Source organism: Erpetoichthys calabaricus, chromosome 1 (genome assembly GCF_900747795.2).
Source record: "Erpetoichthys calabaricus chromosome 1, fErpCal1.3, whole genome shotgun sequence".
In the NCBI taxonomy this organism is placed as follows: Eukaryota; Metazoa; Chordata; class Cladistia; order Polypteriformes; family Polypteridae; genus Erpetoichthys; species Erpetoichthys calabaricus.
Genome location: NC_041394.2, coordinates 332,814,845 through 332,886,933, shown reverse-complemented (window position 1 = coordinate 332,886,933; position 72,089 = coordinate 332,814,845). Strand labels below are relative to the sequence as shown.

The 72,089-nt window shown below is 40.5% G+C and overlaps 1 protein-coding gene across 1 annotated transcript; it reads right to left on the bottom strand.

Annotated features, from left to right (window-relative positions):
• Positions 1-22,403: 22,403 nt before the first annotated feature.
• Positions 22,404-70,442, bottom strand: LOC114666175 (zinc finger protein 721-like). Its single transcript, XM_051932664.1, has 7 exons — positions 70,345-70,442; positions 62,363-63,636; positions 48,840-50,454; positions 46,313-46,358; positions 28,980-29,424; positions 23,066-25,724; positions 22,404-22,793 (listed from the first exon to the last, which is right to left on the bottom strand). The coding sequence occupies exons 2-6, from the start codon at positions 62,748-62,750 to the stop codon at positions 24,250-24,252; spliced, it is 3,969 nt and encodes a 1,322-aa protein (XP_051788624.1). The 5' UTR covers positions 62,751-63,636; positions 70,345-70,442; the 3' UTR covers positions 22,404-22,793; positions 23,066-24,249.
• Between the last annotated feature and the right edge of the window lie 1,647 nt (positions 70,443-72,089).

Genomic DNA, 72,089 nt, shown 5'->3' with positions numbered 1-72,089 from the left:
TCTACAAAGTACCGAATTACGGGTCTAAATACTTCTTTGAATGAGAGATTTCAGGTTTTGAGTTTTAATAAATTTGTAAACTTTTCCTAAAAATGTACCATTACTGGTTATTGAGTGTAAAGTGATGTGCACAAATGGCAAATGTATTCATTAAAAATTAGATCTACAATACAGTTATTAGCAGTTGGGTGATGGACGCCATTGAAATGGCTGCTGTAGAAACCAAATCGTTACAAACAACATAGCGCTAGCAACATTTTAAAACTGAAGCCGAGCATCAATTGCTCAAAATCAAAATTCCCCAGAGAATTATAAAACAAAGCGTTTAGCACAAGCGTTCTCACACAAATTATTTTGTAAATGTTTATTGTCTGTCGCACTGCATTGCACCGGTACGTTTTGTGTCTTCCCATTCTTCTTTGGTGCCGATTCTTTTGAATTCCCGCTCCTACTGCCACTATTTATGATTCTTTCTCTTTCACTTTACATATGAGGTTTGGTATGTTATGGTATGGCTGTGAAAGCTACACCACTTCCCCATGTTTGTCTCTCTCTCTAACATTAGTGGCCTTTTCCTCCATTTCTTCCTCCTCCATTGGTGCTGCCTTCTTCTTTTATGCCCACTTGTTATGTTGTGTTTTGCGGGTTTTTATTGATTGTCGCATCTCTATTGCTCTCACCATCTCTTTCCTAGTCGTGTTTGTAATATTCTCAGCCCTTTTCTCTTTAGGCCTTATGAAATAACCAAAGCCTCCATTTCAGTAAATTTAGGGTATGCTACAAATGACTACTTATACACTGAGGTCCCTCTTTTGTTATGGAGATGCAGCTTGTTATTCATAAATTTGTATAGCGAGTTAAACGTTTCTAGTGTTTCTTGACAGGAGAAATCCAATGAGCACCTGTTTTGGAATACGTTCACTCCAAAATCCCTAAATAATAAACAAAATGCAACTCTGTGGTGTATTTATGATAGAAAGCATTATTGAACTTAAACAAACATAATATCCATCCATTGTCCAACCCGCTGAATCCGAACACAGGGTCACGGGGGTCTGCTGGAGCCAATCCCAGCCAACACAGGGCACAAGGCAGGGAACCAATCCCGGGCAGGGTGCAAACATAATATGAGAAATATAAAAGTCATATCAAGTGTGTCAAATCAACACCGCCTTAAAATAATAAAATCCTCAACACACGTACGCTGCAGATTTAAAAAGAGTCCTGTGGCAAGTAAGCCTCCTAATGTATTGAAGAAGGCTTCAAGATGGTGAGAGAGGAGTGGAGCCGTAGAAGTCAAATTTATGGGGAACAAGTCAATAAAAGTAATAAAGAGTAACTGGTAGCTAAAGATGGCAGAGTTAAAGATGTTAAGATTTGCATTGTGTGAGACGAGGATGGACAGAATTAGAAATGAGGACATTAAAGGCTCGGCTCAACCCCATTGATGACATCCACATCTGTCTTTATTGGCGTGTTCTTTGATGGCTGAATAGTCCTATCCTGGACCCTCAAGTCCTATTAATAATAATAATAATACTTACACAGCGCCTTTCCCATGTTCCTGCTATTGCAGATTGGATGTAAATATGCAATAGCGGCCTTCATGGGTGTGTTCCTCTTGAGTCTCCTCTGCTGTCTCCAGGCTGCCCTTTCAGTCTCCAGCATACGATGAGCTCATCCTCCTCCAGGTCTTACAGTCAGTAAGGAGTAACATCCTCCAGAGTCCTTAGGGTCTGAAGTTTCACCTTCTGCACAGGATCTTCATCTGATCCTTAGAGCACTGACTCCAGCCCCACACAAGCCAAAAGAAGACAGTGGACACACAGTTGGAGTCACAAGTCTCCATACGCTTAGGATGAATTCTTTAAAACTCACTTTATAAGCCCTCCATAGACTGTATACTAATAAACTATACATTTGGCATATCGTTTAAGACATCAACTTTGTGCGGGGGAAAAAGGAATTTTTTTCCAACAATGTTCACAGACCTCTGAGTGTTTCACTTTTTATTGACCGTATCACAACTTAGAGGAATGGTGAGGATGCAGGGAGTAGAGTTGGTGAAGGTGGAGGAGTCTGAATACTTGGGATCAACAGTACAGAGTAATGGGGATTGTGGATGAAAGGTGAAAAAGAGAGTGCAGGCAGGGTGGAATGGGCGGAGAAGAGTGTCAGGAGTGATTTGTGACAGACGGATATCAGCAGGAGTGAAAGGGAAGGTCTACAGGACGGTAGTGAGACCAGCTATGTTAGATGGGTAGGAGACGGTGACACTGACCAGAAAGCAGGAGACAGAGCTGGAGGTGGCAGAGTTAACGATGCTAAGATTTGCATTGGGTGTGACGAGGATGGACAGGATTAGAAATGAGGACATTAGAGGGTCAGCTCAAGTTGGACGGTTGGGAGACAAAGTCAGAGAGGCGAGATTGTGTTGGTTTGGACATGTGCAGAGGAGAGATGCTGGGTATATTGGGAGAAGATAGATAGATAGATAGATAGATAGATAGATAGATAGATAGATAGATAGATAGATAGATAGATAGATAGATAGATAGATAGATAGATAGATAGATAGATAGATAGATAGATAGATAGATAGATAGATAGATAGATATTTTAGTATAGTAGGTGGGGTGAGATAGATAGATAGATAGATAGATAGATAGATAGATAGATAGATAGATAGATAGATAGATAGATAGATAGATAGATAGATAGATAGATAGATAGATAGATAGATAGATAGATAGATATTTTAGTATAGTAGGTGGGGTGAGATAGATAGATAGATAGATAGATAGATAGATAGATAGATAGATAGATAGATAGATAGATAGATAGATAGATAGATATTTTAGTATAGTAGGTGGGGTGAGATAGATAGATAGATAGATAGATAGATAGATAGATAGATAGATAGATAGATAGATAGATAGATAGATACTTTATTAATCCCAAGGGAAAATTCTAATTAAGGATAGATAGAGCTGCCAGGAAAGAGAACAAGAGGAAGGCAGAAGGTTTGTGGATCTGAACAGTGGCGTAGCTAGCTTGGTGAAGGCCCCTGTGCAGCGCCCTCAGGTGGTCTCCTCCTGTCTAGCATAACTCTTAGTAATTTTTTCTCAACTATATCCTACGGGCCGACTGGGCATTGGCGTCACGCTGGTGGCAAACAATCCGGTTCTCTTTAAATCACTTTATTACAACCGCTGTAATAAAAAAAATAAATTTTGAAAATGGCATGTGGGATGTGTGGGTAGTAGTACTAGTACATAAATATATGTAAAATGTGGACCCGCTTACTTTTCCAAGACTACTTTGTGAAAGAAGGTGATTAAAATGTCACATAAGCTAGAAAGTAGAAACTGAATGAAACAATTTCAATTTGTAACACATTAAAACGACAACACCGGCTGACAGGATACATAATCGACTTGTTTTACACAAGTTCTGAGAAAATGGATATCGTAAAGTGGTCCCGCTCACAAATCCTCACAGTAGTGACACTAAGGTACACAATAAAACGGATTATAGCTCTGCTAAACTGTTAAAGCTTACAGAAATGGAACTGATTGGCAAGTCAGAAATCATATAACGTCTGTCTCTAATACCTTAAAATACTCGCTTGCGTGCCTTCCGTTTCGCAAATGTCTCAACAATGTTTGACACGTCAAGTTGTCTGGCGCGCTCCTTTTCGATTGAGAGTACAGCCAAGCCATTAAGTCTGTCCTGCTACGTGGTGAGGATGATCGTTCACACGCAGCAGCAGTCACTGGTGTAGTCAGCAGTAACTTGTAAGCCGTGCAAACGTCACTGGAAGTAGACGACAGTGCACAGTGTACTTCGAATACAGCCGACTTGGCTGACAGGATCGATTTAAAACATCCAGAGATGACGACAATTGAGCGCAAAACACCGGTGAGATGTCTGTGCTATAGAGTTCAAGGAGAAGATCGTCAGCAGCATATAATTCATCGTCAGCGATTGAGGTCAGAGTTGATGGTAACAACACATTGAAGGCACTGCATCGAGACTGAAATCGCTGTTTTAGTTGAGTTATTTAAGACAAGCTCGTAGCCCCTTCTGCACTATCCATTGCTACGCCAGTGTGATGTGGTGAGAGAGGTCATGCAGGTGATGGGTGTGAGAGAACAAGATGGAGAGGACAGGAGGAGATGGAAGAAGATGATCCGCTGTGGTGACCCCTAACGGGAGCAGCTGAAAGACAAAGAAGATATTAAGGTTGCAATTAACAGCGCTTAGATGTCGGTTAGTTGGCTGGTTATTATTTTGATTATTCTGGGGTGTTTAATATTCAGAGTCTGTGCAGAAGTGCAAGCATTTAATTCCAAAACAAAAGAGCTTAATTCTTTGCCTAGTACACTTTTTCATTAGATTACAAGTATGCCTTCAAACAACATTTGCCAAATCTCTGATAACAAGTCTCGTTACTGACTTTAAGGTCAAGCTTAAAACTTTCAAGGCTGCAGTTGCAGAGTGTAACCCATCGCTAAGCGTCAACGAAAAGTTATTTAGGGTATTTTAACGTTGTCCACTAGATGGCAGCAACCGTCACAAATTAACAGAAATATTCTGTAAATTAAGTCTTGAACATCGTTGAAGATTTGGATGCTGCTCTGTCAGACAGTAGAAACACAAGTGGGTGCTGCTGGAATATCCCCAAGTGGGAGTGTGGGTGGGATCACCATTATTCCGCTAGGTTTTCTTTTCAGGTGCTCCAATGTGACAGTCGAACTCCTGTAATGACAAATCTTGCAAAGCATAGATTTCTTGCTGGATTCAAAGATGAAACAAGTACACTTTTGAGTTCTTTAGTGTTCGACCCTGCACCGTGTTTACAGCTTTATCTCCGCCATATCTCAAAATGTGATGAGCATTATTCTTGGTCAAAGAAGTGACGCAGGCCATCTGTAACAAGGCAACTGGTTGATAACAAGGGTCATTGTCAAATATTTTAATAATTGATTGATATGAATTCTTCGCTGCAGCCCTGATATATATAGTATATAGCATTTAAGATAAACACTAAAGCGAACATCGCTATTTATATGGGTTAAAATAAACGAAGGGGCGCTTACTGATTGTGTGTTAAAGGCACTGCCGCGAGAACGCGGAGCCGTCTCAGCGGGTGCGCGCTCTAAGCCACTGCTGTACTTGGGTACACGTGGAGCCGGTGTAATGGCCAGCACGGATGTTGTATCAGAAATAGCCGTTCACACACGTATAATGTTTAATTATTTTTTACTAACATCCACACCAACAATCTACAACCCCCCACATCCGCATCTGCACAGGCATCACAACGGGCTTCTCCGCTGGTGTCCAGTCTCATACGCTGGTGTCCTTGGCAGCCTGCCCATCGCAGGCGATTTAGGGTGCGACGCGCCTGGAAGAAAAAGCCGACATTTGTAACCAAGGCTGAATCACTGAGATGGGGATCCCGTATTCTAAATAAATGAGCTTTACTTACTGGTGAGCCTGAGCTCAGGATACTCGTTGGCCGTCGAGGGTTTCTTACGCGCGCGCAACCGACAACAGGGGTTCGACTTTAAATGAAAAGTTGCTCGGGACGTGTCACGGCACGTGGCGTTAATGTGCCTGCGTCGGTATACCTGGATGGGTGCGTGGGGTAGCCGGGGGGTGGCTGGATAATCGTGCCAGTGATATTTAAGGGGTTGCCGGCCAACAGGGGTCGTCAGTGGACCCAGTAGCGTAGCTTGGGTGTCAGCCGCCCGGGGCGGAGGAAAATTCCGCCGCCTCCTTATTTAGGTATGGTTCAAATTTTTACAAGATATTATTATTATTTATTGTGAAATTGTGCCGCCCCCACTACGCTACGCCACTGAGTGGACCTAATGGCGAGGTGGGGGTTAAGCATCCATCCATCTATTATCCAACCCGCTATATCCTAACTACAGGGTCACGAGGGTCTGCTGGAGCCAATCCCAGCCAACACAGGGCGCAAGGCAGGAAACAAACCCCGGGCAGAGCGTTAGCCCTAGTGATGGGAACTCCGGCTCTTTTCAAAGCTCCGGCTCTTTTGGATCGGCTCCCTTTAAAGAGCCGTCTCTTACGGCTCCTGAATGGCTCTTCGTTTAGTATCACTTGAATGCTTATATTTTAGCCTAATTAAGCAATTATGAATGGTTTGTGTATAAGTAATTTCTTATTCATTGTTTTCAGACATTACGTATTTTTATGCATTTTTTCATTACAAAAAATACACAGTTACTATTGTTTAACATTGTAATAAAAGCTTTAAATGAACAGCTTAACACAGAACCACAGCAAACAAATTAAATAAAGGCCAAACTCAACAACAACAACACAACACTATGACTCTTTGAATAAAAGTTTTTAGGCCAGGTTGGCATTCAGAAATGCCAGATGCCTCAGCTTAGATGCGATTTCTCCTCTCCGTGATTATTTGTCCTGTTTTTGAGAAGACTCTTTCTGAGGGGGCCGATGTAGCGACAATGCAAAGTCTTCCTACCATTATCTTAACCAGGCGTGGGTAGACTGCAGCCTTGGCCTCCCACCAGCTCAGTGGGTCTTCAGCTCTTTGGATGAGGGGCTCCTCAAGATAGGACCTCAACTCCAGCATAGCATCAGCTTTGGGATTTCTCCTTGCAGTGTCTCCTGTTGCTCTTTCGTCAAAGAGCCTCCACACAGCAGAAGCTTGTGGTTCCTGTGAACACGGCCCTGCTCCAATTTCTTCCTCTTGGCCCTCTGATGGAGGAGCAGACAGGCTGCTGGGGTTGAAGTTGCATCTTGCTGCTGCTGCACTTATTCTTTGAAATGCCTCATCCACAGCTCTGTTGTCATTAAATGCTACCTTTTTCCAGAGCAGTGGTTTCTGAAAGCATAGTGTTGTACTCCATCCTCAGATATATAGTTATGTAATAATTGTTTGGGACAAAGTTTTTCTGCTGGGGAGAACATACATGGGGTTTAAGGCCTGTACAAAAGTTGTAAATCCTCTGTCCTCCACAATGGAAAATGGTTAAAAGTCGCCAGCTATCATTTTGGCCAGCTCCTAATCGACACTTTTTTGTTTGTTTGGCGTCATTTGTTTTGGAATAAATGTGCTTATTTTGGTTTGAACTGAAGACCGTGTTATACCTGCAGTTTTCGGTAAGACAGTGGATGCTGCAGCAGAAGTACTTGGCTCTTTTCCAGGGTCAGTGGATGGCAGCAGAGACGGCACGCTCTCCTCCAGTTGCACGGACGGGTGGGTGGTTCTTATATGTCTGTGCAGGTTTGTTGTTGACCCTGCTCTAACGGATATTTTCATATTACAAATTCTGCACTTAGCTTTGCAGTCTCCAATATCACTGAAATGCAGCCAGATGCTGCTTCTTTTTCGGCTTTCACTCATTTCTTCACGATGCGCTTGCATTTAAATCTGGCTCCTCGTCTGTCGCAACGACAGTGTGTACCTGGCCTGTACCAACACTCGCTGTCTTCGGAGCGTCTGCCCCCCCTTCCTTCTTTCACATAATGGTACGATCCTAGTCCGATGTGTTGTTCGTGAACGAGCCGGCATTATGAGCTAATGTTCTGTGTGCCCATATAAGTAAAGTCCCGCCCCTGCCGAATGGATTTTCAGCAGGACTGAGCAGGAGCCGCTGAAGCTTCGGCTCTGCTCTACGGGCATCGGCTCCTCTCGTTCGCTTCAAAGCATCGGCTCTTAGAGCCGGCTCGTTCGCGAACGACACATCACTAGTTAGCCCACCGCAGGGGGTTAAGCACTGCTGAGCTATTGAAGGTGCAGTTGTGTTACTTGACGGCTTTGTAAATATTTTTTCTGTACACACACACACACACCGAGTGATAATTTTGGTGGAGGTACTGTATATATACTTATTTGGTGTTGGGATAGTTTTTCTTTCTGGATTGGTGCAATTCTTTTTTTCTTTTTGTATATACACTCACACTTGATTTTTTTTGTGTGTATTTTTTTTACTTTATTTTTCCCCTTTGGAAGAGCTTCCTGTGCCTGGGATGAAAAAAGGAAAACTACCATCATTTTTGGAGTTTTTGTGTGTGTACTTTTTGTTGGAGTGCACTGTTCTTGTTGTAAATACACCATTTTTCTTTTTGTTTTTCTTTACTTTTTGAAGGAGTGTCAGCACTGAAGGACTGTGACACAAAGCCCTCCTGACGCCACTGTGTTTTTGCTGTGCAGCACTCTTATAAATAACCCTGCACCTTTCACCTTTCATCTCTTCTCTCCGCTGATCCTGTTCGGCTAGTGAACATCCAGATGTCCAGGGAGCAGGTTGGGTCCACTTTCCCACTACACAGGATATCACAACTTTAGATACACCGAGCAGTCACAACCTTAAAACCACTCTTAGGTGAAGTGAATAATATGTTGTTACAATGGGGGTGGAATATATTTAGGCAGCAAGTGAAGAGTCGGTTCTTGAAGGTGATGTATTGGAAGCGGAAAAAATGGACAAGCGTAAGGATCTGAGCGACTTTGACAGATTGTGATGGCTAGATGTCTGGGTCAGAGCATCTCCAACATGGCAGGTCTTGTGGTGTGTGGTGTTCCCAGTATGCCGTGGTTAGTACCCACCAAAGTGGACTAAGGAAGGAAAACCAACAAACTGGAAGCAGTGTCATGGGCACCCAAGTCTCAGTGATATGCAGGAGGAGAGAAGGCCAGCCTGTCTGGTCAGATCCCACAGAAGAGCTGCTGTGGCACACATTGTTGGAAAATGTCATGCTGGCTGTGAGAGAAAGATGTCAGAATATTGCATATGGGGCCGCGTAGCTGCAGCCCGCTCAGAGTGCCCATGCTGACCCCTGTACACTGCTGAAAGAACCTACAAAGGGCATGTGGGCATCAGAACTGGACCAGGGAGCAATGACTGAAGGCTGCCTGGTCTGATGAATCACATTTTCTTTAAGATCATGTAGATGGGCTGGGTGTGTGCGAGTCATTCAGCTGGGGAAGAGAGAGCACCAGGATTTACTATGGGAAGAAAACAAGATGGTGGAGGCAGGGTGGTGCTCTGAGTTTGTTCTGCTGGGAAAACAAGGATCATGGTATTCATGTGGATGTTACTTTGACATGTACCACTTACCTAAAGATTGCTGGAAACCACAAACACCTCTTCAAGGCAGCGGGCACTTTCGGCAGGACAATATGCCCAGCCTTTGTTCAGGAATGGTTTGAGAATCAGGAGAGTCCAGAGTTCAAGGTGTGGACTTGGCCATCAAATCCCCCAGATCTTAATCTGATCGAGCATCTGTGGGATGTGCTGGAGAAACAAGTCCAATCCATGGAAGGCCCAACTCACGACTTACAGGACTCAAAAGATCTGCTGCTAATGTCTTAGTGTGAGATACCCCAGGACACCTTCAGAGGTCTTGTGGGGTCCTTGTCTCAAAGGGTTGGAGCAGTTTGGGCAACTTTAGGGGGACCTGTTAGGCAGGTGGCTGATCGGTGCTGACCATAATGGACAGCATTATTTATAAAGCTCATTTTATTTTTCATAGCACCAGAGTTAAACAATTGAGCCGTAACTAAACCAGGGGGTATTTCACACCATGAGCATTATCTAGGAGTCCAGGGGTAGTGAATTTGATTTTATTGAGAGCCAACTGTAATATTTTACATATACAGTGTGGACACTTCCACCACCTTTTCTTTAAAAACCAAGACACACAGGTACAGTATGTCTTCCCTCATCACAGTCCTCACGTCTCTCTTTAAACCATTTTACCTCTTTATCTGGTTTTGTTTTATTGGACATTTCAGCACGTTATGAAAATCACCAGTGGCCACGGGATCAAAATCGGCACCGAGTAAAAAAAAATAAATAAATAAATAAACAAAAAAAGATATTAGCACCATAACAGACGGGCCAGGATACCCACAGAATGGAAGGATAGGGGAAGGCAACCTCTTTGGGAAACTGCCTCCCCCAAGACATTAGATGGCAGCTTCCCTGCAGTATAACAATGCACTAGATTTCTCACAAGGCACCATGGGACATGTAGTTTAATACCACAGCCCTACTGGGTACCGTGGGTACCGCCAGGGGAACACTGTAAGAGAACCTGGGAGTCATGTCTCACCCATCGCCCAGAAGTTACTACCAAGTCACGGGGTAGAAAGCCCAAAAGTACTTCCGGGTTGAAGAAAACTCAAGTTCTCCATCTGACCCGGAAATGCTGGCAAGTCACGTGGACGAAAGACAGAAGCACCATATATAAAGGACTGCTGTGAACCCGGCAAGCAGGCCAGAGTTGGAAGGTAGTAGACAACGCTTACTGGGAGGTGTGGAGGAGAAAGAAAGAGAAGATTTGTGATTGTGCTATTGCCTGTTGATTTGTGACTGTGATGCTTAGGGGCACTGCACAAGTAGAACAAGAATGAAAGTACTTTGTGGTGCTTTTACCAGGTCTCCCGAGGGTCTGTCTGTTGGGTTTAAAGGGGCAACAATGCCAGCTAGCATTCACAGCACATAAAGTCGAGTAAGAGTGGACGCAGGCAAGAATTTGAAGGTGAGCTGCCGTTCATCGCTTAACACAGTGCTTCCCAGTCTCAGTCCTGGGGGCACACTGTGGCTGCAGGTTTTTGTTCCAACCTGCTTCTGTTTTTAATTGGATTCCTGATGTGTTATTTCCCAGGTTCTGTGTTTTGGGAACAATATATAAATTAGATAACTAAGTATGGTTAAAAATGTATTATATACAGTATATACAGTGCATCCGGAAAGTATTCACAGCACATCATTTTTTCCACATTTTGTTATGTTACAGCCTTATTCCAAAATGGATTAAATTCATTTTTTTCCTCAGAATTCTACACACAACACCCCATAATGACAACGTGAAAAAAGTTTACTTGAGGTTTTTGCAAATTTATTAAAAATAAAAAAATTGAGAAATCCCATGTACATAAGTATTCACAGCCTTTGCCATGAAGCTCAAAATTGAGCTCAGGTGCATCCTGTTTCCCCTGATCATCCTTGAGATGTTTCTGCAGCTTAATTGGAGTCCACCTGTGGTAAAGTCAGTTGACTGGACATGATTTGGAAAGGCACACACCTGTCTATATAAGGTCCCACAGTTGACAGTTCATGTCAGAGCACAAACCAAGCATGAAGTCAAAGGAATTGTATGTAGACCTCCGAGACAGGATTGTCTCGAGGCACAAATCTGGGGAAGGTTACAGAATAATTTCTGCTGCTTTGAAGGTCCCAATGAGCACAGTGGCCTCCATCATCTGTAAGTGGAAGAAGTTCGAAACCACCAGGACTCTTCCTAGAGCTGGCCGGCCATCTAAACTGAGCGATCGGGGGAGAAGGGCCTTAGTCAGGGAGATGACCAAGAACCCGATGGCCACTCTTTCAGAGCTCCAGAGGTCCTCTGTGGAGAGAGGAGAACCTTCCAGAAGGACAACCATCTCTGCAGCAATCCACCAATCAGGCCTGTATGGTAGAGTGGCCAGACGGAAGCCACTCCTTAGTAAAAGGCACATGGCAGCCCGCCTGGAGTTTGCCAAAAGGCACCTGAAGGATTCTCGGACCATGAGAAAGAAAATTCTCTGGTCTGATGAGACAAAGATTGAACTCTTTGGTGTGAATGCCAGGTGTCACGTTTGGAGGAAACCTGGCACCATCCCTAAAGTGAAGCATGGTGGTGGCAGCATCATGCTGTGGGGATGTTTTTCAGCGGCAGGAACTGGGAGACTAGTCAGGATAAAGGGAAAGATGACTGCAGCAATGTACAGAGACATCCTGGATGAAAACCTGCTCCAGAGCGCTCTTGACCTCAGACTGGGGCGACGGTTCATCTTTCAGCAGGACAACAACCCTAAGCACACAGCCAAGATATCAAAGGAGTGGCTTCAGGACAACTCTGTGAATGTCCTTGAGTGGCCCAGCCAGAGCCCAGACTTGAATCCAATTGAACATCTCTGGAGAGATCTTAAAATGGCTGTGCACCGACGCTTCCCATCCAACCTGATGGAGCTTGAGAGGTGCTGCAGAGAGGAATGGGCGAAACTGGCCAAGGATAGGTGTGCCGAGCTTGTGGCATCATATTCAAAAAGACTTGAGGCTGTAATTGCTGCCAAAGGTACATCGACAAAGTATTGAGCAAAGGCTGTGAATACTTATATACATGGGATTTCTCAGTTTTTTTATTTTTAATAAATTTGCAAAAACCTCAAGTAAACTTTTTTCATGTTGTCATTATGGGGTGTTGTGTGTAGAATTCTGAGGAAAAAAATGAATTTAATCAATTTTGGAATAAGGCTGTAACATAACAAAATGTGAAAAAAGTGATGCGCTGTGAATACTTTCTGGGCGCACTGTATATATATTAAAATGTACTAATCAGTTATATTGGAATAATGTATTTTTTTTCTTTTTAACAGTAGTTTCATCTTGATTTTCATTCTACTTTTCTAGGTCTTCTAATTGTTTAATTAATCCATTATTTACTAATTAGTGGGTCTGACTGTAAAGTAGTTGCAGCCTTTGATTATTCAGTGTGTTGTTTGCCTGGGTGTCTGCTCTGTTCATTTTTAATTGTCATTAATAAGATACAACGAAGGGGGAAAAACTGCACAGAGAAAGGGCAAAATATAAAGAAATCAACAAAAGAGAGCTAAGCATTTAAAACTATAGCAATGTCTAAATGTCTTAAAAATGTAAAAATCATCCTGCTGTGCTTTTCTGAATGTAGAATAAGAAAAAAAAAAAAAACCCCAGCTAATTAAATGCGCTCAGCGTTATCAGATTAGGAAGCAGGTTAGAATAAAAACCTGCAGCCACAGTGAGCCCCCAGGTCCGAGGTTGGGAAACACTGGCTCAACAATATTAGAGAATCGGAGTGTAAACTTGCTGCCCATGGACCACATTTGGAGATCATCTCAAAATGGATAGTGATCACGTTTAACATGACGGGGAATCCAAATGTGTTTTCTATCCACATACAACAATCAAGTCAGTGAAGAAGACAAAAGAATCTTTAGAGCAGTGGTTCTCAAACTGTGGGGCGGGCCCCCCTAGGGGGGCGCAAAGATGTGAAATAAAGAAAACAAGAATCGAAAATATGAAAAATAATTCTATTGAAACCAAAACAAATTAACTTATACTACATTCTGATACTAGAAAAATAAATATAGAGTTAGATAAATGTCGATCTGCAGTGGGCTGGCGCCCTGTCCGGGGTTTGTTTCCTGCCTTGCGCCCTGTGTTGGCTGGGATTGGCTTCAGCAGACCCCCGTGACCCTGTGTTAGGATATAGCGGGTTGGATAATAGATGGATGGATAGATAAATGTCGATAAAAGTTAAGTAGGTATAATAAAATATGCATCTATGATATATCATTAATTAAAAAAGAACAAATTGGTATTAGTGGGCTCCTTTCAAAAAAACATTAGGGGGGTGCGATTAAAGCTGTTATGAAAACTCGGGTCGCAAATACTTAAAGGTTGAGAAACGCTGATGTAGAGCATCGGCAGCAGTCAGGTGAGCCATGGAAGGGTGGACGGCTATGGTGAATGTAAAGTGAATGTGGCAGCGTGTGTGAGGTTGAGTTCATGAGACAGTCAGGTCTTTGGTAATACACTAAAGCACATCAGTCTCTCTTCACTTTTTCTTGTTGGGTTATTACAGTACAAGCAACCGGTTTCCATTGTAACTACACCTTTAGTAGCTGCGCTGCTGACGTAAACGTGAGCGGACATTGGAGTGGCATTTAAATGCCAGGTATCAATGTAATCTGGCTAAATTATAAACAGATAATTACAATTTATTTATGAGACATCCATTAAAGAGGGTCATTGAGAAAACACGGACTGCCATCACACACAATATGACGCAGGTTGTGTTAGAAAAGTCCAAGGGCTGAATGCAGCCTGCAGGACTCGAATCTGACAGCCCTGTGTTAGTTGTAAGTCAGAAACATGAGGACCTGCTGAACATGCATGAAGACGCCTCGCAACTCATTAGAGGAGCTTCTTCAACTAAACTCTTTTTAATCCTTCGCTATATTCCAATCACCACGACACCAAGAATCTGCAGAGGTGAGGGTTAAGTGGATTATGTAACTGTTACGAAGGCCTAAGGATTGCCATGTATGTGGCTGGTAAATGGCGTCAGCCTTTAAGAACTGTTGTTCCAGTCTCTCACACAGATATCTTTCTATGCACTTCTTATCTTCTCTGTCCTCACGAGAGTGTCCCTTGTCCTTTGAGTGCAGGTAGACTGTTGAGTCAGGACCTGAAGATTTACAGTAGCGTGCAAAAGTATTCAATCCCCTTGAAAATTCATCATACTTTTCTGCTGGACAAAAAGATCTGTGCACTGTGGACACTAGAGGGCACTGTTGCTCCTCCGACTCAATACAAAAGACACAGGGCAGGAAGATCTTTATTTATTTTCTGGAAACTCTTCACAAAGCGTTCCCACCACCACAGCCACAAGTAACTATTCAGCCCAACACTCCATTAGTCTTCTTTCTCAGTCTCGTTTTTCTGTCGCTCCTCCCAGCAAGCTTCGTCCACCTACCATCCAACTCTGGCTCTCTTCTGTGAGGTCGGTCCCATCCTTTTATATTGGCCAACCCGCAAGTGCCACCCACATAGTCTGCAAGCACTTCCGGGTCAGACGTAAATGTCAAACCACACATCTTTTCCACAGCACCCACCTGGCAGCACCCACGGTACCCAACAAAGCAGAGCTTTCAAACTCCAAGTCCCATGGTGCCCCATGGGAATGGGGAGCACCGCTGTAAACCAGGGAAGCTGTCATCTAATGTTTTGGGGGGAGGCAGTGCTCTAAGCAGCCACCACCCTCCATCCTTCCATCTTTTGGGCATCCCAGCCAGGTTGGGCTGTTGGCCATCTCTTACAACACATATTTATTCATTTGGTATTTTTAATGTGAACTCTTATGTTATAACAAAACATTTCCAAAGTCAAAGTAAACCATTTTCTGTAGATATTGAACTGTAGAAGAAAAACTGAAAAGTTAGTGTTTGAGAAAGTGTTCAAGGCTTACACATTCATACTTTGTCGAGACCCCTTTTGCTCCAATAACAGCCTTCTTTCATTGGAGCAGAACAGAGTAGGATTAGCAAAGGTTGGTAATTATTGTATGACTTATGTTTTTATACTAACGACTAACAGCAGAGATGCAGTCTGTACAGTTAATCAGCAGCTCTAGTCAGGGTGTACTAAACTGAAGTAGTGAGTCTTCAGCCGGGATTTAAAAGCTCAGACCGAAGGGGCATCTCTTATAGTAGCAGGCAGACCATTCCACAGATTAGGGGCCCTGTAACTAAAAGCTCGGCCTCCCACTATTATTATTATTAATACTTGGAATCATAACTAGGCTGGCATCTTAGGATTGTAATGCGCGCGGCAGTCTTTAAGTAATAAGTTCAGATAAGTAGAGTCTCAGCGATTTAAGATTTTATTTGTAAGAAGAAAGATTTTGAAATCAGCCTGAAACATAGGACTTTGTAGTTCAAGTAGTGAAACTTCTAGAAGCATTTTGAATTTCCCTGCAACCTGTTTAAGAAAGAATCCAATGCCTACACGTTCATACTTTGTCGAGAACCCTTCTGCTGCAATAACAGCTTTCATTCTTCTGGTTTTGTAAGTATGTCCCAGTTTGGCACTTTGATCAGGAGGGATTCTTCTCCATTCTTCTTGGTCGAAATTTCTAGAGATCCTCGAGGTTGGTGGGATGGCACCTCTGGACAGCAGCTTTCAAATAGTGCCACAGATTCTCAACAGGGTTAAGATCTAGGTTTGATTTGGCCATTTGAAAACATTCACCTTTCTGTTTCTGAGCCATCCCAGTGTCTCTTTGGCCTTATGCTTAGGATCATTGTCATGTTGAAAGAGGACTCTTCTCCCGAGCTGTAGGTTCATAGCAGACTGGAACAAGTTCTCCTACAGTGTTGTGTGGTATTTGTGTGCATCCATTGTCCCTTCAACTCTGACAAGATTCCCAGTATAAGCACATGAAAAGCATCCCCATTGCATGATGCTGCCACCACCATATTTCACCATAGCTATGGTGTTTCTTGTTGCATGGCCAGTGTTAGTGTTACAACAACATTTATTTCTATAGCACATTTTCATACAAACAATGTAGCTAAAAGTGCTTTACATGATGAAAAAAGAGAAAAAAGACCAAACAAATAAGTAAAATTAGGGAACACTAATTAACAAAATAAAAGTAAGGTTTGATGGCCAGGGAGGACAGAAAAAACAAACAAAAAAAAAACTCCAGACGGCTGGAGAATAAAAAAATCTGCTGGGGTTCCAGGCCATGAGACCACCCAGCCCCCTCTAGGCCTTCTACCTAACATAAATGATCAGTCCTCATGGTATTCAGGGTTCACATGGAAGAATTTATTGATGATGGTCATGTGGACTTCTGGCCTTTAATCCATCAATGTAAGGACATCACGGTGCTTTGATTAGGTGGTGGTGGCGCAGATCGCCATACCTCTTCAAAGTCAGGCCAAAATGTTCTATTTCAGCCTCATCTGACCATAAAACCTCCTCCCACATCTTAACTGGGTCTTTCTCATGCTTTGTGGCAAACACCATATGTTCTTTAATGTGGTCCTTCTTAAGGAATGGCTTCTTTCTTGCTACCCTCCCATAGAGGCCTGTTTTATGGAGAGCTCTTGAAATTACGGACCCCCATGCACCTTCACTCCAGTTTCAGCCAAAGAGGATTGCAGACTTCTGAGAGTAACAGTTGGATTTTTAGTCGCCTCTCTCACCAGTCGACGTCTTGCTCTGATGTTTAGTTTGGAGGGACGACCTGTTCTAGTAAGAGTGAGGGTGCTGTGATGAACATTTCACTTTCTGATGATGGATCCAGCAGTGCTTAATGAGACATTCCAACTCTTTTTTATTTTTTGTAGCCATTTCCTGCCTTGTGCATTTCAATGACTTTGCTTCTCATATCAATAGAATGCTCCTTTGTCTTCATTTGTGCAGTGGTTGTCCAACAAAGGCTATGGCCTTAGAAAGGGGGATTTTTATATTCAGAGAGATATAAAGGACTCACAATCAGTATCTAATGTTGTTTAATTATGACTGTCACCTTTGTGATTCATTTGTCGTTTGTGTAAACCTGGAGCTTCCAAAGCACAGAGGTTTAAATACTCATGCAGACCCTAACTGTAGAGTTTTTCTTCTTCAGTCACATATATACAGAAAATGGTTGATTTTGACTCTGGAAATGTATTGTTACAGCGTAAGAGTTCTCATTAAAAATACTGAATGGATAAATATGCGTAGAGATCTTTTGTCATGCAGAACATTATGGTGATTTTCAGGGGGATTGAATACTTTTGCACGCCACTGCAGCCCTCCTATGTTGGGCCATGAATTTGATAACCTTGACTGTCTTTTTAGAGAGTCAAGGCTGGGGGGCTGTCAAGAGGCAGGGCCTGTTAAAGCCAATTGCGGCACTTTTTTGTGATTTTTGGGCTATACAAAAATAAATTGTATTGTATTGTATAACACTTAAACACATTTTTCACAAACGCACTGAGCGACGTAATTAAAGAAAAAGCAGAATAGGCGTGCCTGTTTCTACCGATGTTGCACAAACATATCCAAGAAACATCACAAAGGCTTGTTCTAACAAACTGTAGTGTAGCTGTGCAAACTTCCCCGCTTCATGCTCAAGCTGGACAGGCCACGCACCGCAGGACTAGTGATGGGAAAATGAAGCCTCGTGAAGCTTTGAGGCTTTCTTTCTATCTGTGCCGAAAAAGGTTCGAAGCTTTGAAGCCTCAGCCCCCAGTATGAACAGCGACATCTGGTGGTTAACTGAGGTCAAGGTAAGCAGCTCCCAAGAGCGCAAGTGAAGCAGCTCTCAATGTTTCAATCTCACATCACCAGGATAAGGTCAGAAAAGTCTGTGCTCATTTTATTCTGCTAAGGTCCTTGTCCATTTATACTATTTAACTTTTGAACGCCGTTTTTTTCTGTCACCAAAGCTCTCTCTCCTCACAACCCAACATTACTGAATGAGAATGATTCATTCTCTATAGCAGGGGTAGGCAACGTCGGTCCTGGTGAGCTGCAGTGGCTACAGGTTTTCATTCCAACCCAATTGCTTAATTAGAAACCAATCATTGCCAATCTCAGACCTTATTTAATTTTATGGCTTGTTAGTCTGTGCAATGTAAGGCTTTTATATCGTAGATTTTTTTCCTTTCCAAGGATATCATCCAAATGATTTGAAGCCTAAAACAGATCATTTTCAGTCTGTCACATTTTTCTATTAAGTGTTTTATTAAATCAAACCGTGCATGATGAACACACACAGATGTAATTGGAAAAAAGCTAGCTGGAGAACTGCTGGCTGCTTTGTCTTTTACATCTTATTGCTAATAAGGAGCAATTCAAACACTGAATGCAGCAGTTTAAGATTGAAATAAGCAATTAAGGTTGGAGAACCTTAACAGGCGAGACCACTAAAATGAAGCATTAAAATGTCACTTAAGCAATATGTGCTTCATCAGCAATAATTGAGTTCTCGTTAAGGAACTGGGTTGGAACAAAAACCTGCACATACTGTGGCACTCCAGGACCGACGTTGCCTACCCCTGGTCTATAGGCTACCTGTTAATTTAGCGCCAATGCTGTTAAAGCGAGGAAACGCTGTCAGACCAATGAAGGTCGCTGTGAAGCACTGATGACGTTCGAAGCTTCAAACGTCACGAGTCACGTGACAGCGGTGTTTTGACTCACTACGCTTCAGATTGACTAACACAAGCTTCGACGCATCGGTATCATTTTCCCATCTCTACTACGACATGCATGGCGTTTAGTTCTTCTATTGTCACGCACTCTGCCTGCTGGTTTGCTGCTACCTTTTGAAACTGTGTGTTATGCGTTACTGACAAAGTAAGTTGTTCTCTCTTTTTTTTTTTGCAGTGTTCAGCGTAGTTTAATATCATAACAAATACTTCAGCTTATTAATGTTTACTTTTCAAATGTGCGAATGCGCTATTAGGGCCATGTTTGCTGTTAACGAATGAACATGTTGTTAAATTTGTGCACCGTTGACCTTAAGGAGAGATGCGCTGTACTTTGCTTTTCTCCAAGACGTTAATGTCAACATATTTTGAGTATACAAAAATGTATTAAACGTAAAGCATTTCGTTTTTAAATGAACGCCGTCTTGGGCATTACACTGTAGCTTTATCTTGAGTAATAGTGCCACCTACTGGTTTGTTTAAAGAATACGTAAAGTTTGAGGAAGCGATGTTTAAAATCGCTCTGCCTGAAAACTATATAATGTTCTAGATCAGGGGTGGGCAAATTCATTCCTGGAGGGCCGCAGTGGCTGCGGGTTTTTGTTCCAACCCAGTTGCTTAATTAGAAAACAATCCTTGCCAATAATTACATTTCATGGCTTGTTAGTGCTTTAACTCTGCTATGTCAAGTCATTCTCATATCCTAGATTTTTTTTTCCATTCTAAGGATATCATCCAAATACTTTGAAGTGTAAAACGGATGGGTAATTCTCAATCCTTCACTTTTTTCTCTTCTCTTTCCTTCCAAGTATTTAATTAAACCAAATAGTGCATTATAAATACACACAGGTGTAAAGGGTAACAAGCAAAATGAATAACTGCTGGGTTCTTTTGTCATTTGCATCTTATTGTTAATAAGGAGCAATTAAAAAACAAGAATGCAGCTGTTTAAGACTTAAATAAGCAATAAGGGTTCATAATCTTAACGAGGGAGATAACTAAAATGAAGCAGAAATGTTTCTAGAGCAATACGTGCTTCTTATTAAGCAATTGGGTTGGAACAAAAACCTGCAGCCACTAAGGCCCTCCAGGAATGAATTTGCCCACCCCTGCTCTAGATTGACATTTGATCATTTATCTTCGTGTATGTATTCCATTTGTATTTGTGTACTTATTGTATTTATTTCTGTTTAGATACCACACACACACAGACGTATACACGGACATCTATTAAAGTACTTGAAGTAACATTGAAAAAGGCTGCAAACCGCTCTCTGTAGTAGCTGCCGTTCTTTCTAGCCGAAGAATTAGGCCGGCAGGTGTACACTCAGCTGTCTCTCACAGTAGCGTAGTAGTTAAGAGTTTGGACTTCAAAGCCTGAAGCTACCGGCTCAAATTCCACTTCTGACACTTTGTGACCACAAGCAGGTCAATTCATGTGCCTGTGCCACATTTGGGGCGATAAAAAGAGACATTTAACTGCGTGCCTCAGATGTTCTAAGTCACTTTGGATAAATGTGTCAGCCTAATAATAATAATCGACACCTTTAACACACTTGATTCCCATGCATGTCTCCTTTTTTGAGCTGTACTTTTCTCTGTGTTTTCTGACCCGTCTCTCTCATACAAGCTTAAGCAGTGAGAGTCTGCATGTGTTTCAGTAATGAAACAATGGAACATACTGTTGTACATTTTAGTATTTTCATGACCATAGTTTCAGCCTTATTGTTATAATTTAGGAGCATTTATTCAAAGAAACATACAGAAAAATCAGTATACAAAAACACATTAATACAAAGTTAACCTATAAAGAACAAAATTGTAAAAGTAAAGCACAAGAAGCATACAACAGTCCCAGTCCACCTACGACTGGTCAGACATAACAGCCTATGCATGACCCGAGGATGCTAAATTCCTGGGTCACCTCAGAAGCTCTGGATCTAACTCACATTAAGTATCAGACAGAGAAAAACATTTTAAAATGTAGCTATATTATAACTCTAACAATTACATTTAAAAAATCACATATAAAAGACTGCAATTAGCACCTTTGTGATTCACCATACCTGAATTAAAACTCCATACAAGCAGATTTTTAGCCGGTAGTTCTGTCCAAGGCCATAAGGTCCTGTAAAAAGCCTCGCTTGCTGTCTCTTGTGACTTGGTGAAAAGGTTCCATATTGACAAAGCTGTAAAGGAATAAACTGGCTTCCTGTCCCAGATACGAGCAGTATCATTTAACTCTCTGATGTTTGAGAAAGCTGCTGATTCACCTGCAAAGCAAAGCACAACAGCCTAGTTTGGATAACACACAATTATTTAGAGTGGAAGTGGTAAGCAGTATTTAGACTGCCTTTCCATGTAAGATCAATCAAAGTCATGATAGACAGAAGGCAAACAACTGCAGCAGCTTCAGGAGTGTCCCTAGATGTACTACCAGACATGAAATTAGAACTGGGAACCCAATGCCATTCTCCAAATCTGCAAACCCGAATGAATGCTTCAGTATTACAAGGAACCGATAAAAGATCAAAAACCATTCAGCATACTTCCTCACATGTCCAGACTCACCTATGTGTAGCCAGTCTGTGAGGTAACACCTCGGAAGGAAAATGGAAAGGACAATTTAAAATGAGACAGATTACAGATTCAGCTGTCAAAGTACACGGTAAAAAACTTCTGGGATTTACCACTCATCTCCAAACTTCTGCTCATGGACCAGGATGAGAAGAAATAGACAGCCTTGTTGGGGCGCCCCTGCAGAACCCAATGAGAAGACGACGACCCCTTCAGATGGAGGCCTAAGCACCTCATAAAGCACCCCCGACTCTTACCAAAACTTTTGAATTTCTATAACACGACTTACATAGACTGCATCAACATTCTGCCGTATGGAATACTGGGCTGTTACGCACATGTTGGTCAGTTAGGAATCATTTTGCTTTGAAAAACACAATTACAGCAATATGTTATGTCCTCACTGCTTCAGATTAGAGCTGGACTACATGATGCTAACTCACCCCACTACACTGTAGATAGCCACTGGTTTATTCAAAGTGTCCTTCCCAATGTGCTAAATATTGCTGTTTGGAAAAGGATTATGGGAGCTTGAGTACATAAACACTTAGTCCAAGTAGGTATCCTTAACTTCTATTCTTAAAGAATATGAAAAATCCCTAATTTAAAGTGACTCAACAATTCCCCGACTGTACCATTAAACCAACATCATAACAGAGAGATTTATCCCCCAAGGCAATTTCATACTTTTAATAAAAGAATTCAAAAGCTGGGTTGCCTTCAAAATGTAAACGATGCCCCTTGTATTTATTTATTTATTTTCATGCACACTTGGTAGATTTTGCAGTTGTTTTTCTGAATGAGAAAGGGTCTTTTAATACAGTAGAAATGAGAATGTTTGTATGCTTTTTCATGGGTGTTAATGACATCGGAAGAGGAGGAGGTGAAGGTGAATAACGGCCTTAAAACAGTGATGATGGTTCAAAAACAGACTTCTCATTCATTTAGCCAGCTGGCAAGCAGCTCAAGCAGACACTGTTATCCAGTTGTGGTGAGGTGTTTGGTTTGAGCCTTTTACATTTTACTACAATTTGCAAAGTAGCCAGTATATTCTTAACTACTGAGAGTTTATCAACTTCTTCTCTGTTGTCCTTTAAGCTTTATTAAGAAACTAGGGCTCAGCTAGTCACATTGTTAACATCATGACAGGTATGAACCTCACTCATCTGCCATGATACTCTTATTTCTTATTATATAGGTGTATTGGGTCATTATTGTCACATGTACAGAATATTATATTTACTGCAAGGGTCCTGTGCAGTATCTACACACGTTTCCATACACTTAGGGTGAATTCTTTAAAATTCACTTTATAACCCCTCCACAGATTTTATACTAACAAATGAGAAAGCTGGCATATCGTTTAAGACATCTACTTTGTGTGGGGCAAAAGTAACTTTTTCCAACAAGGTTCACAGACCTCAGAGTATTTCACATTTTAATGTCTATAACACAATTCCAGTGGGTCACAAGTTTACATATTCTTTCTTAACTGTGCCTTTAAACTGCTTGGAAAATTCCAGAAAATGATGACAGGTCTTTAAGCAATTAGCTTCTGCTAGCCAGTTAGCCTAAGTGGAGTCAGCATGTGGATGTATGTTAAGGCCTAACATCAAACTCACCGCCTCTCTGCTTGACATAATGGGAAAATCAACAGAAATCAGTCAAGACCACTGAAAAAAAATTGTGGACCTCCACGAATCTTGTTAATCTTTGGGATCAATTTCGAAACTACCTGATGGCTCCACGTTAATCTATACAAACAATAATACACAAGTATAAACACCTTGGGAGTACACAATCGTCATATCACTCAAGAAGGAGGTGCATTCTGTCTCCTAGAGAAGAACGGCAGTTTGGTGGGAAAAGTGCAAGTCAATCCCAGAACAACAGAAAAGAACCTTGTGGAGATGCCGGAGGAAACAGGTAGACAAGTATCTCTATCCAAAGTAAAACCAATCCTATCTTGACATAACCTGAAAGGCTGCTCATCAAGGAAGTAAAGTCACTGCATCAAAGCCGCTATAAAAGACAGACATGGAGACAAAGATCTTACCTTCTGGAGAAATGTCCTCTGGTCTGATGAATCCAAGAATGAACTGTTTGACCATAATGACCGTCATTATGTTTGGAAGAAAAAGGGTGAGGCTTGCAAGCCAAAGAACACCATCCCAACCATCAAGCATGGCAGTGGGAGCATCATGTTGTAGGGGTGCTATGCTGCAGGAGGGACCTCAGATGGTACAATGAGGAAGGAAAATGACAGAGATGTACTGCAGCAACATCTGAAAGAGCTCAGCGAGGAAGATGAAGCTCAGTCACAAATGTGCCTTCCAAATGGACAATGACCCCAAGCAGACCTACAAAGTTCTGGTAAAATGGCTTAACGACAACAAGGTCAAGGTATTAGACAACAGCTCTGTTTGAAGAAATGGGCCAACATTCCAGCAACTTATTGTAAGAAGCTTGTGGAAGGCAACCCAACATGTTTGGCTCGAGTTAAACAATTTAAAGGCAATCCTACCAAATATCAACAAAGTTGTGACCTACTGGAACGGTGATATGGTTAATCAAACGAGATATACTCGGAGGTCTGTGAACATGGTTGGAAAACAATTACTTTTGCTCTGCATGTGTTAAATGATATTGCAAATTTATAGTTTGATTGTATAAAATCTGTGAAGGTTTGATAAAGTGAGTTTTAAAGAATTCAGCCTAAGTGTATATACATTTCTGACTTCAACTGTACATTTTCTATAGTAATGAGTCTTTTTGCAGCTCATACATTATGGTAATTAACAGAACATCAAGGTAGGCCTGGAAGTTGCTTTTGATAACTTGTGCTGATAAAAAAAATAAACAGCGGGCACAATTGGTTATTTTGTTCCACTGTCAGTAGATTTCCCACTACATATTTTGGTATGTTTGTGAAGATTGCTAGTGGTAGAAAACTGTTTGCCACATTCAGAACAGTGATACGGCTTTTCTCCAGTATGACTTCTTCTATGGACACGGAGACCACCAGTGGTAGTGAACCGTTTGCCACACTCGGAACAGCTGTATGGCTTCTCTCCAGTGTGAATTCTTGTGTGAATCTGAAGATGGCTACTGCGTGAAAACTGTTTCCCACATTCAGAACAGCAGTATGGCTTCTCTCCAGTGTGAATTCTGGAATGAATCTGAAGTTGACTACTGATGGCAAATCGCTTGCCACATTCAGTACAGCTGTATGGCTTCTCGCCAGTGTGAATCCTTATATGTTTCTGAAGGTCACCACGGTCAACAAATCCTTTGCCACATTCAGTACAGCAATATGGCTTCTCTCCAGTGTGAATTCTTGTGTGGGTCTGAAGATGGGTCAGTTGTAAGAATCGTTTGCCACATTCAGAACAGGAATATGGCTTTTCTCCGGTGTGAATTCTTGTATGAGTTCGAAGATGGCTACTGCGAAAGAATCGCTTGCCACACTCAGAACAGCAGTATGGCTTCTCTCCAGTGTGAGCACGTGTGTGTATTTGAAGGCGACTATTGGTGGAGTATCGCTTCCCACATTCACAACAACAATATGGTTTCTCCCCGGTGTGAATTTTTGTATGAGTCTGAAGATGACCCATTTGCAAAAATCGCCGGCCACATTCAGAGCAGCAATATGGCTTCTCTCCCGTGTGAATTCTTACGTGAGTTTGAAGTTTGCTGTGCTGCAAGAATCGTTTCCCACATTCTGAACAACAATATGGAGTGTCTCCCGTGTGGATTCCTGTGTGTTTCTGAAGATCACTACTCGTGAAGAACCGCTTGGGGCATTCAGAACAGCAATATGGCTTCTCACCAGTGTGAATTCTTTTGTGTCTCTGAAGATGGCCAATTTGCAGGAATCGTTTACCACATTCAGAACAGGAATATGGCTTCTCTCCAGTGTGAATTTGTTTGTGTTTATGAAAATTACTACTAGTAGAGAACCTTTTCCCACATTCGGGACAGCAATACGGCTTCTCTCCAGTGTGAATTCTTGTATGAATATAAAGATAGCTACTCTTAGAAAATTGTTTCCCACATTCAGAACAGCAATAAGTCTTCTTTTTTGTATTGTATTTCCGTTTAAACTTCTGCCCTTGGCAGACAGATGAAACAGCTGTATTTGTATTGTGCATCTGTTGTCCTGTGTTTATTTCATGTATTCTTGTTAGTTTCACAACAGGCAGTGAATGACCATGCACAGCGGTTGGTGTCAAAATCTCTGATCTAGATGGCGATATCTTCCTATTTTCTTTTTCTTGTGTCTGCTGTTTTCCACACTGAAGAGAGGTCTGAGGAAATGAAGATAAGGAGAAGGTACCACTTTCTTGCAAGTCTGGGGAAACATACAAAACATACAGTTTTTAGTCATCAAAATAGAGAGCTCAAAAGAGGAGGAATAATTTAATTTTGAATAGACTCCCTAATGAAATAAAACTTACTTATAACAGAATGGCCAACTCTCATAGTTCATTTTACTTTTTATATTAACTTCTAGAATTGTCACCAAGTACAAATTCATTTGTCGTTATTCTTAAAATGCATACTTCCATTTTCATTGTTGCAGGACATGCTGGATGAAGCTTCTTAAAATCTTTTATTAGTTCAAGAAGTTAAACGGATAAGTAACTTGAGCACAGCTGCCATAACTAGGAGTATAATTGGATAGCACTTTAGGAGAGCCTCTCCTTTCTTCGAAAATTAGTTATGTCACTTAGTGTCTCCTGGAAGACATTGACTGATTAACCATAGCTTTCCTGACAACAGTGAGAAATGTGCATTGGGATGACTCCATTTCATAGGAAAGTTAGGCGGAGCAAAAACACATTTTCTCAGTTTTTTATTTATCAGAGACATTAAGGAGGGCATGGCAGATAACAGAATCCTGTCATTCAAAAGGAATCACAAGGTAATAGATTCAAACATTAGAACTTTGAAGTTAATTCTCATAATATACTGTATATAGTAAATTAATACACTATTGGTCTAAAGTTTTAGAACACCTCAGTTTTTCAAGTTTTCTTCAAATTTAATCAGTTGAAATGTGATGAATGGCCTAAAATGGTGAAAAGGTAAGCAGTAAATGGCCATGGAGGTTTAAATGTAAAGTTTAGGTTAGCAAAACTGAAAAAAGAAAATATCTGAATATTACAAAAGGGCCTCTGTCAGGGAACAACTAACAAGTTACAACCTAGAGATGTTCTGCAGCAGTTCAAGTAAATTAAGCCTTGCAAGTTGAAGCAAACAAGTGTCCCAGCTTCTGATGATTACTTAAAATCCTCTGTCTGTCTTAAAGCAGAGTTGGAGGAGACTGTGTTTCTACACCCTCTGATGTACTACTTGAACAATATTCCAGTGATAATGGCATGTAAAAAGCTATTAATAAATGAAATGAGAGAGCATTATTAACCTTAGAAGTATAAGCCTTTCATTTAGAGAAACTGCAAAAAAATATCAGAGTGCCAGTGAGCATCGTGGTGTCCTACACAATCCAAAGGCAATTGGAAACTGGAAGAAACTCTGATTAGAAGAGATCTAGCAGATCCAAAGTCACAGCCCAATCAGAAGACAAGATTCTTAGGGTCACCAACTCGTGTGATAGGAAGCCTCACAGCACAAGAGCTTCAAGCACGGCTTAATAGTGTTTAAAAAAAGCAAATCTGTTTCTACTGTGAAGAGGAGACTCTGTGCTGCAGGTTTGACAGGGTGAGTGGCAGGAAGAAAGCCATTCCTTAAAGGACAAAATTGGGGCCTTGAAATACCAGCTGTGGACTGGAAGAAAGTCTTATGTACTGATGAATCTAAATTCGAGATCTTTCTTTTCATCACACAGGGTGTTTGTATGCCGTCGAGATGGTGACAGGATGGTTCCTCAGTGTGTGACACCAACTGTCACCAGCTGTCTGGGGTTCTTTTGCTGGAAGGCAGAGTTGGTGACTTGCACAGAGTGACTGGCATTCTGAATCAAAAAGGGCTAACACAGTTTGGCTGTTAGATCAGCAAAAAGGAGCTACTTTGATGAGTCAAAGTTTTGAATGACATTTTGTACACTTAATGATTCCTTAACTTATTATTTTTTTATTTGCCATTGTTTATTTGTTCTGTGCTTTGATTTCATGAAACATTAAGATATCAAACTGTGTGCATTTCAATACAAACTGAAAAAAACTGAGTTGTTCTAAAATGTTGGACTGGTAGTGTAAATGCTTTATGTAGCATCTACTTATGAATTAGGTTGAACTATACATCACTCTGAGGTAAGGCTCACTTTTGCTACAAAGTTAATATACTCATCCTAACACGAACACATTACCTTTAAGTCACTTATACAAAATAATTTTCAACGTCTAAAAAATGTTCTTGTTGCATTAGATTCCTCAAGGTACAAAAATGCTTAAAATGTGGCGTTTTACCATAATATGATGTGAAATAATCAAATTTTTAATATTTTTGGGGAAAACGTTTCAGGTAAAGTACCACTCCCAGTTAGCAGAAATTGCTCAAGAGTTGATAGAAATCTATGTTTTGTACCTAATACGTGTATGTAATATTTGGTTGACCTAAGTGAAAGCATACTCAAGTTATCGTGTTTACATACACACACACACAAACACACAAGACATAATTCCAAAAATGGTATTTTCGGACTCGGGGAGGTGTAAAACATCGAGATTCATCAAAATCGAATTTTTGGACGATTCCAATACTTTCCCTATACTTTGTATACAAGAAAGTAAAAACACAGAATGGACAAGTATTTTGTCCCAATTCTTTACTATAAGCCAACAAAAAATATAGAAAAACACCCATAACAACACTTTTGCATGCAGAGATTTGCACATTTGGTGATTGAATCTGTTTATATGTATGAACAGGCTTTCCACTAATTTTTAGCATACTGGTAAAACTTTTTTTTCAAAATTTATACTGCAAGAGAAATTTTATCCTGTACACAGGATCAAGTGCTTTCTGAACATCAAATAAGAGGTACACATTTGGGATGTGGCTCAGCACTCATTTTCTTTTTTCACTGTGCACTTAGTGTGCCTGATGTCAACTTAATGCATATCCTTAACATGATCTTGTATGCCAACTAAAGGCCCATTATCATGTCATTTGTCAAAAGCAACATCAAATCTCACATTATATTAAAAACAGCATCTTGTATTTGCAGCCTGAAGACTCACTTGTAAATAATAGTTGTGGTGACAGTGTGTGCAGACTTTCTTCTTCTAAAATTTGGAGAGCATTTTTACCAAAACTCTGTCCTATCTTAATCGTAATTGTTGCTGTTAAGATATTTCCGTGCAGCAGCGACCTCCTTTGTGTGCTTTTACTAAATTAATATTCCCAATGAGGCCACACTAAATCCACTTCATTCACTTAGTTTTCAGGGGAAATCAAAGTAATAAATATTGTTGGATATATTACTTCTTTAATTAAAATTGTGTAACTATGTTATGGGTTATAATAATCCTTAAATTTGCAGTTGTAAATTGACAGATGATAGTACAAGTACAAAAAAAGACCAAGAGCCTCCCCTCTGGTGTATAATCTCAGCCCCCAGTCTGACACTTCATTAACCACGTACCTTCTCCCAAAAGTCTTGAACAAGATGCTTTCTCATTCTTCTTCACATCAGACTCCACTGATTCAGACTTGATATGGACAGAGTGATGCTGTGGAGAGCAGTGACTGCTTGACCGGAGGCTTTTTCCAGTTACCTTTTCATCATATGGAAACACATGCTGGAACTCCGATTTAAGGTTTTCTTCATCCACGCAGTTCACTATGTTATTTTTCTCCAGCTCAGTTTTATCAGATGTTGGCTCATAGTCTTCTTGATAGCTTATTGGCATCCATTCACAATCCTCTTCCTCCTCCTTTTTAATACTGGTGCCCTCCTGCTGATGCTGCACAAATACCCACCCACACTCCTCTTCCTTAATGTTCCCATGTCTTTTCTCCATGTTACTCGTGAACATCTTGTACTGTAAATGGTAACTTCTTTTTATCCTCTGTGGACAGAACAGGAAATGTATTTATAACTGCGCCAAAAAGCAATGAACTCACTTCAATCAACACCTTCAACCTATTCTCTCAGCTCATTGCCCACTGCTAACTATTCATGAATGAAGATAACTGCTATGTTTCCAGGGTTTTTATATAACTATTACAATAAGGGGCAAAATGTGTGCCATATGACCTAAAATCCTTTTAGGTTTCTTAATTACTACTTTACACTTATGGAAGAAGATGATCTGCTGTGGCAGCCTCTAATGGGAGCAGCCGAAAGAAGAAGAAGAATTACTACTTTTCACTTGCTAGTGGAGGACCGCAAAGAGTTCCCTAGGGTCCTCGAGTGTCACTCAAAAGATTAATTTTATAGATTTTGACCCCTCATTTTTTAACAAGCTACTATATATTTAAAATTACTGCCTGCACAAGACTTTACATTTAACTTCCTTTACCTAATCTTTTTCTTTCGGCTGCTCCCGTTAGGGGTTGCCACAGCAGATCATCTTCTTCCATATCTTTCTGTCCTCTGCATCTTGTTCTGTTACGCCCATCACCTGCATGTCCTCTCTCACCACATCCATAAATCTTCTCTTAGGCCTTCCTCTTTTTCTCTTGCCTAATAGTTCTATCCTTAGCGTCCTTTTCTCAATATACTCCGCATCTCTCCTCTGCACGTCCAAACCAACACAATCTCGCCTCTCTGACTTTGTCTCCCAACCGTCCAACCTGAGCGGACCCTCTAATGTTCTCATTTCTAATCCTGTCCATCCTCGTCAAACCCAATGCAAATCTTAGCATCTTTAACTCTGACATCTCCAGCTCTGTCTCCTGCTTTCTGGTCAGTACCATCGTCTCTAACCCATATAACATAGCTGGTCTCATTAACATCATGCAGACCTTCCCCTTCACTCTTGCGGATACCCGTCTTGTCACAAAACACTCCTGCTACCCTTCTCCACCCATTTCACCTTGCCTGTACTCTTTTTCACCATTCTTCCACAATCCCTGCTACTATGTACTCTTGATCCCAAGTATTTAAACTTATTCAACTTCGCCAACTCTACTCCTTGCATCCTCACCATTCCACTGACGACCTCCTCATTTACACATGTATTCTGTAACTTCCTTAACCTAATATCAGAACAAATTTGAATTTTGCCCAAATCCATTTTGCTGACTTCAAAATGATATGTTACATACCCAAAGATGTGCAGACTGGGCACACTTGACTTTGTGAGAGTGGGCGTCCTATGAGGCCAGTGTCTTGTCCAAAGCGGAGTCCAATGTTGCCAGGATCAGATCTGGTCACCTAAACACAAAGATGGATTGCAGTAAATGGCTTTACGAATGTCAAGTAACGCCAATTGATTTGTTAATCAAATTTTCTGCCAAATCATTAAAAAAAGAGGATCTCACATTGATTACTGTGGTTCCCCACCTTTTATGTAAACCACACCTTAAAAAACGGTTTCCTCTGCTCAAGCCAATTTTGCCCATGTCTGCCTCTAGCACTTTGCAAACAAGCCACTCATGGAATGCTGAATCAAAAGCCAAGTAAATGACAGACCATCTGCTCTTCTACAATAAAGTATGCATTTGACTGTTTGCAATCACACTTGTAAAGCATCAATTTTTTAAAAAAAGATGATTTCATTCATGTTCCTTTAATGCATGTTAAGTTAATCAATTATAGCTACTAGACACAGCCCTGATAATCTTATTTATAGGTTCATGGGCTCATTATTGTCCCTCATAAAGCACACAGGGGCTGCAGTGCTTAAATCAAGCAGAAGACGACCCCTGACAAGAAATGCCATCAATAGAAAGGTCACCAGGCAGGAAGAAACCTCTTATGTCAACTACGAACAAATATGCCCATCTGAAGTCAGCCAGAGACCACCAAGAAAAGTTTGAAGAAATATGCAGGTCTGGACAGGTGAATCCAAAACTGACCTATCTAGCAGAGACCACCAAGAAAAGTTTGAAGAGATATGCAAGTCTGAACAGGTGAATCCAAAATTGACCTATCTAGGCACAACAACAGTGCAAATATTTAACAAAGAGCTAACTAACACAGTCCACTGCCAACAATACCTTCAATTAATAAGCATGGGGTTGGCAGTGTCCTTGTAGGGGCTGTTTTTCTTACTATGGCCCTGGGCACCTTCATATCATTGATGGAAACATGAAAATATTCAAAATATCAAGGACTTCTTGAGAAGAATGTCAGACCATCAGTGTGAGAACTCGAGCTGGACACACAGTGGACATGTCAACAAGACAAGGACACTACAAACTCAAGTAAATCCACTACAGTATGTAATAGGAAGACCAGGTTCAGTGCTCTGGAATGGCCAAACCAAAGCCCTGATCCAAAACCTACTGAAATGATATGGCAGGACCTAGGGGCGCTGTTTAAGCAGGACCCCCTTCAAATCTCAGAGAGCTAGAGTTGACTTTTGTGATGAAGAGTGAACAAAGAATTCACACATCAGAGATTGGCAATTTGTGATAGAATCCATCTGTGTGAAGTTACTGCTGCTAAAGGAAGCAACACAAGTCACTGACTAAAAAGGCTTCATTTAATTCTGCACACAAGAATATCTACTGATTTGCTAAACACAACTCTCTCTCTCTTTACATGTGGGAAGTCTTTATTTAGGACACTTATTTTACATATTCATTAATATTAATATTCATACAGACGGTTATCAGCAAGAGTGAAAGGGAACGTCTACAGGACGGTAGTGAGACCAGCTATGTTATATGGGTTGGAGGCGGTGGCACTGACCAGAAATCAGGAGACAGAGCTGGAGGTAGCAGAGTTAAAGATGTTAAGATTTGTACTGGGTGTGACGAGGATGGACAGGATTAGAAAGGAGCACATTAGAGGGTCAGCTCAGGTGGGACGGTTGGGAGACAAAGTCAGAGAGGCGAGATTGTGTTTGTTTGGACATGTACAGAGGAGAGATGCTGGGTATATTGGGAGAAGGATGCTAAGGATAGAGCTGCCAGGGAAGAGGAAAAGAAGAAGGCCTAAGAGAAGATTTATGGATGTGGTGAGAGAGGACATGCAGGTGATGGGTGTAACAAAGCAAGATGAAGAGGATAAAAAGATATGGAAGAAGATGATCCACTGTGGCAACCCCTAATGGGAGCGGCTAAAAGACAAAGAAGATATTAAGGCTGTAACTAACAGCGCTTAGATGTCGGTTAGTTGGCTGGTTATTATTTTAATTAATCTGGGGGTTTTAAAATTCAAAGTCTGTGCAGAAGTGCAAGCATTTTATTCCAAAATAGAAGAGCTTTACTCTTTGCACAGTGCACTTTTTCCATTAGATTACAAATATGCCTTCAAACTACATTTTGAAGATTTTACATAGAAGCAACAGAAGATTTTACATATTCATTAAGACGTCAAGTTCTAAAATAATGACCGCCTTGAAAGCCAACATTACCTGCAATGTGTGTGCATAGATCTCCTCATCTGTTCCCTGCTAGTCATACTCCTGCTCACACAGATTAAAAAATCTCCATTTCAAACCTGCAAACAGAAATAAATGCACGTGAACAAAATGTAGAGTCAACATTTGGCATTACAAGTTGTAATTCTGAAAGCCCAACAGCATTTGAACATTGGATCAGTTACCCGGTGGGATATTTTATTAATACTCGTCTCTATTAAGATTACATGAAATACAGTCAGATGATAACAACAAAAAAAAAAATATGACTCATCCCAAAGGATACCCAAGACTGTAGAGACTTGAGGAAAACAATCTGAGGGGCCAGAGGAAACCTGGAAAACAGGCTGCTAAAGCAATGACAACAATGATGACCTGTCACTATTAGATAATATCTTTCAATATTAGGAATTGCTAAACTAGCAGAAGGTCAATTATGTACTTTACTTCATAAGCCCACTGTAGACTTCAAGACCTGACCATCTCCTACATCTTCGTCACCAGTATAAAACAGAGAGTCAACTCTATTATTACAGAACTGAAGCTTTGTGCTTTGGTAAGCTGGGGATTCCTTTTGTAAAAGAGCACAAATGAAATGTTTTCCTTAAAATTATGCTAAATCACATCAGTATGGTTTCCTAACCACCTCTTTACACTTCTCATACATAGAACAAACCTATACTGCAGCGTTTCCCAACCTCGGTCCTGGGGGCCCTCTGTGCCTGCAGGTTTTTGTTCCAACCAGATTCCTAATCAGTAATAACATCTGATAGCACTGAGCTCATTTAATTAACTGGGATTATTTTTCTTTTATTTGACATTCAGAAAAGCACAGCAGCATGATTTTTACATTTATAAGACATTTAGAAATATTTCTTATTTTGCTATGGATTTAAATGCTTAACTCTCTTTTGTTGATTTCTTTATATTTTGCCCTCTCTCTGTGCAGTTTTTCCCCCTTTGTTGTATCTTATTAATGACAATTAAAAATGAGCAAAGCAGACACCCAGGCAAACAACACTGAATAAGCAAAGGCTGCAACTACTTCAGCATTAGACCCACTAATTAGTAAATAATGGATTAATTAAACAATTAGAACACCTAGAAAAGCAGAACGAAAATCAAGATGAAAATATTGTTAAAAAGAAAAAATACATTATTCTCATATAACTGCCTGGTACATTTTAATAATTATATATATTTTTTTTTAACCAAACTTAGTTTTCAAATTTCTATATTGTTCCCAAAACACAGAACTTTGGAAATAACACATCACTTAATTAGCCCAGGAGTCCAATTAAAAACAGAAGCTGGTTGGAACAAAAACCCGCAGCCACAGGGGGTCCCCAAGACCGAGGTTAGGAAACACTGCTATACTGCATACTCATTAGCTTTTATTAATCTTTCACCCATATCATCATCAGATATATTCAATCACTATATACAGCATATTGGGTTACAGAAAGAGTAGCATTGAGCCCCCAAGTGCAGATCCCAGCCATTATTTTTTTTTCCTTCAGCCCTCTTTTTTTTTTTTTACCTTACTCTTTGTTAATTAGCATTGTCAAATGTTTTTAATTTTTTTTCTTTCTTTATCTTGTAAAGCACTTTGAGCTCAATCATTTGTATGAAAACGTGCTATATAAATAAATATTATTATCTATACAGCTTGGGCCAAACAGAATCCTATTATGCCATCCATCTACAACCTGCAAATGAAACCTTGTACAGTGATCCCTCCTCCATCACGGGGGTTGCACTCCAGAACCCCCCACGAAAGGTGAAAATCCGCAAAGTATATATGGTTATTTTTATATTGTCACGCTTGGGTCACAGATTTGCACAGAAATACAGGAGGTTGTAGAGAGACGGGAACTTTATTCAAACACTGCAAACAAACATTTGTCTCTTTTTCAAAAGTTTAAACGGGCTCCATGACAAGACAGAGATGACAGTTCCGTCTCACAATTAAAAGAATGCAAACATATCTTCCTCTTCAAAGGAGTGCACATCAGGATCAGAGAATGTCACAGACAGAGAGAGAGAGAAAAGCAAACAATCAAAAACCGATAGGTGCTGTTTGAGCTTTTAAGTATGTGAAGCACCGTGCGGGAAGCATATCACTTGACAAAGCAGCTGCAAGGAAGGGAGCAATGTGAAGGTTGTCTTTCAGCATTTTTTAGACGAGCGTCCGTATCCTCTAGGGGTGCGAACAGCCCCCCTGCTCACACCCCCTCCGTCAGGAGTGGAGAATGTCAGAGCAAGAGAGAGACGAAAGAAAAGTAAACAATCAAAAATCAATAGGTGCTGTTTGAGCTTTTAAGTATGCGCAGCACTGTGCGGGAAGCATATCGCGCAACAAAGCAACCACAAGTAATCCCAGCAAGGAAGGGAGCAATGTGAAGGTAGTCCTTCAGCGTTTTTTGTGGAGTGGCCGTATCCTCTAGGGGTGCGAACAGCCCCCGTGCTCACAATATATTTGAGGAGTTTTTTTAATACACAACACGTGCTCTGATTGGGTAGCTTCTCAGCCATCTGCCAATAGCGTCACTTGTATGAAATCAACTGGGCAAACCAACTGAGGAAGCATGTACCAGAAATTAAAAGACCCATTGTCCTCATAAATCCGCAAACCAGCAAAAAATCCATGATATATATTTAAATATGCTTACATATAAAATCCGCGATAGAGTGAAACCATGAAAGTCGAAGTGTGATATAGCGAGGGATTACTGTATTTAATTGAGACATCCAGAACTCAATGCACAGCTACTATGAAGCATAGTCAAGAGAGGTGCTTTGACGTGTGTGCGATCCCAGATGGACACCTGCCAGGTTAAGGCAATGGATGTTGATGAACAGTGGCAACTGTGAGTCTGTGCGCATTAAAACAGAACTAGGAGTCAAAAAAGTTATCAAGTGAGTTCTGAACAAAGTCACCGGGGAAAGAAGCAGACACCTGGTCCTGTACAACAAAGTGGAAAAGGCTTGAGCCCTGAGCCTTCATTAGTCACATAAAGAAAAACACCTCAAAACAGCAAGCCCTGGGCCTTCTTGCTGTTCTGTGCAACTTAATGAACAAATGTATAGATAAATCCATGAATGGGACAGTCGGGTCCAGGGGTTCAAAGATTGGGGAGAACTCATGAAAACCAGTTGAGTTTTGGAAGATGAACCTAGTTGGGATTTTTGGACCCCGCTGAAAAGGTCTTTTTTTCTTCATGACAGAAGCCTCTGTAAGGTAGGACAACTGCTTCATGAATTAATATTGCATATTTCTAATCTCTACTGAATTTAGACCTGGTGATAGAGGTCAGTCCATTTTCTTGGTGGGGATAAGATATTAAACAAAGATCATGCTGATCAATATAATTTTATTGCTTTCTTAAAGTAAATATTCTCAGGCTCAGAATTCTATATAAAAATCGTTAAGCCCAAGTGTTTCTCAAATTAACCTGTTGTAATCCAATATGCAGTGTTAAGCCAGAATATGCGCAGGACAGTATTCTATTACCACCTAGTGGATAAAATAACATTAAGCTGCAATAAAATCATGAATATGTGTTTTGCCACTCCATGGTAATTCAACAATATTCATGAGTGGGGTGGAGGCCTTCCACCAAACCACACAATGGCGTATAAGCAATAAGCTGTACAGCTAGCTTTAGAATAAGCTGAAACTGAAGTAGTAGTTGAAATACACGATAGTGGTGACAATGTGAACTGATCATCAAACGTTGACATGGACAGTGAAACTGATGCATACAGCACTGTACGACTGAACCACTGTGATATGCACTGATGAATTTGTTCAAGTGAAGCTTCACCATGGTGCAGATAAGAGAGTGACAAGATCAAGGGATCAAGCGGAAGGACAAGAAAGATGTTAGCCCATTAAGCACTGTTCAGAATGCAGCAACTTCTAACATTTGTATCAGGGGAAAATGTTGAAGTCACTAAGCCTTACACTGTGCTAGACTAGAATGACACAATGAGCTGTGACAGTTATGCAGATCAGGCACTGACATTTTGCCCGGTCATGCACAACCAGCAAAAAAAAGATATAATAAAAGTGCTGGGGTATTCTTGGACCATTATGAAGAATGGATATATTAACTTTACCTAGAATAATTGATACATGTATAATAAATAAATATACTTTTTCCATGTTTCCTCTTACATAATGTAATACAATATTAAATTTCTTAAACATAGTTCACCTTTAAAGTCCTTAAAAACAAAATTTTGAAATATAGTAGTACCAATAGAGCACAAATTACCATCATTGTGTTTACAGTGACAAAGTACAGATAAAACGGGATAGCGATAAGAAGTAAGGAGACGGTGTGGTGTCCCAGGTGCGGAGTTTGCATGTTCTCCCCGTGCGTGAGTTAGCTGCTGCTAAATTGACCATTGTGTGTGTGTCCGTGCATGTATGGCTGGCTCAAACATTTATACTGCCCTAGACTAAGTTATAAGTGAAGCTGAAACATCCCTAGACGTATGAGCACCTACGGTTAGCCCGTCCTGATTAAAGCACCGCGGACTTGAGAGAGAACGGAAACCCGAAATCAACAGGCATCTGTTCAGAATGGCCGCTCCCACAATTAGGAGCTGAAAGTATACAGCAATTAGACAGAAACGATATGAATCGGAGCGCGACCACCGAAAGGTGGACTGAACTAAGCTACGTTAAGCGACTTGTAGAAATGTCAGGTTTGGACCCGTCCACCGATATTCGAGCACCGCTTGTACGACACAAAAGGAATGCGGAGAGCCGTCAGTTGCCGCTCAGGGTCTCTGACAACGGTGAAGTCACTGAGCTGCACCGGTGTGATTTTATTTTTCCTTCCTGTACTTTGGAACACGAATTACATACCTTTTCTCCTCGGAGAAGCTGCTTCCTCGGCCAGGCCGCATGAACAGACTAGTGAACGACACCTCCTACCATTCGCTTTGCTGCGGTTCAACGTTCGAGCTGCAGAGACCTGCACAGTTAGCCCGCCTCCCTTTGCGTCGCTCTGGTGACGTCAGCATCTGCTGCTGCCGTTGCTGTTTTCTGGCCGGCTGGGATCGCGCTTTAAGTTTTGTTGGTTCCATCTGATGGATGGAGGTATACACTTCGAGTATATTTAAATTTCCATTAATGATGAGGACTATACATATCCGGACACTTCAAATATACTGCTTTGTTTTCTACTATTTTCATAATTACTTCTTTAAAATGATCAAACTGATTTTTTTTTTGATGAAATCTAATAAGCACCCTCTGCTTTCATATTTCAATCAATATGAGATAAAACGTTTTGATGTGTCAAGTACAAAGTACAAATATAATGAAAACAATGTTAATCTACTGTTACCTAGTCTATTTATAATAACTTTTAGAATTTATTTAATTTTATTTTTGTATAGCGCCCTTAGCCAAGTGCAGGTTTGAAGAACTGTAACAATAAAGTTAATATTTATCTGTAACCCTAACCACTGGTTACAACTGAAGCAAAACTTTACCTTTCCAAAAAGTTACCCCATTCTGCCTTGCCATTCGTTTATTTTAATGATACTTCTGACTTCACTTTATTCTCTCTTAAATACACCCTAAGATTCCTCAAATTCAGTCACTCTTTCATAGACTGCAAGCGTTGGTCGTCAGACACTTCCCTGCCTTGCCCGGGTGTTTCAATCCCTAATCGTGAAATTACGGCCTGTCAACTTCTTATCTCCAGCACACAACTCATGTTTTCTGCCATAACTACCAGGAGGGTCTTTCTACTGTTTCTCTAATCCTGAGAGCTTTTCTTTCTTTTTTTCTTTCTTTCTTTCATTTGATATTCTCTGGGCAGCGAGTACTGATTGTGCAGGGAACCCTCTACAGCCCACCACAATAGGAACCAACACACTTGTCACCCTTTATCCCTGCATGTTTGGACCAAGTCCTGATACTTGGTGGCTTTCCTCTTGTGGGCTTCATCACAGCTCTCCTTCCATTGGGCAATCACTTTGATCAGGATGACCTTTGTCTCATTCTCTGACCAAATGACAATGTCAGATCTTTGGGTACAATCTGGGGGAACTACAGCATCCTTACCTGGTCCGTCAATATCTGCCACCTTTGTGCCTTCTGGTGGATGTTGATTTCTGTCTTTCTTGTAGAACATGGCCTCTTCCTGACTATGACAAACTGGATAGATGGTGCTGGTGTCCCATGGGTTCACTAAGGCTTCATTCTCACCTGCTTTGTGATATCTGCTGGAAGCATTTCATTTTTCTGCCACCAGGGCAGTGTTTCATCCTGCCAGCATAAGAGCCAAGGTGCCCATCTTCCCACACAGCTTGTACAGTGAGTCTTCCTTAAGCTCCTACCTTTTCAAGTTTACTGGTGATGGAAAGTTATTCTATACTGACCTTAACTAAAGGTCTAAAGATACCTTAATACCCATCCAACCTGCTATATCCTAACTACAGGGTCACGGGGGTCTGCTGGAGCCAATCCCAACCAACACAAGGCGCAAGGCAGGAAACAAACCCCAGGGCTGCAGGGCATGCACACACACACACCAAGCAGACACAAGGGACAATTTAGAATTACCAATGCACCTAACCTGCATGTGTTTGGACTGTGGGAGGAAACCCACACAGACACGGGGAGAACATGCAAACTCCATGCAGGGAGGACCCAGGAAGCGAACCGAGGACTCCTTACTGTGAGTCACCACCATGCCACCCACTTTAATTCCCATGCAGGTTCAATACAAGGCCTGTTTTTTCCTCTATTCAGTACCATATCTTCCTTTAGTGCTGGGATCCATAAAAAATTCACAATTGCATTATCTGATTAAATCCACTCCAGTACTTCCAAAGTCAAATCCTGTCAATCTGAAAATGTTTATGAGCATAATGCTAATGAAGATGCAAGCATCTGCTAAAAATGCCACCTTTACAAGTTGTTTCCTTCACATACCCTTAGGCTAGATGGTCTCAGTACTGAAACCTGATATTAGATATTTGGAAAGCACAACATTTATCCATATGTTTAATTAAAAACAATTGAAGCTACACTGTTGACCCTTCTAAAAGTTTATCTGACTAGTGACTCAGGCAGAGCACTTGGGGCAGAGGACAGGACATCCACGGTAAATCCGTAGGATATAGAGATTTATATAATGACTGACTGACTGATTATTTTTTAAATATAACCAATAATTAAATTCTAACATGCCCCCTCTAAGACTCTAAAGACTGGAGGGCTTCAGTGGCTGCAGGTTTTTGTTCCAACCCAGTATTTTAATGAGAAGTCCATTGTTACTGATGAAGAAACTTATTGCTCAAGTGACATTCTGGTGCTTCATTTTAGTGGTCTCACTTGTTAAGGTTCCCCACCCTTGATTGTTCATTTCAATCTTAAACAGCTGCTTTCACTATGTTTGATGGCTCCTTATTAGCAATAAGATGCAAATGACAAAGGAGCCAGCAGTTCTCCATCTAACTTGTGTGGATTCACCGTGCACTGTTTGCCTTAATAAAACACCTTAGAGAAAAATGTGACTGACTGAAATTGATCCATTTTAGGCTTCCAATCATTGGATGATATCCTTGAAAAGGAAAAAAAAAATGTACGATATAAAAACTTAACACTGCCGACTAACAAGCCATAAAATTAAATATGGTCTGGGATTGGCAAGGAAGTGAAAATTTTACCCCCACGGATTCCTAGCCCTTTCTGATCATAAGCATCGCACAGAAACACCAAATCAAAATCTACACACGTTGAAACACATGAAATGAACACATTTTATATACCAGGCATTAACTTTACATGCGTTCAGGGGTGTCAGGACCTGAAGGACTCTCTTCCCAAAAAATAAAACTTTTAACGTGAAACAGCAGACACACACGTCATAAGCATTTTGATGGCTGTGTTTTCTCATCTGTACTCAATCATAAAAAATAAAAAAAAAATGTGCATTGACTTACTAGACACCCACAACTTGAGGTGGCACCAATTTAAAAAAAAAAATGAATTTAACAAGCATCAGCTTAGTGCACAGACCATCCCTCAACCTGCAGCCCACCTCACCTGAATAAGCCCCTGGATGATACGGACGCGTAATCCCACATCATTTGCACCAGTTGTTCCTTCACAAGTTCTTCTTTAGCAGATGTTTCCGATATAACCTCAGGCTACACCCGATGATCTACAGCAGAAGTGTGACAGCCTTAACACTGACCCTGCTTTCTAATGGTTCTAATGTTTTTTTATAGCTGATTTGAGCTTACCAATTTCAAGAAAGGGTAGCATGTGGGGAAGTAGTCTTGTGGTGATGTGATGTGTTTATCCAATTCTTCTTCTTCTTTCGGCTGCTCCCATTAGGGGTCACCACAGCGGATCATCTTCTTCCATATCTTTCTGTCCTCTGCATCTTGTTCTGTTACACCCATCACCTGCATGTCCTCTCTCACCACATCCATAAGCCTTCTCTTAGGCCTTCCTCTTGTTCTCTTCCCTGGCAGCTCTATCCTTAACATCCTTCTCCCAATATACCCAGCATCTCTCCTCTGCACATGTCCAAACCAATGCAATCTCGCCTGACTTGGTGTGACGATGCGAGTTCGACTCCATGCTCCCATCTGCTGTTCGGGAGCCCTTGAACCCGTCACTGTCGGTAATGTTACCGATGAGCTAAGCAGTGAGGCAACAACACAGCAAGGGGATGGTACAAAAGTGTCAAGTGCCTTTATTTAAAATCCAACAACAAAAACAAAGTGTCCACAAATAAATAAGTGCAGTGCTTCCCAAAAACAGCCATTAAATAATTAATCCATAAAACAAATGTGGAGGTTTAAAAATCAAACAGAACAAAAATAATAATCCTTTAAAAGCCGAGGTTAAAACACCGCTGGAAGCAATCTCTTTACAACACAACTCCCGGTGTGTTCGTCTAACTAGTGACTCCCCTGCTTCTCCCTATTCAGGCTTTACAGCAGGGAGAGCCACTCTACCTGCAGCGGACCTTCTTTCCACTTCAAATCAGGTCTGGAGGCCTCCCAATCCCTGGCTTCGGTCACACACTCATCCCAGACTGGGAGTTAGCTTCTCTCCAATGGCCAGGACTCCCATGCTGGAGATTATCTGCCCAAGTCTCCCGACTCCCGCTGTCTTCCACGGCGAGTCACCCCCCTCGCTAGTCACTCCCGCTCTTCTCAAAATGCTCAGCGGGAGCGACCACAATCAACTGCCCTAGGTGTTAGATAAACACCTCGCTAGGGCCCACAGTCTAGCTGCACTCGAGCCTGCTCTCGCTCATTCGCTCGCTCTCTCTCACACCGGCTTTCTCCTCACTTCCTTCCAGCAACCTCCATCTCTTTCTCTTTCCATTCATCTCCCTTCTAGCCGACTCGTGCTTCTATTTATGTCGAGAGGGCATAGCAGCTGCGGCAAATTAGCAGCCCCAGGAACAATCACAGATGTGGGCACCTGTGCACTTAGGTGAGAAATGCCCACACTGCAAATCTCCCTGAGAACTGCTGCAGCCACTAAGTCGCTAAGCCGCGAGCGCAGAGATTATTTATTTAAACCTGGCATTTGCTGAGAGCTGTGGACCCGCTATACCACACTTGGTCTCCCTGATGTCCCACCTGAGCTGACCCTCTAATGTCCTCATTTCTAATCCTGTCCATCCTCGTCACACCCAATGCAAATCTTACCATCTTTAACTCTGCTACCTCCAGCTCTGTCTCCTGTTTTTAACACGTGCCAATTTTAAACCTCAAGACTACTTTCTGTAAAAAAAAATACAACAGACACTATATAACAGACAGAATTTATATGAGGCTTTCTGTTTTGATGTAGCAAAAAGTTATGTTTTTTTGTCACATTTGTGAGCCCCAATTAGGGTGATGCCTGGCCTTCATATTACAAAGCTGTCATGGTAACTTTTTCCTATTTTTCCACTTCATGTTCTGCACTCTGTTCAGATGTGCAGTGCTCTCCAGAATGTTTGGGACATACAAGGTGTGACTAAAATGTACGCAAACCCCCTTAAATGGAAGTCTGCAATGTGCACTTGAATCACAATGTCTGAATTGTTTGATTTGCAATTTTAAACTGTGGAGCAGAGAGGTGAATTAAGGAGAAATGTGTCTTTGTACCAAACATTATGGAGGGCACTGCAGATTATATAGATAGATACGATACTTATCTTCTTCAATAATACTCTATCATGGCTGTCAGTTTGTCTGTCCAGGATTTTAAATCACCTGTAGCTCGCAAACCGTTTGACCTGTTGACCTGAAATTTGGTACACACATACTACATGACCTCTACTGTCCGCTTTTGGGGTGATTATTTTATTCCTCTTTTTATTTTTATTTTCTTTTATCTCAATTCTTCTTTATGATATCTCAGGCTCCTGGATGATATTTTTGGAGTATGGTGTTTTTCCCAAGATGAGTTCGACCGGTTTGTTGAAACAATGAATGGCTTGCATGCCGACATCAAACTGCAGGTGAAGATGACTACGGATTCTTTTTTAGACACAGAGGTATATTTTACAGAGATGAAGGTGGGGAAAGAACTACACTCACGGGTTTATTTTAAGCCCACAGACACCCATGCACTCCTACATGCCTCCAGTTTCCAATCACAACACACGTTTAGTGGTACAGTAAAATCGCAGCTCATCCGGTTTATCAGGATTAATACGGAAAAGTCAGAGTTGGATAAGGCTGTGCATGTGTTATTCCAGGAGTTGCGTAAGAGACGATACTCCAGGAGAAATACAGTAAAATATGAGGTCAATTCTAATCGTGAGGCCTACCAGATCAGGATGCAGAGAACAAAAGGTGATAGGATAGGGATCCCACTGATGGAGGAGTGGGATTGGGCTAAATCTGGATGTGCAGGAGATTTCCTTTTTGACGTTACACAGATCCTCATTGGAGAGGGATAGTGGGGGTGAAAGTATGGTAACCAGTGAGGAGGAGTGGAGGAACAGATGGGCCTTGGATGAGCGTGCTTTCTGGTTTTGGAAGAGACTGTGGATGAGTGGTGAAGGGAGTGGACAGATTGAGGATCGGGAAGTGGAGAGTGTTAGAATCCCTGGGTTTGATAGGATAGTGGGCCTGGGTGTCTCATTGCTGCTGTGGAGTTATACTGAGCATTGGAGTCTAACCTTGAGAGAAATATTGAATCTGCCGGATCTCTACGACTGGAGAACACTGCTGGATATTTCCATGGATAGCCGGAGGAGCCTTGTTCACATCTTGGCCTGGAGGTGGCGTGATGATCGGAGGAATCGAGGGGTGTGTCAGAAGGAGGAGGACAGAAATATGGTTTGGGGGTTTCCAGCTCAGGGGCCATCCATAGGGTTGGACATTTTGATAGGACAGAGAGAACAGTGGGTGTATTGGAAGGGAGGGAGTAAGGAGACAGGATGGAGGGACAGTAATCTGGATATTTTTTTACTACAATCCAGGTTTGACAGTGAAGGGGTTTGGAAGACAAAGGGACAGCAATTCGGGGTGGAGGGAGGATATTTAGAGGGTCTAACCTCCCCTCGCCCTAATCAGAAAAAAATAAATTCTAGCCCTGAGGTTAATCGGATAGTAGGGGTCCATAGACAGGAGGGAGAGCAGGCACTATTAGATAGGATAACTCTTCCTCTTTCTAAACTTAAAAACATGTGGGGGAGGGGGGGTCCCTGATGTTAATGTTGGAGTTTTGGATGTTAGTGTAGAAGATGGAGAGATATGGGGTGAGGAACAGGTATGACTGGATGGCATAACCCTACCCTTTACTAACCCTGAAGTTTTTGGGGGGAGCCCTGATGTTAAGGTGGGGATTCCAGGGGACAAACTAATCCTCCCCTATCCTAACCCTAAAAATAGTAGGGTGGGCCCTGATGTGAAGGCCCAAACCCTGGGGATAGGGGGGGTGTTGTTGAGGGGTTGGGGGGGGGGGGGGGGGGGGGGGGGGGGAGGTACCTATACAATTAGATGGACTAACCCTCCCTGATTCTAACCCTAAAAAGAGTGGGGTGGGGTCTTAATGTTAAGGCTGGGACCCTGAGGATCAGTGTAGAGCTGGAGGGGGAAAGAAATGGTGGTCTAGTGACAGGCAGTATGGGGGATAACTCACAACTGGATCAAAGTTTGGAATGTAGGGTAGAGGATGGCAGTGGGGTAGATGACCAGGATGATGAACGGCAGGAATTGTTACCTTTTGTAGTGACATATCCGAGCCAGGTCTACCAGGTAAGAGGAGGGGTTCATGAAAACTTTAGGAGCTTGCAGAAGCAACTGGAGCTTTTTAAGGGATGTTGTCTAATTATAGTTTTCAGGAGAAATAAAAACCTGCAGGACCTCTTAGTTCATGCTTCCTGCACTAGGATTAAGAGTAATAAGTTTGCATGGAAGGTCCCATTTAGAAATAAAAAAATCATTTGGAATGTCATAGGGCAGAGAAAGCGCCCAATATTTAAGGATTTCACCCTCCAATCCATAAATTGTATGTATGCAGTACAGGGTTTGGAATGTGGGATGATTGATGTTGGAGAAACAAAGAACTCATTGAGAGCAAGATTCGTGCAACATCTAAGACTAATAGAGTCTCAAGAAAAGCAAACCCCTTTGTATTTACACTTCCAACAGGAGGCACATCATCCCATTGTCTTTGGTCTTGACACAGAAACTTATTGGAACAAGAATAATAGATTGAAAAAACAAAAGGAGTGGACAGAACTTTTAGATACTTGCGTTCCAAATGGTTTGAATGAGCGTTAGGGATTTTTGAGTATCCAGGACAAGAAACATAACTTTTAACATATTTTAGGAATTGTTTTAAAATCTTTGGTCGTCGGACCCATGCTTTGCATTTGGCAAACTTCCCCTACCCAATCCTGACTCTGCAAGTGTCCGGCCTTTTAAATTGGGTTTCTTGTCTTTTAACAGAATGTACTCCTAATGGTGAAGTAATTTAATTTTAAATTAAGAAATAAAGTAAGAAAAGGGATGGAGCAGTTTGAGGAAAACAGCTTGGATAATTTCATCATTGGGAGGTAGGAGATTAGATAATTAGAAGATAGTTTAATGATATAGTTAGGTTTTTTAAAGGTATAGGGATCTTTTTTGAAAAACATTTTTTTGGGGTGGGGATTAATTTTAGAGGTTTGGTAACTATTTATTGAGATAGAGGGGGGCAAGAGGAGTAAAATGATACCCATATTGTGACTAAATAAAAAATAAAATTAAAAAATTGGGGTATGCCACATTTAGTGACTGTTTTTTTTGTTGTATTTTTTGTTGATTTAGGGGATATTTGTGAGGAATATTAAGTTTTTTTTTTAAACAAAATTATTTTTGTTTTAATAATACATTTTTAAAGATTCTTTTAATTGGATAATAAAGGTAGTTTATTGAAAATTGGTTACAAATATCAACTTACAGTATAGCTATCAGACAGTTTCTCCATGTTCAGGTCTTTTTCTATACTGGAAAAAATAAAATGTTAAATTTACAGGAAAAAACTGGCAGCTGTGGTTGCCAGAATTCTTCCAGTAAAAAGAGGGTGACAGCATTTTTAGGTTTACGGTACAAGTTTACAATAAAAAAAACTGTTTTTGTCTTTACAACACATTACAATAGAAGTGAACGTTTATAACCATAACCTAAAACTCATGCTCTGTAATAAATATGCCAATCATTAAACCATTAGAAAATGTCAGGACCGAATACCAGTACACAGCCTGCAGCAGTAAAGTACCAGCAGCCAGTAACAAACGTGTTGTATCAGTCAAATAAATACGTTGAATACAATTCAATGTTTAATGACGGTAAGGCACATTGTCTGGTGGAGAAGTAAAGTTTCCTTTTGTGGTGTATGGTGTCCTACAGATGTGCCATCGTATCGAATAAAACCCACCGTAAATCAGCTTCCATAACCTCAACAAACCTTCAGGACTTGGAGGGGAAAAATAAATCTGCTAACTTTAAAGTTTTTTTCCCTACTGTGCAAAGGTATGCGGTTCACCAGGAACAAAATGGGGCGTTTATGCAATTATCGTAACTTCGGTGTTACTGAAACAGCGCTTTACCGTTTTACATTTTACAGTTCTTTACCTTTGCTATTTAATAGTTTTACACTGTAAAATTAACAGAAGTATTTTTCAGTGTAATTGTAATGTATCAGTAAACAGTATGTAGTATATTTTGAAAGTAGAAGAATATCGATTTTGCAGAACTCGACTGTAAAAAATAATGAAATGTATTGTTCAGGTACTTTTCAGTAGAACATAAGGTAACTTTCCATTTTTCAGGAAAAGGTATTTTACTTTCATTATTCACAGTATTTTTACCATTAACATTAGTGACAGGAGTTTGTCATTGGAATTGTACAGTTGGACAGCCTGTTTCAAGATGGATGGTTTTGAATGCTGAAGTTAAAGCCTAAATCTGCCAGGCAGAATAACAATGGAGACCATGACTCTCTCTGTATTTTTCAGCACCTTACATTCATATTCGGGATTGTGATCTGACCTTTTGTTACAGTGAAACTGCAATGTTCCTTGTGCATCATGATGTTTGCTCCATTGCTGACATTTGAGAATCCTTGAATGTGGTGTGCTACTGATGGTAGTTCAGACAACGCCACATTCTGCTGCCTGCCTTTCATTCAGTTCTCCATGACCAGTTTGTTCATCAGCAGCTCATTGAGCCTCATGAAATGTTTATTCCCATTTTCTTCTTCTACCATTCATTTCTTATCAGTCAGGTGCTCAGAAATTGCTATGAAAAAGTTGTATATACTGGAAATGTATGTTATGAGTGGGCAGCTGTTCAATATTTTTGTTTGCTCTGATTTCTAAAGTAGGAGTTTGTTGCTCTGGTCAGCCATGGTGCATTGTTACATTTGGTCATATCCTGCTGCAATGATGTATGTTGTTTAAACTGAAGGTTGGGTACAGTAACATAAAGATAGCAGATCTGGACAACACCGAGTATGATTTCTAATTTCGTTGTTCCTTTGTAAAAGTGACAATGACAATAAAGCTCTATCTTTTGATGGGTGTAACAGAGCAAGATGGAGAGGACAGGAAGATATGGAAAAAAGATGATCTGCTGTGGCAGCCCCTAATGGGAGTAGCCGAAAGAAGAACAAGAGGGCATCTAGTCCTTTACATTGTGTGTTTTCGATGAATATCTGCATTCACTTTGTCTGACAAAGCAGTCATTTCTAACCATGTTTTTTAAACATGAGGCCGTTCACATTTTAGAATTTATTTATTTACTACTTTGTTTCCCAATAATGTTTCTGTTTGTAACTCCTGATTTTTAAACATCTGTTAAGATTGTGAGTATATAGACAATTGTCAATTTCAGATGCACAGGCATTAATATACAGTCATGTGTGTTAAGTGTTGCATATTGTTTTGCATTTTAAGCAACTCCAGTCCCTCTAGTGTTAAACAAACGCCAACTCTCTGTGTCAGTGCTTTATATTTTCTTCCATTCACTTCATCCACGGCTTTGCTAACATTGAACACATTCTGCGCTATGTATTGACAGCTTCTGAAGAGTTTTCTCTGCTTGTCTCTCTCAGTAAGGTCCACTAGGTTTTCTTATCTTTTTTTTTTTATTATTTCCTTGTTCACTATGTCCTTTTCTTCCCTCGTCTCTGGTTCTTATACTGTGTCAGGGTTGATCTCCTCTGGTGATCTGAGGAAATGTTTTTTTTTTTTTTTTACAGTTTCACTGTCACTTTCACTGAGCTGGGCTTTTATCTCTTGCTTTCTTAACTTCTCACAATGCTGCTCTTTAGCATTTTTAGATATTAAACAATCCATTTTTGAGTATGTTCAAACATGTTTGTCTGCTTACTTCTTAATTTAATCTCCCAACTATGAACTCTGTAAGTATGAAAACCTAAACTTTTGCAAAATCATTTTCCACAATCAGAACAGCCATATGGCTTCTATCCATTGTGAATTCTTGTGTGAACCTGAAGTTGGCCTCTTTGTGAAAATCGTTTTCCACATTCAGAACAACAATATGGCTTCTCTCCAGTGTGAATTCTTGTGTGGGTATTAAGATTGCTGATAGTGGAAAATCGTTTCCCACAGTCAGAACAGCAATATGGCTTCTCTCCACTGTGAATTCGTATGTGGACCAAAAGATGGCATCTTCGTGTGAATTGTTTGCTACAGTGAGAGCAGCAATACGGCTTTTGTTCACTGTGATTTCTTGAGTGCATCTGAAGATAGCTGTTGGTAAAGAATCGTTTCCCACAGTCAGAACAGCAATATGGCTTCTCTCCAGTGTGTACTCTTGAATGAATCTGAAGCTTGCCATTGGTGGGAAATCCTTTGCCACATTCAGAACAGCAATATGGCATTTCTCCTCTGTGAATTCTTATATGAGTTTGAAAACTGCCTTTGTCAGAGAATTGTTTACCGCATTCTGAACAGCAATATGGCCGCTCTCCGGTGTGAATTCTTGTGTGACTCTGAAGATTGCTTTTGTCAGAAAATTGTTTACCACATTCAGAACAGCAATATGGCCTCACTCCACTGTGAATTCTTTTATGTCTCTGAAAACTGCTATTAGCAGAGAATCGTTTACCACACTCTGAACAGCAATATGGTTTCTCTCCAGTGTGCATTCTTGAATGGATCTGAAGAGTACTACTCCTTGAGAATCGCTTGCCACAGTCTAAACAACAATATGGCTTCTCTCCAGTATGCTTTCTTGAATGGATCTGAAGAGTATAACTAGTAGTGAATCGCTTGCCACATTCAAAACAGCAATATGGCTTTTCTCCCGTGTGAATTCTTGAGTGGTTCTCAAGACTTCTTCTGATGGTGAACTGTTTGTTACATTCAGAACAGGAATATGGCTTTTCCACAGAGTGAATTCTTGTGTGAATTTGAAGATGGCTACTTTCAAAGAATCGCTTGTCACATTCAGAACAGCAATATGGTTTCTCTCCAGTGTGTTTTCTTGAATGGATCTGAAGAGTATAACTGGTGGTGAATCGCTTGTCACATTCAGAACAGGAATATGGCTTCTCTCCAGTGTGAATTCTTGAGTGAGTCTGAAGACTTCTTTTGGTGGTGAATTGTTTCCCACATTCTGAACAGCTATATGGCTTCTCTCCAGTATGAATCCTTGTGTGGATCTGAAGATGACTACTTGTGGCGAATTGTTTCCCACACTCATAACAGCAATATGGCTTCTCTCCAGTGTGTATTCTTTTATGTCTCTGAAGGCTGCTCCTACTAAAAAATTGTTTTCCACACTCAGAACAGTTTGGCTTCTGTCGTGTTTGAGCCCAGTTGGGTTTGGATCTTGATTTTAGTTTAAAAGAATTCCTCTGTTCATGGCAGGCATACACACCTGCTGAGTTTGTACCATTCTCCTGTTGTTGAATGCTGATTACACTTACAGTTGTTAATTTCACACCAGGCACAGAACTACATACCAAGGAAGCAATCTCTGATCCAGTTTTCATGTTTTCATTTTGCTGTGGTCTACAGTGAAGAGAGGTATCAGGAAATGAAGATGGGGAGATTGTATCACTTTCTTGTAAATCTGCCAAAATAAAAAAAAACATATAACTTTTATTGGTTGGTGGAAGATTCTTTTTTCCTCTGGTTATTAAATAAATAAATAAATAAATAACCTGACAACATTACGACATTGAAAACTCTAAGGAGATGGGACATTCCTCCCTCAGTCCCCATTACCTTGCTTCACTTATGGCTCACCTTCTAGGGCGAGTTTGTACTTTCTCCCAATGTCTCTTGATTCTCTGGCCTCAAGGACATGCAGATTAAGTCAGCTGGTGACTGTAAACTGACCTGATCTGAGAGTCCAGCCGTGTTAATATGTGCACCCTGATATGGAGAGGCATTCTCTGCAGAATTAGTTCCTGCCTTGTATTTGTTGCCACTGTTAAGCCATTTTTATTTTTTTGTTTAAATAGTTCAAACAGTCAGTTTTCACATTATTACATTACATCATAAAAAATAACAGATAATAAAATTTAATTACACATAATGGTAAAGTACATAAAACATTTTTTTAATGGCATTTTACAATATCCTGTAGTTAAAAAAACAAGCCCAAATAGGCTTATGGCAGCTGAAATCGCTTCAACAGACACCTGGGGCCTCGTATAAATGGTACGTACACACAAAAATGTTGCATACTCCTGTTTCCACGCTCAAATCGCGATGTTTAAAACCTAAACTTGGCATAAAGCCATGCACATTTTCACAGTAGCTCAAACCCTGCTGTACACAAGTTCTCAGCTCGGTTTTGCAAACTGGCGGCACCCAGCGTCAAAGCAGTGCTTTTGTTCCAGTGTGGTTTCCCTTTCTTGTTTAGGTCCACATGCCTGACTTGGCTTTACCAAATACACTGAAATTAACCGCATATTGTTTATTAGTTTAAGGCATCTGATTGTATTTAACCTGTAACAATATAATGGTCCATGGAATGGCCAAACTATTCCAAATACCATAGCTGCTTAAGCGTTGTTACTCTCACTGCACCTTCTTCTTCTTTTTCTTTCAGCTGTTCCATTAAGGGTTGCCACAGCGGATCATCTTTTTCCATATTACTCTCACTGCACCACTTGGAGTATTTATATCACTGCATTGGAGTGTGGAATCACAGTTCTATAGCACCTGATCAGAAAGAGAATTATCAGGATACAGCATCAAGCACATGCTGCCTCAGCCATGCTGTCTGTTTGAACTGCTCTCATATGGCAAACGCTTCAGAGCCTTTCCTGTATGGACCTCGCGGTTCAGAAACAGTTTCATCCCAAGAACTATAAATGCAGTCAATCAGTCCATCAAGTGCTCCTTGTAGAACTGTTTGTACTTATAAGTACAATTACCTCACTGTAAACTTGCGATATGGTTATAATATTGCACAACCTGAGCCACCCTATAAAGCGTGTATTTACATATGATGACGATATCATTTATAAGATGAAATGCAGCAAAACATATTTATTACATTATACAGATAAAATGTTAACATCATTTAAATAATCTATATTTTTAATAATTAAACATGTGAGGACACGGTGTTGCAGCACTACCAACGAGCTGGCGCTCCCTTCAGTGATTGTTCCTGCCTTGTGCTGTATTCTTGCTGGGGCTGACATGACACTGGAAGGATAGACGGATAGAATAATTAAACATGTACTACAAAGACATTTCAATGTTCCTTAAAGGTTTTGAAGAATCGCCGTTCTCAGCTTACAGATGGCTTGATGTCTATTACAGAGCTGATTGTGTGGCGATTGGGTACTTGGAGAAAGAAAAGTAAGGACAGGAATTGGGGGTTAGTACGTTTGAAAGAGACAGTACTGCTGCAATAAATTACTTCACTGAATGTCGCGCACAGCGTAGCAAGCATCTTGCATGAGGCATGAACAATCACTGTGCCACCGTGTTCCCATGTTTAATAACATGCTTTAACTCCTATCATCATGAAAATGATATCCCATATACATCTCAGTATTTTAATTATTCAGAGAGCTGTAATATTATGAATGTAATGGATTCTGTGTCCTGTCTGACGAAGAGAAAGCCTGTTTAAGAAGCACATAGTGATTCACACACATACAGCACATAGAAGATCAAGTACAAAACAAAGCATTTAACGTGCTACTTTAGTTACGATGGGATTTGAGAAAGTAGTAAATTAAACGATTTTAAGATGAAGTTTATGATGTTCTACTTTAATGACAAAATAAACTATGTGACTAAAGTGGAAATTTCAAGATTAAAATAGACATTTCGTGCTTTTTTCCCACTGTGTGCCTATTTTTTTTTTTCTCTGTACCCTAATAAGCTTTCATATGACACACAGACGGTGGGCTACGACTCAGCTTTTCACGGAGACTTTCATATCTGACTTCTTTTTTATTTCGGGCACTGTGCGACTTTGTGAACTTGAGCTTTTGAGTTTCTTCGACACTCTATGTCACTCCATCAACTTCCTTTTGTTGTTTATACCACTGTTTAAACCAATAAATAGTATGTTTTCCTTTCCTCCACTTGGTATTCGCAGAAATTCTTCTATTTTCCCCCTGTGCTTTTGCCATTATCTTTTCACAGAACGTGGAACTTAAAGGGCTATTTATACTGATTTGCATTTTCAAAGACGTGTAATTCTGGGAGGAGTTTGGGGTGGGGCAGCAGGCGCGTGCACATGCTTAACTTTTCATGCTGACCGGGATTAATGTAGCGGAGAATGTGGAAGTTGGCGTTTGCACAGATCTATGCATCTGGATTTTTTTGTGCATACGCACATTTCTGCTTTTGTCCGTATGCCATGTCTTAGTTTGAAGTGCTACTGATAGTTGTTGGTTGTGACCGGTTAGGGTTAAGGCTAATTGCAGTTAATACAGGTCAAATCCTGTTATAGTCAATACCAAAGTGATGACATTTTCATAATAACGTATACTTTTTGTTGGCCTGGACAGACATACAACATAATGTTAAACGGATTTCATTTTAACAAAGTGTAAATTTCAGTATAATGAAAGTTTTTTCAACCAAAAATGGCCACTGAAGGTAATAATGTGATGCAAAATACACTGAAAGAAAAAGTAACAATCCTGGAAAAAGCTGATTCCGGAATGAAAAGAAAAAAAAAAAAATCGCATGGCATGGCAAAAGCATTCAGAATTCAACACTGTGAAAAATTTTGAAGGATCGAAAAAAAAATATAGAAGACAAAGTTAAAGACAGGGCGCTAGGACCTGAATAAAAAAAAAAAATAGAAGCATATTTCTATTTCTATAAATAAAAGTTACATCTAACATCTCATTTTTACGGATGCTGAGAGAGGACATGCAATATTGTTATTTTTTTTAATTGTTTCCTCGAGATAATGGACTAATTTTATCGAGATCTTGATAAAACAAAAGATATTGCTTTCTCGAAATTATGAAATAATTGGATCTAACATTTAATGTTTAGCTTATTGAAGCCACGTCCTGTTTGAAATGACAGAAGAGCAGAACTGTATTGATCACCACGTCACATTTTTGTTCAATCAAGGGCTGACACAGGCTGAAATATGTTTATGCCTTAGTTTAGAAAATAATAACGTTAGTGTCCGTCATTTAAGAAAATGGTTAGCAAAGCTTCAGCTGTATAGGTGTCGCAATCTAAGCGAGCCTGATACCAGAAGCAAAGGTTAAGTTACATTTTGTTGAGATTGCGATACAATTTTTTTATTTTCTCAAGAAAATAAATTTTTGTTTTCTTGACATCTCAATAAAATTAGCCTGTCATCTCAAGGAGACAATTAAAATAAATAATGATATTGAACGTCCTCTCTCGGCTTCCGTACGTTTTCATTCTGCATTCTTACCTTTATTTATATAAAAAAAGTCACATCTAACGTCTCATTTTCAAATAAAATACTTTTTGCAAATTAAGAAGCACCATTTTTTTTAATACAGTTATATTATCAAGCTAGGGTCACAGAGTTAGTTACACAAGAGACAGAAAGGTAAGTCCAGGTTGGGTGTTAAATGTTCTAAACATTTCGTGACAAGCACGTTACGTGCTAAGATGCAGCAGAGTAGCTGTCTTTGTGCCTCTGCCATTAGAGATGGCGAATCATCGCTGACCCCAGTCACAATAGTATACATATTTTCCTCGTATTTGTTATAATGAAATTTCCCTAATAACTAAATATTTTTTATGGTCCCATGAATTTTATTACAATGGGATTCCACCTGTATTTCTTAACATTTTTGGAAGTAGCACATGATGGAGATATATAATCTGCACTGAAGTCCGAAATTAAATGTGTTAGCATCAATAGACCATGATGGATAGATGGTCACTGTGGCCATTTGCTCATAAAATGTACTGTAGTGTCTAAGAAATATTTAATATATCTGAAGCAGTAAGACTGCATACCATATGCATAACAAGTCACAAAGCAATGCTCTATGAGGTAATTTCTTCTGCAGTTTTTACTTTCTTTGTGGCACCAGTAATAATAATCTCTCTATTATAAAAGAAAATCTTGACTATTGCCAAGAGATTTTTTCAAGTCCCACCCTCCTGTCAACCATTTCCAGTTATCGGCCCACAGTCCTCTCACCTCTCATTCGTGTGGATGCTTTTGACAGACACAGTTCCTGCACTCTCAGCTCTTATAAATATTTACATTTTCTTCACTTTAAGTTCCCAATTAAAGAAGGCCTATTATGTCCAAATCTTACTGAAAAATTTCACCTTGAAGAGTTATCAACAGAAGAAATGAGTACACGGGCAATCCTAGCAGCGAGAAATGATGAAGTCAAACAAATTAACATGAAAATTGTTGATCGGTTACATGGCAAATTGGTTAAATGCATATCAATAGACTATGCTGAAACAATTGGTGGTGATGGTGCGGAAGGTGAAAACATCAGCTTACAATATCAAGTAGAATATCTGAAGTTTTACAGTAAAAGTGTAAGTTTAAAATGTATTTGCGTGTTAATATCAAATCCAAACAGAACAAAAATGTATAATGCAACAAATACCTCTAACACAACATGAAACATAATTTTCTTTCAAATTATTACGTTTTACTATTTTTTACTATGATTAATTACTCACTGTAATGTAAAATAGTTAGTTCTATTATGCATATGTAACAATTCCTATGAAAATAACCATCTGTTAAAATTGTACATCTGCATCCCCATACTCGAGCGGCAGAGCCGCAAAATGGCTAGCATGTAGCGCCCACCCGGGGATTGGCAAGCTAAGCAAGCAGGGGGCAAAGCCCCATAGTAATAATAATAATAACGTCTGGCATCAACAATGCATTTCCACTCAGACAACTGCTGCTCACTGGATATTTTCCCTTTTTCAGACATTCTCTGTAAACCCCAGAGATGGTTGTGCATGAAAATCCCAGTAGATCAGCAGTTTCTGAAATACTCAGACCATTCTGTCTGGCAGCAACAGCCATGCCACGTTCAACATCACTGAAATCAGCTTTCTTTTGCCTTTCACCTAATAAAGAGGCCAGTGAGTGTATAAATCAGCAGGTTTTTGCCAACATAAAAAGGCAATTGGCAGCAGTGTCTGGTTTTCCTATTGGTGCAATTTACTACACTCATTTTTCAATAAGGGCATTTAGCGAGATTGAAAATGCTTTTGTTAAATGCAACCAGATGATGCTAAGTCATCTGTGATGCCAAGATGAGACTGACAAACGTCATGGCTCGGTAGCCTGGGACAACCCATCATTCATTCATTTTGAGTCAAAGTAGCATTTGGTAGACTTGATGGTACACTACGTGGTGGCTGGCTTGTTGGTAAAGTGCCGGGCTGAACCTTCAGTTTTTCATATGGCCTGTACTATTCATTGGAACAGCAATCATGTCATTACAGTTGATAGCAGTACCCACTCAGACGCTGGCGCCTTACGCCTTTCCAAAATCTCCACAGTGCAGAGGAAAGGCACTACAATGCTGCACATGAAAAGCGCACAACAGTAGTATAATACCAGCCAATGAAGCTCTGTAGCCTCATAATTGTATATGTATGAGGTTGATTAGCATGTTCTATACAGTGGAACCTCAGGTCATGACCGTAATTCGTTTCAAAACTCTGGTCGCAACCCGATTTGGTCGTGACCCAAAGTAATTTCCCCCATAGGATTGTATGTAAATACAATTAATCCATTCCAGACTGTAGAGAGCTGTATGTAAATATATATACGCTCACTCACGCGCTCTCACTCTCTCTCTCTCTCTCTCTCTCGCTCGCTCAATGCACAGGGAGGGACTGAACATGTGCGGAAATCATCGCCGCGTACGAACCGGAAGGGAAACTGGCTTGTTCATCACCCGAGTGTATGGTCGTGAACAGATGCAAAAGTTTGGTGAACTTTTTGGTCGTAACCCGATTTGTACGCGGTCCGAGACATTCGTGACCCAAGGTTCCACTGTATATGGTTGTGTCAGGGTGAGGTTTGAGGTATATCCACGTATACACATTTAGAAAATGGTTGTTATTTATAAAGGTGAATTGGGTAGAAATGTGCTCATGGCAGGTTTTATAAATCAGACTTTTTTTTTTTTTGCCCTTTGCATTTTCCTGCTTTTTGACACATGCATACTTTCACACCCAAATCCACTCAAAGTTTAATAAATGAGAACTCTTGGCGGAACTGGAGAAGGACATGGTCCACAAGTGGGTGTGGACTGTCCGAGGTGATGGGAATACCAGCCGAGGCCAACTATACAGCAGGTAAGTGAGCAGCGTGGGCTGCGGGGGGTACAGTCACAGCACTAAAAGGAAGCACTTTGATTTCATCTCCTGCCTGCTTAAGTCCATCAGCGAGACTCAGATGGGGACCCTGTTCTTGGATCAAGTAAAAGAGTGGCATACAGGTTGCCTCCGACACCGGGTGAGTGGAGTGAGCAGAGTTTATGAGCTGAAAAGGAGACAAAGCTAATGGGAGTGCATTCTGCCACTGAATATATTAGTGGTGTGGCAGTGGTGGTGGCCCATGAAGATGCCAACAATTCTTTTCAGGCCCACTCACCAACATTCAGGGTGAAGAGGCCGATTCCATTTCTCCTTCTCTCACACCTTCCTAGGCTAGGACAATATTTTGGGAGTGTTTTCCACATCACTTCCACAGTCAGCATTTTCATTCATCATTTTTTTATTGCATTGCTCAGATTTTTAGGTAACGGGTGTACTAACAACAGATTGGAATCACTTCTCCAGAATCCTTACTTATAAGCACTGCCTGCTTTGCGGATGCACTGCAAGCAAAAAATAACAACAATAATGACGCATACAAAGGCACATTAAGTACAACCATACATGTTGTAGCATTTAGTATTTTTAATCTGTGTTTGAATATATTCAAATATGTTGTGAGAAAAGTAAGGAGGGCATAAATAGGTGAGAATTGTTTTAATTTTGAATCCATTTTAGTGAAAGCACATCCCATTTTAGCTTGTGTTGGATGTGCCAGCATGCACAAGTGCCAATTAATGATTGCCAGCCGACAGCTGAAAATGACTCATTGAATAAAAAGAAATGGGCTTATTGCAAGAGGGAGAGTTAAAAGGAAAAGGACGAAACTGAGGAAGAAAGCGATCAATCGATGATGGTGGAAAAGAGAACTTTTCTCAATAGACTAACTTACTGGGTAGCTTTAGAGGCCTTTATTAGTTGTGAGAGGCATCATGCTGGCATTGTCACCCTAGCCCGAATAGCACCAGCATCCTTGTCTGGCTGGGACTCCAGTTTGTTGGAAGAACAATTTGTTCTGGGCACCGTCAGCCCCATCGCACCAGGTTAAGGCACCAGTAAGGATTCCCACAGAGCACAGTGGGAACTGTAGTTTATTGGCATGGCCCTGTTGGGTTCCATGGGTGCCATCAGAGGGTGTTGAGGGGTCTAGTGAGCCCTACTTGGTCATGCTCCAAGCCCACTCAGAAATGCTTCTGAGCCACAGTCTCGGGACACCAGAATTGCTCCCGGTAGTTACATAAAAGAAGCTGCCCACCTCAGCACAGGGAGCTAGAGTAGGGAGGAGGAAGGCTTGCTGGTGGAGCGGTGACAAAGTTACAGAGAGTTGGAGAAACAGACTGTGGGTGTGGTGTGGGAAACACTTACTTGTAAAGAGTTTCACATGATTAAACCCTTTGTACACAGCAAACTTGTGTCCAAGCCTTTTGTATATGTGTATATGATACACGATATAAAGATGAATTACCCCACAGTGAACAAAGATTATAGATCAGAAATGACTGACTTCTAACACTTCTCCAGCTACCATTCCTATTATTGCCCAAGATCGCCTAGAGGTGAAATATGTTGAAAATGTCCAGAAATTCCACAAATGTTCTTATTATGTGCTACATTATACTTAAGAGTAAATGTAGATGAATGATAAAGGAATTTGGGCTAATCCCTTACAGCAATGTTTCTAACTTATAAGCAGAAAAAGGTGTATTGTGGGAATTCTAAATTTAAGTTTCAAGAAAAATTACACATAGAAGAAACAAGCAAGACTTCCTTTCTAATAATAACCCAGGTGCAGTTCTACTACTACTATCTGATTCCTTCTAGAGTCTCAAAGAGAGAATATTCAACAACTCCTTAATACATTCCTTCTGATGCCTTCTACAATCCCAAAGATAGAATGATAACAACTTTGTAAGAGGGCAACCTCTGCTTGGCGTCTCTGCAATATCATTCTTTTAATTTGTGGTCTTTTTGAATGAATTGACAGTTGCAGCAAACATTCTTAAAAACAATTTATGCCATTCGGGGATCTTCTGGAAGAGAAACAAGAGTTTTGAAAGGATGTTCATTTTAACAATATTGATTCTCCTTGCTAAAGGCAACTGAAGAGGTGACCATCTCAAATCGTCTTTGATGCAGGCTATCATGTTGCACATGTTAAATTTAAACAGATATTTAAATTTATTTGTGGCTGTAACTCCCACTCTGAGACGATTAACATGGCATGCAAGTGAGTTGATTGGGAAAAGTATGCTCTTATTAAAAAGTTTTGAACTCACAACCCCGCATATCACTCACTATATTTAATATGATTGACACAAATAAGTTTGGATTGATAATGAAGAGAACCATGTCATCAGCATAAAGGGATGCTATTTATTCCACTCATTCCTTTATTTACTCCCTTGTCACACACGTGCACATACAGAACAGCTTAAGGGCTTGAGTGAGTGTAACTCTCTTCACCAAGACATGAGGTGCCGCTGTCTAATAATGACCTCCCTCTACAGAAATGAAGACTGACACCATTCCATCTGTGACATCACTTCCGGGGTCCAACCACCTGTACCCGTCTCTTCCTCAAGAAGGTATTTTTGATCAGTCTACCTGATTCAATTGTCAGAACGACTCATTTTGCTTTTTACATGCACATTTTTTTCCCATTTGCTTAATTATACGGGGTTTGCCGCATTGTGCTCCAAAACACCTTTCTTCAGTCTGAATCTGTGTTCTAATGTGAAATAATCAAAATTAATATAATCTAAATGAACAGAGGCTTCTGGGTTAGAATACAGTAACTTAATCTAAGCACATACACTAGGTCCAAACTGAAAGCTGTATGATAAAGAGATACCTCCGTTACACTCAGTCAAAAACCCTTTCTGCTTCCAGACAGAAGCTTAGATAGTGAAGTGAGATATACTGTAATGCATTAAGCAACTTTCAAAGGATTGAGAGTCAACTTCTACTCTTAGCCAATACAGTCTGATCTTGTGATATTACTGAAGACAGCACTTTCTCTATTCTTATAGCTGAAGCTTCATCCAGAATATTAAAGTCATTATGCAGTAATGAGATTGGTGTGAAAGATGAACACTCGAGAGGAATTTACTCTTTGGAAAAACAATGATCAATACCCGGTGTAGAGTCTGGTGCAGAGTCAAACATAAAAAAACAGGGACATCGTTGGAGACAGATTTTTTACAAAGTGTCATTGGATGGCCATCTGAATGTGTAGCTATTTCAGACTTGCAAAGAGTTTATAGCATTTTGGATTTTGACAAGTCGTAGCAGTTCGGTTGTTTTTTAAGGTTCATGAACTTTGATTAAACACTTTCTTACGAATGAACATTAGAACAATCTAGACGAGAACAGGCCATTGAGGCCAACAAAGCTCACCAGTCCTATCCACTTGTTTCTTCCAAAAAAACATCCAAGTCGAGTTTTGAAAGTCCCTAAAGTCCTACTGTCTGCCACACTATTTTGAAGCTTATTCCAAGTGTCTATCATTCTTTGTGTAAAGAAAAACTTCCTGTGTGTGTGAAATTTACCCTTAACAAGTTTCCAACTGGTCCCCATGTTCTTGATGAACTCATTTTAGATTCACAGTCTTGATCCACTCTATTGATTCCCTTCATAATTTTAAACACTTCAATCAGGTCACCTCTTAATCTTCTTTTGTTTAAACTGTAAAGGGTCAGCTCTTTTAATCTTTCTTCATAATTCATCCCCTATAGCCCTGGAATCAGCCCAGTTGATCTTCTTTGGACCTTTTCTAGTGCTGCTATGTCCTTTTTGTATCCTGGAGACCAAAACTGCACACATCACTCCAGATGATGACTCACCAGCGCATTATAAAGCTTGAGCAGAACCTCCTTGGACTTGTACTCCACAATGTGTACAACTGCACACCATACTTTGTTATTATTTCAAACCAACTTAAATCAATTCAAGGATATGGAAGCCAGTCCTGGACTGAGCACCAAACCTTCAAAGAGCAGAGAAAGGACACTGCTTGATATATTATGAAAAGAGATTGAAAGAAATTTGTGAGCCGATACACCTTTGCGCTACCCCAGAAAATGGTAAGTTACACTGTTGTTAGAAAAGAGTCCAAGAAAAGGAGTAGGATGGAGACATGTCTGACTGGAGTGCATTTCTGTGACAGGTGGAGGGCTTGAACACACTCTTGGAGGTTTACTGGAATGATCACTAAAGATATTTGTCTACCATGGTGTAGTGGTACTATGCAATTGTTGTTTTCTTTATTATATTGTTGTGCTTTTACTAGAGGCTATCGACTATATTTGTATAAAGCGTAGACAGAGACTGAATCATCACAACTCATTAAAAGGATGGAAGGCCCCAGTCTGCCCGTGGGGTTCTTGCTGTTCAGATCTGTGATTGGCTCCATCATCACTCAGTCTATGGGTATCAGGAATGGGCAGGGGGCCTGTGTTTGGCTTGAGTGTTTCGAGGTGGTTCTCAGTTATAGTAGCTGAAGTAGCATGCAGAGGTGGTCACTTACAGTCTGGGATTAGGAGACGGGGCCTCTTGTGGTAATGCCTACAGTCGCCACCTCGGTTTGTATATCGTACATGTGTCGAGAATGAAGTCTCTGTTCCTAGCATTGATCTTGTATTGTTTGATACAGCAGTTGAAAGATTCACAGATCACTTGACTCCATATTTCATACATTTAGTAGTATTGGTTTTAAAGAAAGGAATCAATCTGATCTGACCCAATCAGCTTCCCTCAAACTTATTTCTCTTACTCAAGTTCCTTTTGGTGCTCAGGGACATTTCTTTTAGTTGTGTGACCTGTTGTATAGTACTGTTGGTTCCAGCAAGGTCAGAATGTAGCTGAAGAGAGAACATGCTTTGGGTGATTTTAACATCTGGAATCAGACCACATTCATATGTGAATTTTTACCTGGGGTAAATCAGGGTAAACTATGGCACTGTGGTCATTTCACAGCATTTCAGGGAAATAAAAAAAACCAGTAATAGATAAATGACCTGTTCAGTTTAAACTTTACAGCAGTGCCAACTGCTTATAACATCTTTTTGAGTTATTAGTTATGAATTCAAAGAACACCTCCATTTCCAAGTTTTGGGGGTGGACACGACTGGACTGGACCTTCAGGTAGATCACACTGAGCTTTACTTTCATTATTTTTTATCTCTTACCTTCTCCTGAATACGCTGAACATGCTGCATTCTCAGTCTCCCTCATGGTAGAATCTAAAGGTTCGGTCTTCACTTGGACAGAATGATTCTGGAAGGACCGAGATCTACTTTCTGTGACGTCTGGTCCAGCTAGCCCTTCATCTGGACTCGGATGCTGAGAGACAGACTCTGATTTAATATTTTCTGTCTTGATGTGTCTTAGAATTGTGCTTTTTTGAAAATCTCTTGTATCAGGTGCTGGGTCGGGCTCTTCTTTAATGATTATTAGTCTCAATTTATAATCCTCCTCATTGTCATGGCCATAACTTGTCATCTGTTGTTGCACAGATTCCCATTTGCAGTCTTCTTCCTTAATGTCCATATTTATATTGCTCTCCATAGCATACATGGAAAGGAGAGTCCTGTGTTGTGTCAGATTCTCCCAAGGGGTGCTCACACCTAAATGTTGCAGTTACCTTTATGGGGGTCCTTCCCTCAGCACACTACTTTAGTTCCTCCCACTGACAAAGGATATGACCCCAAAAGATGCCTAGTAAGTTTGTCTTTACTGAGTACAGCTAACAGTTCCAATTATTAGAAACAAAAGAATGCCCAAGTCCAGCAGTGTCAGGACTGGACTTTTGACTTCCCAAGTTTTTGCCCTTACCTCTCAAAGAATTACAGGGTCTTTACCAAGGAACAGCACTTACAGATACAAGCAGTCTGTAAGGTTACAGATGGGTGAACGTCAGGATTGAAAGGGCTTTGTTAGCCCACCTTATACAAAATGTAGGCCCCCCCCAATCACGCTGAACACAAACTGTGTTCTTCACTCAAGCTGGCTAATATCCTACTGTTGAGCTGGTTATCGTTACAGTTTGTAAAAGCTGGAGCTCTTTTCTGGTTCTGTCCTTGGCGGAGTGGTGGCTCAGAGGCTAGGGATCTGCACTGACAATCGGAAGGTTGCCGGTTCGAATCCCATAAATGCCAAAAGAGACTCTGCTCTGTTGGGCCCTTGAGCAAGGCCCTTAACCTGCAATTACTGAGCTCTTTGAGTAGTGAGAAAAGCGTTATATAAATGCAAAGAATTATTATCCTTGTGCGGTTAATTGAAACTGAACAACAGCAGCACACAACCAACAGAACAACTGCTGATCTGCACAGCGCCTCACACATCACTGTTCATTATTCGTCTCTTCTGAGGTCAGTTTATTTACATGTATGTTCACTGCTGGATAGCCAGACACTTCCCTTCATTTTATTGTGTGACTGGAAACGGCAGCTTCTCTTTTTCTCTGTGGATAGAACAGAATAGAATATATTAAAATCTAAACCAAAAACATTTAATCATCTTCTTCAACCTCTCCTCGTAGCTCCAAAATTGCACCCATTATTCCAGATTTGGCCTCATAGGGATGACTTTAAAACAATTAGCAATATGAGGCACTCCAGTTAACACTCAGTTATTTCACTTGTAGGTGTTATACAGTCACCATTTCTTAAATAGTTGTTTATCCATTTATGTATTCAACTAAGGAAATCTGCCAAAAATGATTTAGCCTTTAACTTGTGCAATGCAGAATTGTCTCAGAACAAACATATACTTATAAATCTTCATTGCTCTTCAGTTTATTTTTGTATAGCTCTCTGCACCGAGTAGTGGCTCAGAGAACTGCAACAGGCTTACAGGTTTTAAATAAAAAAAAAAAAAAAAAAAAAAAAAATCAGTAACAAATAATGTATTCATAACATGCAAACTGGGTTAAGCATACAGTTTAAAAAAAAAAAAAGCATTTTTTTAATCAAATTGATCCTAATTATATATATCCATTAATATTACTGTTGAGATTGACAGATAAGAGGAAAACAAAAAACTGCAGTCCGCAGAAAGCCTGGAGAAAAATCAACCTCTGGGTAGTTTGGGAAGTCAAGTGAAGCCTCAGTCAAATAGACTCCAGCTGCAGATGACACACTCCGAAGCCTCAGGCTCATTCAGTGACCAGAGACACTATGAGGCCCATAAGATGACGCCACTGTCGTCTGGATTCTCTTTAGACTCCGCCCACTCTCCCCTCACACACTCACACCCATCCAAGAGTGAAACCAGGCCATAACGATATGGTGTTATACAGGCTATAGAATTTAAAAGGAACACTTACTTACAATGGCTAATTTAAAGGTAAATCAACATATTACTTGCTGTTGTATTATTACCTGCAATAAGAAACCACCTAACTTTATATGGATGAAGGAAGATTTTTGTGTCGAAAGTAGTATTGTATAGTAATGCTGGAAAATGTAAAGTTTATGCGCAGTCAACTTTGACATTCACAGGAACAGGGTTTTCCATCTTATGCTGCCTTAAATAAAATTAATGTTTTGTACATAGTTCTTGGGTTTGATAATATTAAAATGTGGAAGAGATTGTGATTTTCTTATTATGCATTACATTTTTATAGACTTCATAGATAGACATATAAATCTCTTTAATTATTCTTCTTCTTTCAGTTGCTCCCGTTAGGGGATGCCACAGTGGATCATCTTCTTCCATATCTTTCTGTCCTCTGCATCCTGCTCTATTACACCCATCACCTTCATGCCTTCTCTCACCACATCCATAAACCTTCGGTTAGGCCTTAAAGTTCCTCAGTTCAACTCTATTTACATTCCTCCTCTCCTTCTGCCTCCTGACACGTCTCCCCCCCTCTTCTTCTCCTTCTTCGGCCAACAGTAGCCCAATTTCCATCAGCACCCTGTTGGCTAACAGTATTGGTGGCAGTTGTTGTTAACACGGGGCTCGACTGATCCGGTATGGAAATTTGTATTGTTGTCCGCATATCGATTTGGCAAAATTTTACACCGGATGCCCTTCCTGACGTAATCCTCCCCATTTACCTGGGCTTGGGACCAGCATGAAGAAACACACTGGTTTGTGCATCCCCTGTTGCTGGGTTATAAATCTATCTCTCTCATTATTTATATATATATTATATATATTATATATATATATATGGGCGGCACGGTGGCGCAGTGGGTAGCGCTGCTGCCTCGCAGTTGGGAGATCTGGGGACCTGGGTTCGCTTCCCGGGTCCGCCCTGCGTGGAGTTTGCATGTTCTCCCCGTGTCTGCGTGGGTTTCCTCCGGGTGCTCCGGTTTCCTCCCACAGTCCAAAGACATGCAGGTTAGGTGGATTGGCGATTCTAAATTGGCCCTAGTGTGTGCTTGGTGTGTGGGTGTGTTTGTGTGTGTCCTGCGGTGGGTTGGCACCCTGCCCGGGATTGGTTCCTGCCTTGTGCCCTGTGTTGGCTGGGATTGGCTCCAGCAGACCCCCGTGACCCTGTGTTCGGATTCAGCGGGTTGGAAAATGGATGGATGGATATATATATATATATATATATATATATATATATATATATATATTCACACACTAGTTGATTACCCAGTGGCTTCGCTCACTGAGTGCAAGGGAAAAAAATAAAATGTAGTCTATAAGTTATTAAACAGTAAAACATTAACATTTAAGAAGTAAAGATACATTGAGCACTACTGGAGTGGTTTCGGGTAAACTACATTTTAAAGGCGCTATAACACATTACACAGTGTTATAACACAGTGTCATTTTGCTTGCCTTTTCTCTAAGTGATCATCCAAATTTTTGCCTGACAACCTTGCACTACATGCCTGTGATTTACTTGTTAAACAATTGATCACAAAAGCAACCTTGAATGTTGTGGGTTTTTAGTGATCCGAACTTACCTTAAGGGACAGTAAGTAGTAGTGCAGGGTAATTTACAAACACAGTCCTGCTTCAATGGCGCCGATTACACTCATTCGCAAAGATTTCCCAGGAGCCGACGGGGGACTTGAAGTGTCACAAACAGTGCAAGAAGTGAGGACGCTGCCCGAAACTGCAAAGCTCTCAACTTGGCGGAGCAGCCCGACACAAAGCATCCACTTTGTTCTCACGACCCCTTGCAGCTGAAGGCGGTCTCGTCTTCACATTGTTTACAGCTCGGCGCAGTTAAATAGTAGAAAGATGCAAAGCTGTTTTCCTCATCTCTTCTACTATCAAGTTCTGCCAACTAAAAAAAGGTTACAATGTGGCAGTTTCCGTGACAGTCACGTGGACAAATAAGTAAAACTTCTCTGTCAGAACGCGCCTGGCTAGTTCCTGTATTATAATATGTTCTGTGGTCACAGGCAATTTCCATATCGTGTGGTCATACGTAATTTCCGTTTCATACGTAATTTCCATATCATGTGGTCATATGTAATTTCCATTTCAAATGTGAAAAGAATTATATTATATTATATATATATATATATATATATATATATATATATATATATATATATATATATATATATATATATATATATATACACACACACACACACACACATTTAATTATGCAATTTTCATTACGCTAGAACTTACTAAGTTTTTTACATAGCGAATTCACAGCACCTACCCTGCACATAGAGATTTCACTTAAAATTCTTTTTGTTGCGGATAGATGGCTGCACCTGCCCTGCATTCCAAAATGGCTGGGAGACGGTTGTCAGTTGAACAGTTGCGTAATTAGATCTGGACCACCCTGTATAATAATATATTATATATATATATATATACACACACACACACACACACACACAAACGAAAAGAAAAATTACACACTCATTCTTAAATAGCGACTTGTTCTGGGTCGAGATCTGGGTCAAGTTTCTGAACTGTACAATACACAGGCTTCAAAGCTCCCAAGTCCATTTGAAAGTGTAGCTAAATGGGCCTGAAATGGACCAGCAATGCCAGCATGGCATAGTTAATACTGCTTGCAAGTAAAAAGGATTCACTTTGTTATAATTATGTGAAAAGGTGAGTCGCAGCCCGCCGTCTGTTTATTCTGTTTCAGACAATATTACAAAAGCTGACCCCTGTGCCGAGGATGCGGTGATATTGCTGCTGTACTGAGCACACCTTCAGGTGCTGGCTGCGCACACACTCCTGCCTCAGAAATCGCTGGGCGACCATCTGACTTTGTGCTGACAGATATTATTCTGAGTCACAAAATGCAATAGTGGATGCTGTAAGTGATGTGGCTAATGAACTAAGCAATATATGGGCTGTATTATGTCATATTGACCGCAAATTAAATGAATGGGTTGAAAAATAAATGCTGCCTATGATTACTTGATTTTACATCCTGCTAATTACATTCAAACTAAGTTGTAACGCTGTCCAATTTGGCTGATTATTTGGTGGGTCAGGGCCAGGTTCATCATAGCACATCTCTTCAGGTACAGGCAAGCAGGACACTACATGTCTGCACAATGCAATACATGTTTTGTGGAGAATAGAGCAGCACATTAGAGTGGAAATGCTTTCTATTTACATAAATTCATTCTCTGAAAGCACCTTTATACTGTACTGTTGGTGCCGAGCACCACAACGGATCAATTCCATGCTATTTACATGGCTCTTTGAGGTGACTCACTGTGCTTAAAAGGACTGCTTGCCTTTTGTTGCGCTAGTCGGAAAAAGTACCTGCGACTGTGCAAAGCTGCCATTTTTATATGTTCTCCTGCTATATATGATGTAATGCCAGCTCATTCTTTTGGTGATTCGTCCCTGGCTGATGTAACTTATCATTGCAATAGCAATGTGTGTGCAGTTGACCCCTCAGATTACACTTCAAAAACTGGACATTGCTGCAAATTGCACTTTGATGTTTCATAGTTCAACCACAGTGTAAGGAAACCTTATCTATCTGGATGACATGAGGATAATACCATCCTATAGAGCTGGCATGGTGCGACTCTGCAATGTTTGTGAAATACCCAATCAGCCAGTAAGTTCACGCTGAAAAGCTCCTGTGGCTAAAAACTCAAGAGTGGACAGAACTTGCAAAGGAGCAAGTAGAGCAGAATTGCTCAAAGTCTGCCTTTATAAAGCCAGCGCCAGTTCAGCACACCGCACCAAGAGGAGATCTCTTGGAAATCGAAATCGACTTAGAAGCCAGTCATCATCATCATCTATAAATATACATTCTCTTCTAATTCTTCCATTTACAATGTTTTCTAACAACGCTAAAGCAGCTATGGTTGATGGAATAGTTTGGCCATTCCATGCACTATTATATTGTTATAGAATGATTACTTACAATTAAGTGAATTAAATTTGTTAACGATATGCAATTAATTTCAGTGTACGTGATAAATCTCGCATCATTGATGCAAATAAGAAAAAGAAGGTAAATGACATAGAAACAGTAGCACTGCTTTGATGCTGGGTGCCACCAGTTTGCAAAACAAAGCAAAAAGTGTGTACACAAGGTGGGGAGGTGCCATGAAAATATGCGTGGCTTTATGCAAAGTTTAGTTTTTAATACATCTTGAAGTGTGCATGGAAATGGGTGTTTGCAACATTTTTATACATGAGGCCCCTGACCTTCAGCTCAGCAGGAATTTATAAAAATTTTTAAATGTAAAAAAAAAAAAATCTGGCCAGTCTAGCATTCATTCGATTTGTCAATGTAAAATAAATTACATTCTGAGATCTACAAAAATTACAAAGGGATGTTATGCACCATCTAACTAGTGCCTTCATTATTCTAACATGAACATAAGTGTTAAAAGCTACTAATTACCAACACATTAATTATTCTCCGTAGTTGTCAGTTTCTTCGAATAAATTGCACAAAGGTGAATCCCACAAACAAATCATTTCAAAACAGTGCTTGGTGATTATGTACACAAAAGGCTCCGACTCTAGGTCTTAACAATTTGTTAGCGTAACATACTGACTTTGTCCCACTCTTCAAGTAAAAAGGGACCAAGGTACCACTATAATTTTAGTCAGACTTCTGGGGGCTTCTAGCTGCTCCATTATATTGGCTATTATCTGGGCACCGATTGACAAGTCTATATGGTCATCAGGGGCATTTTTCACACTGCTTGGAAGTAAAAAAAGTATTCAAGTTGTTATAATTACAGAAAATAAAAGAAATTAAACAGTTTACAAAATATTGGTCCAGAAATTAAATTTACATAAATTTGTGCATTCAACCCAAACAGACAGTCTTAATAAGAGGTGTTCTTCAGTGAATTCCTTTTAAGTAATCATAAATATTGATTTCTTTTATACTATTTCTTTTAAATTGCAACCCCCACTGAATGCTCTCCAGGATTCCTTAAATATACATCTAACTGTGCTGCTGCGGAGTCCAAAAACTGAACATCCGACTTACTGAATATGCCTTCAGAGTCACTGCTCAAAGTGACACCACATTTCTCATATACAGACCAAGACTGTGCCATATACTGTGCTGATTTTATTATATTTCTTTTAAGTATAACCGTTAAATAATTTAATCACCAGTTACACAGCAATAGAAGTTAAAGACAGATTAGAATACAATATGCGCTAATTTTAATTTGTGAATTTCCCCTTGGGATTAATAAAGTATCTATCTATCTAATCGTAAATATGATCAAATTCTCCAAGATAGAACGCACCCCTATTAAAATTTGAAGCTATAGGTTAATGTACTTTTCATGAGGAATATGCGCTGATGCAACCCCGAAGAGTGCATGATCGGGAGGGTCACTAGCAAAATTAGCGAACAGGCGTCTCTCCGACTAAACTGTGAAGGTGAAAGGTGCACGAAGACCAAGGAACAGGGCGGCCATGCGGGCCCACCCAGACAATCAGTACACACCTGTACGACAAAACAGTAAGAGGCTTAAATTAGACGTGCCCCTGGACTGTTCTGGTGTTAAATTAGACTTTAAAAAACAGAACTACCCCATGTTTCTCATTTCTCTATTCAATTTAACTGCGCGTGTACACCAACTCTGTGACAATCCAAGCGTCATCCTAAACAAAGCAAGAACCACACGACTGAGAATACGATGACCCTTAAGAACGGGGTTCCATTACTACCATCTGTAACTTCGGCATCATTTTTCCTCTTTTGGCTTTCATATAATTTAAAAGTACCCACCGTCTGTCTAATGAAGAGCTGCTTGTCCAGACAGCGAAACACCTTCAGTTAGTCACACAACTGAAGGCAACAGTCCAGCTGCAGCACTCCGCATGTCCGATGAACAACCAGTGGGGTTGCGTGTTTATGTCACGTGCCTTGGACCGTTAAACATTCAGCTGTCGCTGACGTAGGAGGTCAGTGCCTGCGTTCCCATGTCACATGTTTTTAACTGCCAAATAAAAGAACAGGCACAGAAGCAATAGTAGAAGAGTGTACTACCAAATAAAAGAAAAGAGCGGTAGTAGGAAGACCGATAAAAGATGAACAGGTATGCGTGGTAGGGGAACCAAAGCATGTTAAGCTTTTGAGCAGGTTTAATTACTTTTAATGCAAAATGATACCTTTTATTGGCAAACTAAAAAGATTACAATATACAAGCTTTCGAGGCAACTCAGGTCCCTTCTTCAGGCAATACGTTATCAAAGAAATAACAATTAAAGGATCCTAACTCGTTAGTGCCTTCACCTTTGAGTTTGAATTCGTTTATTAACAGTGTAATGTACAATAATGTTACGTAAACGTAAACTTTTGCCTCCCTCAGATAAGACTAGAGCATTAGCTGTCGGTGGCTACGACTGCAGTCGAGAGTTTCCGTCGCTGCCTACCACACCAAGTAAATTGCCGGCTGAGAGCCGCGACTCACGATTATAGACGAAGCTGCTAAACAAATTCGCAAAATATAGCTGCATCTTTACAAGAATCTTTACAAGATTCCATTAAACAATCTGGTTAAAAACTGCACTGCCATCTCATCTAAACACCTCCATGCTTCCACAGGTACAGTCATATGAAAAAGTTTGGGAACCCCTCTCAGCCTGCATAATAATTGACTCTACTTTCAACAAAAAAGATAACACTGGTATGTCTTTCATTTCCTAGGAACATCTGATTCCTGGGGTGTTTTCCAAACAAAGATTTTTAGTGAAGCAGTATTTAGTTGTATGAAATTAAATCAAATGTGAAAAACTGGCTGTGCAAAAATTTGGGTCCCCTTGTCATTTTTCTGATTTGAATGCATGTAACTGCTCAATACTGATTACTTGCAACACCAAATTGGTTGGACTAACTCATTAAGCCTTGAACTTCATAGACAGATGTGTCCAATCATGAGATATAAAGGTATTTAAGGTGGTCAATTGCAAGTTGTGCTTCCCTTTGACTCTCCTCTGAAGAGTGACAGCATGGGATCCTCAAAGCAACTCTCAAAAGATCTGAAAACAAAGATTGTTCAGTGTCATGGTTTAGAGGAAGGCTACAAAAAGCTATCTCAGAGGTTTAAACTGTCAGTTTCAACTGTAAGGAATGGAATCAGGAAATGGAAGGCCACAGGCACAGTTGCTGTTAAACCCAGCAGGTCTGGCAGGCCAAGAAAAATACAGGAGCGGCATATGTGCAGGATTGTGAGAATGGTTACAAACAACCCACAGATCACCTCCAAAGACCTGCAAGAACATCTTACTGCAGATGGTGTATCTGTACATCGTTCTACAATTCAGTGCAATTTGCACAAAGAACATCTGTATGGCAAGGTGATGAGAAAGAAGCCCTTTCTGCACTCACACCACAAACAGAGTCGCTTGTTATATGCAAATGCTCTATTAGACAAGCCAGATTCATTTTGGAATAAAGTGCTTTGGACTGATGAGGCAAAAATTGAGTTATTTGGTCATAACAACAAGCGCTTTGCATGGCGGAAGAAGAAG

Excerpts from the sequence above, each read along its gene's own strand:
- LOC114666175 (XM_051932664.1), bottom strand. The coding sequence starts at position 62,750 with ATGTATGCTATGGAGAGCAATATAAATATGGACATTAAGGAAGAAGAC. Across the intron at positions 46,359-48,839 it reads ACAAGAATTCACAATGGATA|TATAGAAAAAGACCTGAACA; the intron begins GAAGCCATATGG and ends TATTTTTTCCAG. Across the intron at positions 25,725-28,979 it reads TTCAAGACTTTTGGGAGAAG|ACTTGCAAGAAAGTGGTACC; the intron begins GTACGTGGTTAA and ends ATGTTTCCCCAG.